The sequence below is a fragment of the Saccostrea echinata genome, unplaced genomic scaffold, assembly GCF_033153115.1.
Source record: "Saccostrea echinata isolate AGI-Se365-2 ecotype Australia unplaced genomic scaffold, CSIRO_AGI_Sech_v1 ptg000045l, whole genome shotgun sequence".
Taxonomy (NCBI): Eukaryota; Metazoa; Mollusca; class Bivalvia; order Ostreida; family Ostreidae; genus Saccostrea; species Saccostrea echinata.
The window spans coordinates 4,654,585-4,715,532 of record NW_026889794.1 but is presented as its reverse complement, the minus strand read 5'-3'; the positions used below and the strand labels follow the sequence as shown (position 1 = coordinate 4,715,532).

At 32.0% G+C, this 60,948-nt stretch overlaps 1 protein-coding gene and 3 long non-coding RNA genes across 6 annotated transcripts in view; 2 read left to right on the top strand and 2 right to left on the bottom strand.

Moving 5' to 3' along the window:
* Nucleotides 1-20,462: 20,462 nt before the first annotated feature.
* On the bottom strand, nt 20,463-27,051 carry LOC133201704 (uncharacterized). Its single transcript, XM_061337493.1, has 5 exons — nt 26,963-27,051; nt 23,831-24,027; nt 21,634-21,794; nt 21,049-21,224; nt 20,463-20,610 (listed from the first exon to the last, which is right to left on the bottom strand). The coding sequence occupies exons 1-5, from the start codon at nt 27,021-27,023 to the stop codon at nt 20,564-20,566; spliced, it is 642 nt and encodes a 213-aa protein (XP_061193477.1). The 5' UTR covers nt 27,024-27,051; the 3' UTR covers nt 20,463-20,563.
* A 10,901-nt stretch (nt 27,052-37,952) lies between these two features.
* Nucleotides 37,953-39,036, top strand: LOC133201555 (uncharacterized). Its single transcript, XR_009723115.1, has 4 exons — nt 37,953-38,029; nt 38,345-38,423; nt 38,560-38,667; nt 38,925-39,036. It is a non-coding gene; the product is annotated as an uncharacterized LOC133201555 (long non-coding RNA).
* An 8,184-nt stretch (nt 39,037-47,220) lies between these two features.
* The window catches only part of LOC133201828 (uncharacterized), an 18,695-nt gene continuing 4,967 nt past the window's right edge, over nt 47,221-60,948 (bottom strand). For both annotated transcript variants that reach the window (XR_009723151.1, XR_009723149.1), the window contains exon 6: nt 47,221-47,566. This is a non-coding gene — a long non-coding RNA (uncharacterized LOC133201828). The remainder of the gene's footprint in view (nt 47,567-60,948) is intronic.
* On the top strand, nt 52,051-55,749 carry LOC133201844 (uncharacterized). Of its 2 annotated transcripts, none has more exons than XR_009723157.1 (5): nt 52,051-52,183; nt 52,472-52,550; nt 52,687-52,794; nt 53,050-53,169; nt 55,016-55,749. It is a non-coding gene; the product is annotated as an uncharacterized LOC133201844 (long non-coding RNA). The 2 variants fall into 2 exon arrangements; XR_009723158.1 differs by having other exon boundaries at nt 52,464-52,550.

The window sequence follows — 60,948 nt, the reverse complement described above, 5'->3', positions numbered from 1 at the left end:
CTGATTGTAACCTCTAACGTGTGAAATGCTTTATTTTTTCAAATTCAACGGCACAAGTTTGATCTATTGATTGCGCGTCGACCCTTTATGACGTCACTGAGAAATTACGTCGAACGTTTATAACGCGAGGAACCCGTGTTTATACAGATATAGATACGCGTTGCTTTTAAAAGTGTTATATAAAAGAAAACCTTTGCATATATATATATATATATATATATATATATATATATATATATATATATATATATATATATATATATATATATATATATATATATATATATATATATATATATATATATATATATATATATATATATATATATATATATATATATATATATATATATATAAAAGAGTTATATAAAAGAAAACCTTTGCATATATATATATATATATATATATATATATATATATATATATATATATATATATATATATATATATATATATATATATATATATATATATATATATATATATATATATATATATATATATATATATAATATATAGTATAATGAAATGCATGTCGAAAGTGTCATCTAAATTATTTTTTTTTTCATTTCCTCTTACATGTTTTTTTTTTTTTTTAATAATTACTGACGTCTTTATATGAGTGAAAAATTCTCGAATGGGACGTTAAACAACATGCAATCAATCAATCAATCAATCTTCTTACCTAGAGCAATCTTTAAAACTTCTTGTTGTTGTTATTATGGCTATTGTTTTAGTTTAAGTTTAAAAAAATAAAATGTTTTAAAAAGTTAACATAGGTATGTTATATCAGCTTATCATTGAAATTTAGCTTGTAAGAAGAGAATCTTCTCAGAAAACATTCTTTTAATCAGCATCGAAAACTTCTCTCGCTCTCGATTGATTATTTGTATGTTAAATGCGTTTGATACATTGATATTGTTTAAATCCAACAAAATTCTCAGCGCTTGTTGGAGTAAACATCAAGAATTGAGAAAAAGGAATAAAACGTGAATTTATTTGGATAATCAGAGGTACTTCTAAAAACCCGTAAGATATTATCGGTTTATTAATAGCCGATGAAAAGAAATTGGTTTTAACCTGATCATTTGGGGAAAAAAATTAGACCTACGTTTTCTATATCAAACACATTCTCGTGATAGGGCAGGAATGACCTAATTCAGTTAAAAAAAAAAGGGTAGCAACTATTCTTACGTCAAGCGCTCGGCACTTTTAAGTGTCAGTTTCGGGTCTTTCGGATGAGACCTTAAAAACAGGTGTCCTGTTCCAGTAAGCGTTGGCACGATAAAGATCCCTTCCTGCTCAAAAGCCCTATGTGTTGAGTAAAGGGCTAAGTTTGAAGCCCTTCACCGGTGTATGGTGACGTCTCTTTATTAGTGAAAAAATCTCGAACGGAACGTAAACAACATAAATCAATCAATACATTGTTGCATCGGTACATTGATTAGTTGATGACATCATTGATTTAGAATTTGACCCAATTGAGAAATATTTCATTTTGAATAGCTTCAGAAAATGACAAAAAGACAATTTATTTTTATTACGGTTAACATGTTTCCATTCATTCAAATCTTATCATAGATCATAGATCTTCAAATAATTCTATTGAGAAATCTGTTGAACAAATATGCGAGTTAAGCATCTTTACGTGACCTCATGTTATATTGCAAAAAACTGGGTACGTTAAGACCGATTATCAGCCCTGTAAAATCGGCAAAAATTAAAAGCACGATTACATTTTATTAACTGTATCTATTAATTGTTAAGGTTTCTCTGTGTGTGAAATAGGTATCAATTTTTCTCAACTCATGTGCCCTTTTGTTTATATAACGTTCAAAACCTGTCTAATATTCCGGATTTCCCCTATTTTGGAGGTTTTTCTCCCTTTTCAATTCTATATTTCGATATGGCCGCATTTATACATGTATATCAAATTATTGTTCCTTTAAAAAAACATCTAATTTTTTTTTACACCGAGACGCAAGTTACGATAATCAATCAGGACTCTGCAATTTGTACTAAAAATTACATCTTATATCAGGTCTACCCTTGTGGGTTTTTTTTAACATAGAAAGACGTGTGGTTGTGTATAAGTATATTGGGGGATTGCTCCTGGTTAGAGCATCTGACATGAAAATAGAAATTACGAAAATAATTGTGTCGCAATTTATTGGAATTAAAAAGGGAGAGTGATGAAGATGGCTTTTCATTGCTAAAAATTCAATTTTGACAACTTTATATGGGCCTGACGTTCCAATTTTTTTTTTTTTTGAAAGTTGGGACTTCTTTTTTAAATTGATCCATGTATCTTAAAAACTTTAATGTAACTTCATAGACAATGCGAATAATGGTTGATATATGGTTGAAAAATATTAGGAAATACTTGCATAAAATTATTCATATTTTGGCAAAATTTTAAAAGAAATACGTACCCTGTGTCGTCTGTAAGGACGAATCAAGTTTCATCACTTGCGTGATGAAATTGATTCGTAAGAAAATAATATTCCTACAAATTATTACACTCGTTCCAGCTATCGAAGATACGATGAATTGGAATAAAAGTTTTAAAAAAAAATTTCTGGAACATAAGGCAGGTTAAAGTAAATAGTTTTCGGTTAAGAGAATTTAGAGATTTTAATTTTACGTAACGTTAAAATCAGTAACGCCGTGAAGCTGTTATCACGTCAAAAGTTGTAATTTTTTTTAAAAAAAATCCATATTTCGAGACCTCTGACGGAAAAACGGTTAACGGTAATTTCAAAAAAATAAAATGATTTTTAAAGGACATGTCGACATATGCATGTTTGAAAAAAAAACTTCAAAAATTTAGAGAAAGGGATGCTGAGCGGGCTTAACGTACCCAGTCCTTTATCCAATTCAAATTATCTTATAATATCAAATATAAAATAACAATAATAATAAAATATGAAATAACAAAACAAAGTGTGGGGCACTGTTATTTATTACATTTTCAACAGTGAAATACTGTGATTTATTTATTGAATAAAAGTGATATTCTCTCACAGTGTGAAAGGATATCAAAATGGTATTCTCTCACAGTGTGAAAGGATATCAAAGTAAGTAAAAAATAATTTTTGGGCTGTCATAAGATAGAGATAGTAATTAACGATCTTGATAGAGCTAAAACTGCAAATTTCTTCCCAAATATGTTGCTAAAAGCCATGCTATGTAATGTTTTCGATCTCAGAACTGCTAAGCTGTGACGTCTCAACCGCTCAACTACGATGTCAAGCCTATGACACTGTGTTAAGAAAAGACATTGGCAAAGGGAAAATCAAAGAAAATGTAATAAACAGAAAATTCAATGTTTTGTAGATGAATATGGAATTTATTTCACTCGTGAGACAGGATTTTTTCATATTTTCACTCTTGCTTCGCACTCGTGAAAATATCAAAAAATCCTGTCCCACTTGTGAAATAAATTCCATATTCATCTACAAAACATTGAATATCTTCTATATATATCTAACCATTGAATAACCGAGGAAATAGTGAATCAATGAGACATTATGTATTTTTCGTATATTTTAAAACAAATCTCCATGACTTTGCTTGTGTTTAAAACATTATTAAAAAGTGTCATGACATTGCTACATTGAAGACTCAAAATAAAAAAAAATATGTCCATAACTATTGCAGCTATATGAAAATTGGGGTCTAAATTAAGTATTCTTCTCATTGTGAACAGGAAAATGCATTTGACTTTGGGCTGGCTATGAATATGATGGTAATTTATTTCAATCGAATATGGAGAAAAGGAATAGTAATCTAGCTCAAATGTCTTCTGAAACAATATGAATCGGGAGCAGAGCAAACACAGACCTCTAAAACATCAGAGGTAGGATCAGGTGCCATGAAGGAGTAAACATCCCCTGCCGACCTTGACATGATCGGGGAAAAGGAAAAATCTGTAAGAAATCCAGTGTGTAAATCATGGCCTAACAATCAGTATGAAGAACGTCAGGCAGTATTTCTAACTAATGGACCAAGTGTAGATTGTATTTGCTGATAAGGTCATTGTGTCGACAATAGAACTTGTGAAATGATGAGTTTGAACGAAATTTTTGTTTCATAAACTTGTTTGTCAATAGCTTGCCTCGTTTTACAAATTTCTCGAACGTAGAGCATACTCTTGTGTATCTAATCAACTGGGAGACATTAAATCTATGTAATAATAATAATCACTACTACAATGATTCTGAAAAATTTCCCTGACGTTCTCCTGTCAATGCCTGATATTTTCCAGTCTCTCCCTGACATTCTCTCATGAATCCCCGTCGTTGTCCCTGACTACCTTGTCTACTCTCTGACGTCCCCTGACTTTGCCCCTGTTACCACTTCTAACCTCTGATGTCCCCTAACATTATCTGACGTCCCTGTCAACTCCCTGATGTCCCCTTACTAAGTCCGTGACGACCCTGTCTGCCACTGACATTTCTCTTGGCCCAGGAAAGGGTGTTAAAATATGTTCTTGATGCTAATTAAGGATTAGAAATAGTTCTAGTCTTGAAATTTTTAAAGTTTACTTTAAATATAGATTTAGTCAATAATAAACAAAATGTTTTTATTTGAAATGCCTTACATAAATTATGTGTACTTACAATGATTTGTGATGATTGTTTCAGTTTGGTAGCATTTCCGGATAAATCTAACGGCAAAGAAATACAAGTGAATCTGAAGAAAAAATAAATTACCAATTTATTTAATCTTGTGAAGCATGAAAGCATATAAATGTATTTTTTCATAAATTTATTTATTCATTTTGTTTTTTTTTTTTATTTATTTACAAACTTATTTATCTATATCATTATTTCAGTTTATTCGTTGAATGATTTTTTTTTTACATAATGAATGAATAAATAAATTTATTTATTTATTAACTTATTTTAAAAGAAACCAAATATTCAATGCATAGATTTTATAATTATATCCAATTTATTTGACTTATTTGTATTTTTCTATATGAAAATTTTTTAAAGCAATATGAGCTGCATTTTTGAGAATTTTATTTTGCTGTTAAAATATGCTAATATGATAAATTTGTATGTAACTTAAACCTTTATGATAAATTAGACTGAATTAAAGTATCAAATTGCTTCAAAAGAAAGATTTCTGTACAATGGAATTTATAGTTTTATATAAGAAATCGATATTGTACAGGACGACAATAATGTAATTTTGCTTCAATCAAAGCTTAAATTTAGTTTTTCCATCGAAAATATAAACAAGAAAAGTTTATAAACGTTCTTCTTTCTGCCATTAAAATAGTTATTTAGAATATTGCAACAAAAATTTCCGACATCAAAGTTGCAGCTCATATTGCTTTAAATTGAAATATGCTCCACAGTATTTTTTAAACATATTAACACTACTTTTAATTCTTTTACTTCCATGATGGGTATCAAACTAATCGTCTTACACACACAGTCTAAATCCGTCAATCGCTTTATTGATTCTTTTACTTTGTTACAATTAAAAAACAATCGTTCCTCGAAAATCAAACACTGTTTTGAATGAACTTCCTAGCTGTTGATAATTAATAATTACCAGTTACTTGGGGTACACAGACATGACACATATTCCCTTTTCCACTGATCACTATTTATTGTTTATTTTGTGGTAGAGCGATTGTATCCACTCTGCAGCTGTGCCTTCATGTTTAAAATAACATTGCTCTCTTTATATGAAAGTTACCGACTTTATTTAGACCTTAAAAGAATGCGTTGTAAAACAATGAACAAAAACTACCATTAGTTTTTTTTTTCCCAGAAAAGGAACAAAGTTACTAAAAGTATTTTATGGATGAAACAGGTGTTCACAAAATAGATAAATAAATAAAAAAAATAAATAAATAAATAAATAAATAAATAAATAAATTAATTAATTAATTAATAAACTTTGACTATAGTGATTGATCTGCTTTGATCTTTTTTTTTTTTAATGAATCATGATATAAAATATTTTAATCCGGATATACATATCTTCAAAAGAAAACAAATATTCAATGCATAGATTTTTATAATTGATTCCAGAATTCAATGTATTTAATTTTTTTGTATTGTTCTATATGAACAATTTTTACGTTAAAATAATGTTTCAAAGTATTTTTTAAGCCTATTACCACTATTTTTAATTTTTTTACTTCCATGGTGGGTATCAAAATAATCGTCTTATAACACACACAATCTTAATCCGTCAATTGCTTTATTGATTTTTTTTACTTTGTTACAATTAAAAAAACAATCGTTCCTCGAAAACCAAACACTGTTATGAATGAACTTCCTAGCTGTTGATAGTTAATAATTACCAGTTACTTAGGGTTCACAGTCATGACACATATTCCCTTTTCCACTGACCACTATACATTGTTTATTTTGTGGCAGAGCGACCGTATCCACCCTGCAGCTGTGCCTTCATGTTTATAATAATTTTAAAATAACATTGCTCTCTTTGTATGAAAGTTACCGACTTTATTTAGACCTTAGAAGAATGCTTCTCTTTCATGGTGGAAAATGAATTAAAGATATATAAGAATAAATATTGTGATGTTGAAAATTATATTAAAGATCAGGAGTATACAGTGAAATCCATTTAAACGCTTTGGTAACAACTAGTACTTTAATGCCCTGTTCAGTATAATGCGATTTAAAGTTACTGCGAAATAAATTTGATCCGCGTTCTCACGGAGAAATTAATGCGAATTAGTTTAATCCAAATTAGTTCACTGCGCATTAAATTACTTCGCATTAGCTCCGTGTGAACGCTAAGCGAAGCTAATTCGAATTAAATTTTGACGCATACGTAAGGGCAGAATTAAGTCACATGCCACATGTCGGTGGTCAAATATAGGTATTTGTGCTATTTTTGAGTGGAAAACAAAGGGAAACTATGTTAATCACTAAAAACTGTACAGACACTATGAAATATTATGTCATATGTATATCTGCTCTGCACAGTGTGACGTGATTTGCAAATGACGTCGTAATAGCCTTACTGAATAGCCTTATACATGTTGTAGAAATAAAATTTTAATTCGCATCAGTTTACTTCGCATTAGCTGTCGTGTGAACACAATTTAATTCGCGTTAGTTTAATTCGCATCATTTTACTTCGCATTAATTTACTGCGAATTAAACTCTCCGTGTGAACAGGGCATTACTGTTAGTTCACTAACTGTTAAAATTAATATTATAAATCAATCATTGAGTTAAATAAAAACTAAAACTGTCCTATGGACAAATGCCCCGCTAAGATTTTCAGAAAAGGTACAAAGCCACTAAAAGTATTTTATGGATCAAACAGGAGTTCGCAAAATAAAAAAAAAATGAAATATAAATAAATAAATAAACAAATAAATAAATAAATAAATAAAGCAATTAAAATTAGGAAATAAGTAATTATTCAAATTAATAAATAATTATATACATGCACTCTTCATTCTGTTATTAAACCACTTACTATGTTATACAACAGATCCCTATCAGAAAGAATATTTCCATCTTTCTGGAAAATAGCTCTTGTTATTCCTCTTTCTTAAAAGGATGATCCCTCTTTGGTTTCTAATTATAGACCTGTGTCGCTGTTATCCTGTGTTAGTAAAATTATGGACAGAACTATATTTAAACACGTGTACAATTATTTTCATAGTAGTAACCTGTTTTAAAGATATCAAGCCGAATTTTTACCCGGCCATTCTACTTTATATCAATTACTAGAAACGTATCATAGTATTGTACAAAACATTGATGAAGGTAAATCATGTTGTATGGATTTTTGTGATTTGTCAAAGGCATTTTACAGAGTCTGGTACAAAGGTCTCATTTTTTGAATTACAAACTAATTGTTTATCTGGAGATTATTCCAGTGGTTTTCTATTATCTAAATCATAGGTGACAAAAAGTAATGTGCAAGGATTTGTTGTCATCAAAATTTGATTTATTTGCAGGTGTACCACAGGCTCTGTTTTGGGGCCACTTTTATTTCTGATATATGTAAATGATGCTGCTGAAAATGTGATGTCCATGTGTAGATTGTTTGCTGATGATCATTTGCTTCAACAAAGTACATACAATATTTTAGATATGGAATACAAGCTAAACCACATTTTACATATCTTAGAATTATGGTCAGATAAATGGTTCGTAAAATTTAACCCATCTAAAGGAGAGGCTGTTTTCTTTAACACGAAGTATATTTCTGTCATGCCTAAATTATCCTTTAAAAGAAAAAGGCTGGAGTGCGTTCCAGTCCATAGACACTTCTGGCTTATTATTGTCACAGAATCTTAGCTGGTTGCATATATTGACGGTATTGTAAACAATGCTTATAAAAAACTTGGGCTTTTGAAAAAACTAAAGTTTAAATTGAGTAGAAATAACCTTTCAATATTGTACACTGAATTTATTAGACCAATGCTTGAATACGCTTCTGTTGTTTGCAATGGTTGCTCTGAACATGATTCTGAAAAGCTTGAAAAAGTACAACTAGCTGTAGCTAGAATTGTCACAAGACTTCCTATTTTTGCATCTACAAAAACACTTTATTTAGAAACTGGTTGGGAAACTTTAAAATTTAGGCGCTAGAGAAGCCATTTCAATTAATTCTTTCCCTAAAAACTTAAGAGCTTGTACAAAAATCATCAATCCGCCAACTTTTTTTTTCTTTTGACAAACGCTACACAAACATAATTCATACTAAATTAAGATACAACTGTTTACTTAAGGTATGTCACTCGTCAGCCTTTTAGAAAAGTTCAGTCAGAACCTCTTATTTAAAAACTATTTATTACAATTCAACCTTTATAACATATTTAAGTTAAACAATGTAAAATGTTCAACATTCAACTATAAAACTGCTCAAAAATTGATAAAGAAGCAAGATTTATAAGGGACTATTTCTTGTGGTGGAAGGATATTAAGCAGAAAATTCTGCAAATCTAGTTATTAAATTTAATATCTTGGAACTTTAGCCTCACATACTTTTACTCAGAGAATATTTTCCATTATGATATGCCTGGAATATTAAATATAGGTCTCAATTTATATTTTTATAACAACATTTACACCTTCGCTCAACAAACTTTGCCAAGAAATGAAGATATATTAAAGAAGTCAAGATAAAATTTTCACATTTTTTTGCCAGAAAATCGCATATTTTGACCAATATTTCAAAATTTACATCACTGACCCCAACTTTTTCTTTCATTATTTTAAACTACTCGATACTTTTGACCGATCAGCACTTAAGTTGTAAAAAGTTTGATACAAGAAAATATACTATTGCCTATTTAGATTTTTAATACCCCAAATATGAGACTTTTTAAGTGCAAAAAGGTCATTCAAAAATTTACGCGCATTAATTTGCATGATTTGTTCAATGATAAATATTATTCAAACTATTTTACATAAAAAAAAAGATTATGTTCATTGCCATGGTTACATCTGATAAAATATGATAACGGTTAAAGTGATTAACCAAAGAGTTACAATTTAAGTGCAAAAAGGTCAACTTAATTGTACCGTAGCTCAGTTAGATGCACACTGAACCCCCCCCCCCCCATTTTCGCTGCGATTTTGAATCATACTATATGAGTACTTATCCAAAATATACTTCTAAAAAAATCCTTGATATAGCAAATTTCACGAGTGACATACCTTAATTTTGATTTATATAAACGCAATATAATCAACAGTCCCCTTTGTTCGTGTGGAAAGTATGAAGATGTTTGTCATTATTTTTTGCTTGTAGAAATTCGCGGCTATGTTAAGGTTGTCCGAAGGCTAAATATGCATTAGAAATACGCTATTATGTTTTGAGCTAGATTTTGATTTCAATTTGTAATCTATGTATACATGTGCAGTAAATTTGTGAAGAGAGTTTAATAAGGTATTGTGAAAAAGGAAATTTGTGATGCTACATGGCCGTGTTGATCACGGGACGGACACTTATAATTTTTCCTAAATTGTTGCACAAAAACCCCATCGGCACAAGTGAAAAACAAAATTATTGAAAACAATTTGTTACATAAGTCAATTAAACGTATTCTTGGGTATATATAAAGTTCTGGGGGCAAGTCTGAGTTTAACCTTTTAGGAAAATATTTCACGAGATATTCAACTTACCCATATACAAGGGAGACTTTTCACTCTTCATCGCAATTTATACAAAATAGGATAAATTACATACGATCCCCCAGCAAAATTCAGTTAGAACACATACTTCTCTAGTAGATTCTCATGGAACATCTTCAGTTTATCTTTATTAATCACTTGTGCCAATCTAATATATGCATGATTTATAAATTCTAACTCTGTCTACGGATGTCTAGGGGGAAGCTTTTCATATTCGTTTTTTTGTTATTGTTTGAATACGTACATTATCAGAAAGAGAAAGGCATAACGATATTGTATTGCAATGATCACCATTATAACAGCACATAGAAACTTTAACCAACAATTCAGACACCTGATGTAAACATCAAAGTCGAAATAAAATCTACATGCCATGAAAAGGAATATAAAAGTTATGACACTTTCCCCGTCATGACTGCTCAATTTTGCAGTGACTTGACGTCATATTCTATTATGACGTCATATCTTGGTAGTTCAGAGAAGTAACAACGGCTGGTACATTGTGATATTTATCGGACAGCCTTATCCTTGCCGCGTTATGCAAATGCTAGGAACAATCTTTTCAACCAACTGTTTTTGCTTGAAGAATTGGTTACAATTGACACAAACCTGTTATTATGGGGTGATAAAGATTTGCCTGTACTAATTAATAACAATATTTTTGCTGCTGTCCATAAATTTATTGATGAAACATGTAGATTTTAAATTGTTAAATGTTATTCACGTATATCACTAGAAAATGTTATATTTTAATGTATTATTTGCATGACATATTGTTATTTATAAGGAGAGGAACAAGTAAGTTGTGAAAACTTGTTTCCAACCCTTCTGATGAAATATATGAAGATAACGAACAGTATTCAGGCTCAAAAGTCCATCAAACAATGCAAAATAGGAGCAGAGCAAACACGGACCTCCAAACATAAAAGGTGGGATCAGGTGCCATGGAGGAGTGAGCATCCCCTGCCGACCGGTCACACCCGTCGTGTGCTCCTTGTCATGATCGGAAAATAACGGAAAAATCTGTCGACAATTCAGTGTGTAAATAATGGCCTAACAATTGAAAAACGTCAGTCAGCATTTGACTCAATGATAAATTGTATTTGCTGACAAGGTCATTGTATCGACCATAGAACTTACGAAATGATGACTTTAAAAGAGACAGCTGATATTCTTGTTTCATCAACTTGTTTGTCAATAATTTACCTCGTTTTAGAAATTGTACATACGTAGAGCATGCTCTTGCGTATCGAAACAACTGAGAGACATATACCCCGTATGCAGGTGATGAAGGTATATTGCTGCATAAGTAAGGGAAGTTGACGATTGAAAACTTAAAGTCATCACGTTTATCATAAAGCTTGGTTGCTAGATTACCATTAACGTCTTTTTCAAGTGAAATCTCCAAATATGAAACAGATTTGTCAGACTCTGTGGTATCTTTTATCTCAAGCTCACCAGGATATATCGTATCGACATAAGAATGGAAATAGCCATTGTTAATTGACAATACGTCGTCGATATATCTAACTGTCGAGTTGAAGGCCACAGCAAGTGTTTTCTTCATTTACTTACAAGATTTTGGACAAATTCTGCTTCATATAAATACAAAAAAGATTAATTCAATAAAATATGTTCAATACAAAGCACGGACAATAAATGAATGAATCAATTTATGCATACATAAATAAAAATTAAACTTCTAAATAAAAAGATTAACAAATAAAATATATATGTAATTTAAAAAAATAATTAAAATAAGTAAATATGAAATAAATATATTAATTTTTTTTTGAAGTATAAGTAAACAAGTAAAGATTTAAAAAGGAATATTTATTAATTTATTAGCCATTCCTGCTTATCACAGGGGGTAATATTTTTTATTTCAAAGTTAAATTAATTGGCATTTATTTACCATTGAATTTATCTGAGATGCTACCAAACTTAAACAACCAATGCAACACAAATTATTGTAACTGCACAGATTTTACTTATGGCATTTCCAACAAAAATGTTTTTGTTAACTAATGACTAAATCTATATTGAAACAAAACTTTAGAATTTTCAAGACTAGGAATATTTCTAACCCTTAAATATCAACAAGAACATATTTTAACACCCCTCTCTAGGCAGAGAGAAATGTCAGGGGGGAAGACAGGGTCGTCAGGGACCATGTTAGAGAGATTGCTCCTTAACTGTTTTATCGCTAATTACATGTAAAGATTGTCAATGCGTTAAAACAAAATCAATAAATGGCAACGTCATTTAACATCTTGGGGAACCGAGCTATTAAAAATAATGTCTACAGACAGGAAAAATGTCCAAACGATACAAAAATGATTTTAGATGCTGCTGGGGATCTAGGACCAAAGTGTTCGAATGGTAGTGGCTTTGTATGAATGAAAGAATTGACATTTGTTTTGATGATCCTCAAATACCCCAACACCAGCCTAGCGCATGGACGTTGCACCAATGGATTTTGCATTCTTTCTGTAACAGAAGACTCAACTGCGTAGACATGGATTTTAAGATCTCACTAATATCTGATACGCCACAAAAGACAAAAAAGAAGAAGAAAATATGCAAAAAAGACAAAAGAGAAAAAGCAACTATAGTTAATATCAAATTTTCAAGTAGGAAAAAGACATGGAAAAGCTATAGAACTGAAAGAAATTTAGAACTGTGAAAAAGCTTGGCAGGTTTGGAAACAGGTTGTCACGTCAAATGATTGCTTTGTAAAAGATATTTTCGCACAGTAAAAATCGTTGTATATTTTCAAAATTTTGAAAAACAGACCTGTAATTTTTTTTTAAATCAGTATGTCAGCGAACTTTTCTATCAACCCTCGTATTTTTGCCAATTTTTCCCCCTTAGCTTATACATAATATATTATTAAGCAAATCATCTAAAATTGATTTGTTCATTTTCAGGCCTAAATTGTGGTCTTTTTTCTTCTTCTTTCAAGGTTTGATTGTTACTTTCATTGTTAAATGTAAACTGGTCTTTAATAATCGGCGGAATACCCTTTGTCATTTTAGTTTCATTTTCTCAATGATAAGTTTTTTCCCAAGTTTGTTTTTCTATGAAAATATAAATTGATATTGGTAAGAAAAGTTTGATAGTATGCACGGCAACAAAGTTTAAAATTTTTTTAAGCACTTTCAATTGATAACTTCACTTAATTTAATAACAATGATATTAATTCTGTCTTTTTTTTAAAAAGAGAATTATTTTTGTATGTTTGTCCGGAAAACGCCGTAAAGAGTTATATTATTGTGAATTCTTTAGGAATGACAATCCTTCATCATGCAAATTGATGTTATTTAAAAAGTTTAAACACATTCAAAAATTTTCAAAACTGAATTTTTCATAATATCAACGTTTTGAAATTTCGTTTTTTTGTAAATATTAAGGATCTCAAATATCAAACCTGACCCCGGGGTCATGAAACAAACTTAGACTTAAAGAGACAGTCCGGCTGCAAATCTTGGATGATCACATTTTCTCACAAAAAGTGCTTCTTGTGCATTGTTAAATTTTACTCGTGTTAAAATTTTCTTTTAGACTGTCGTTTACTTTTGATTAATTGATATTCACTCAATACTTCTTTCATTCTTGGATCATTTTCTAAAATTTGCATGTTGGTTTTGATGACTTGAAAGAATTCTTGATTTTTTGGAGTTGTATGTTGATATGTATGGAATAAGATTTTTTTCTTGGTTTTCTTTTATCTGAAGTAGGCTGATTTTAACACAAGCAAAATCTAACAATACATAAGAAACACCCGTTGCTAGAAAATGTGATCACTCAAGATCTGGAATCTGTCCCTTTTTATAAGAAACCCAACAGTTTATTTTCAAAAACGGATTTCATTATTCATTTATCTTTTGCCTGCGAGAGTTCTAATTTGATAAATGAAATATATGAAGATAACGAACAGTATTCAAGCTCAAAAGTCCATTAATCAATACAAAACAGGAGCAGAGAAAATACGGACCTCCAAACATCAGAGGTGGGATCAGGTGCCATGGAGGAGTGAGCATCCCTTGCCGACCGGTCACACCCGTCGTGTGCTCCTTGTCATGATCGGGAAATAACGGAAAAATCTGTCGACAATTCAGTGTGTAAATAATGGCCTAACAATTAGTGTGAAAAACGTCAGTCAGCATTTGACTCAATGATAAATTGTATTTGCTGACAAGGTCATTGTATCGACCATAGAACTTACGAAATGATGACTTTAAACGAGACAGCTGATATTCTTGTTTCATCAACTTATTTGTCAATAATTTACCTCGTTTTAGAAATTGTACATACGTAGAGCATGCTCTTGCTCATTACATGTTCAGGATGTGGTGAGCATTATATTGGCCAATCCAGGGATACCCTTAGACACCGAATGACCGTCCATCGTCAAAGATGCATCAAACCGAGTACCAGTGCACTGCCATAAACGGACATATTAGAACATGAAACAAAAAACAATATTTCAATACATCACAGAGTTTCCAATATACGTACAAGTTCTTCAAGACTTCAGAAAAACAACGTAAAACCAAGAAAAAAACCCATTTTATTTCATTGTTTCAACCAATGCTAAATGCCCTATCATGATAGACTATTTACACTTTTCAAGCAATATTTGTATAATTAATAACGTGATAACGTAACATAATGACAACGTGCAACACTCATTTGACGTTACACGACGTCACAATACTTTTAGGATTAATAAAAGTATTAATTAAAGGATTAATACAATTGGGATAAATAAGGTCCCTTAATGTTTCTGATTGTTGAAGAATAGGGAAATATTGCTTGGTGATTTTGAATATGTTATGATTTCTTGGGTTGTGAGTAAGAACAAAAGGGATCTTTTCGTTGCGTACCGTGTTATGACGTCATAATGTAACTTGTTTACAATTTCAAATCTACTGATGAGCCCGCATGGGGGCGAAAGCGCTATAGATTAAAGTTTTGAGTTTTTCAGTGAAATTTGGATTTTACTTTATTCCTATACCAAGGAAATATATATATATATATATATATATATATATATATATATATATATATATATATATATATATATATATATATATATATATATATATATATATATATATATATATATATATATATATATATATATATATATGGTAAAATTCTGTGTTTTTAAATCTTCTAAAAGTTCTAAGGAGTTCTTAAGTATTAACATCTGATTGATAGCACTTCTGAAATATTCTATTGTACAGTACTTCTTAAGTTTCTCTTTCACTGCTTTAATATTTTTAATATTTTAGTAAGGAGTAAAAAAAAAGAGGCTTGGTAGTACATTAACTGGAACAAGCTTTGTGTCTTTGTAAGGATTTTTTGGACGTTTAGTAATCCATTATAGGTGTTGTATTATCTATCGGCATTTTAAACCACAACTGTTACATTTGATTAAACGAATTTAATTCGTTATAACAAATTTTACAATTTTACAATTTTAATCTGTTACAAATATATATATATATATATAATTGGTTTCAACGAATTATCCGATCATCAGACAGTAAGGATAACTGAATAAAAAATCTTAACATGATGTTTGAAATTGAAAAAGAAATCATGCAACAATTTTCATTTCATGCATTTTAATATGATTCAAGGTTCTTTGAAGTCTTAGCTAAAGAAAGGGTCTTGGAAAAAAGTTGACATTTGTACCCAAAAAAAGTCAAAAGTAGATACAGTTATATATATATATATAATTATATATATATATATATATATATATATATATATATATATATATATATATATATATATATATATATATATATATATATATATATATATATATATATGTTCCATATCTAGGCATTGTAGAGTTTTTGTAATTAAAAAGATTGAAAGCAATAGTCGATGTGTATTTATAAGAAATACAAGGTGTGGGCTTCAACTTGAAATATGGTGGAATACAAGACTGGACCCTTTTGTGATTAAGAATATTACTAATATTAACTGCTTCAATTCCATTGTTCGCAAATTGAAGTTTATGCTTCAAGTATATGCTGACAAGCTCATTGTATCGACCATAAAACTTGCAAAATGAAGACTTCAAACGAGACTGTTGATATTCTTGTTTCATCCACTTGTTCATCAAATGCTTGCCACGTTTTAGAAATTCTTCGTACGTAGAGCATGCTCTTGCGTATCGAATCAACTGAGAGACATGGACCCCATAAGCAGGCGATAAGGGTATATTGCTGCTTAAGTAAGGGCAGTTGACGATTGAAAAGTTGACGTCATCACGTTTATCATAAAGCTTGGTTGTTAGGTTTCCATTAACATTTATTTTCCAATCAAATATTTAAATATTAAAGAGATGTGTTAGACTCTGTGGTATCTTTTATTTCAGGCTCACTGGGATGAATCTTGGTTGTCAATCTATGAATACGAAACAGAATAATCGGCAAAAATTATGTATCAATAAAGTGTTTATTTAAAAACAAAATATGAAAAGATTTATAGAGGTTAAAAAATTACAGTATTTATAAGATAAAGCTTGTTTGTTAAAAGATCGCCGGCCGTAAGACAAAATTAGGAAGACCACTTTTCAATTTGCATATAAAAACATTTCCAACTGGTTTCTCTCTGACAACTCTTTGCAAGTTCCTTTTAAAGCTGAAAGATGTTATGAAAGTATGACAAAATTTTAGATTTTTATTCATGTCTGACGGTTCTTAGAATTGTTCATATCTAATGCAAAAAATTTAATAGTGAAAAACCCCGCGTCTTCCTTTTACACTGTCTGGAAGAACAGTTCTTGACTCTTCTATTGGAACATCTTTCCGATGATCTGCACAAAACTCTTACCCTCTACTAATGAACCTCCTAGGTGGAACAATTTTCAAAAGGAATATAACATGAGCGTAGCATGATGCATGTTTACACACGTAATTAATTTACCTGATTCATACCTCTATCAATTGCAAGAAAATCAATTAGAGCTAAAAGCTATGCGATATTTACTTGTCCTCATACAGACAATGCCCCACCCCATCCAAAATGATATGGCAACACTAATTATTTTTCACATTCTGTAGTTCGTTCAATATCTCTTAATTTACTTTAACTATTTAAATGTTAATTCGCACTGAACAAAGATAAGTATTGAGGTAGATATAGAGGTATTCGCAAGGGAAAAAATCTTGTTTTTATTCATAAGGTCAACATACAAGAATACGAAGTAATTTCGTATGGCGAAGATGATTGTACTTCTAACCTGTTTCTTATCTGGAAAATCTTGCGACAATGTAATATGCTGTATGATAGAAAACAATGAAGAAATAGTTATCAATCCTATGGTTGTATAAATACGATCGATTTGGAAGAAAAAATGATGATTATACCATCTATTTTCTTCGTTATTATTGCAAAAACTGTTGACTTTGGAAAACTCAAAAAAGGTTTGGTTTTCTTCTCCCAAGGCCTTGTCGTGCCAAATGTTATCATCTTTGCTTAGTCTTCACATTCTTAACAGATTCTTTTATGGACAAACGTAATGCTTTTATTGAAATATTTTTCATAATTTCATGTATGATTGTATGTTGTTTAATGTCTCTCTCGAGAGTTTTTCACTCATATGGAGACGCCACCACTTGCCGATGGAGAGCTGAAAATTTTGTCCTACACTCGGAACCTACGGCCATTGAGCAGTGAGGGGTCTTTTTCGTGCCAACAAAAAAGACCGACACGGGAGCTCGGTTTATACGGTCTCATTTGAAGGACCGGTCTCCACGTCCCACAGTGTGATTCGAACCCGCAACGTAAGGATCAACTCCTTACTTCGCGACTCTAGAGCAGGCGCTCTAACCACTGCGCCACGCGGGCGACTATTCATTTTCATGTAGTTCATTTTTAGATTTGAATAAACAATATTTACTGGAATCTTTTGGTTCTGAAACCAAAATTACATATGCGGTACATTATCTTATATTAATTAAAATTAGAAAAAGTATATTTGCCTGATTGATGATTTGTAACCTGGCATCCATAAATAAAATCACACATGTCCTCAGTGCAATTGCACTCCTGAAGACAATCTTCGCCAAAGTAAGGAAAAAGACATCCATATCTACAGTCTATTCCAATATATCCACTTGGACATTCTATAAAGAATACCAAATATCAAATATTATTGTTAAACTTTTAAGAATTGGCTTATATATATATATATATATATATATATATATATATATATATATATATATATATATATATATATATATATATATATATATATATATATATATATATATATATATATATATATATATATATATATATATATATTTACTGGTGACAAATAGCATTGCTTCTCTTTTATTGGTCGAACTGAGTTACCCGCTGACGCCGTATTCATGCATGGGTACTTCGAAATTAACCAGGTGGTCAAAGGTACACCATCCTAACCTATATGCTGACGTTAAATTCCATTTATATGGAACGATTATGAGATGTGTAATGAAAAAAGTCTTGTATCACTGCATAGTTACACCATTTGATAAAAAATACATCAATCAGTGGACGGGTTTGTAACGTAGACCGTCTGATTTTAAATTCATTCATTTACCTTCGACCAGCCTTTAAATATTGCAGTATTTTTCCTTGCATCATGATAAGAAATTGACAAGTGCAGTCTACCCTTCAAACGAAATCGGGAGACGTTTTCCGGTTTGAATAAATATGAGATAATATTCATAGCCATGGAAATGCAAGGTTTTCAGACTTGATTTTTAAGAAAACCGATACTTGGTCATTAACTAAAATTACTATGTTTAATTGACCATTAATTATAAAACCAAAGTATGGCATTATTAATATTAGTCATGTCATACTTTGAAAATTTTAGGGGGGGGGGCGTGCGCCCCCCACGCCCCCACTTAAATCCGCCAGTGTGAACGGTTGGTACTGAGGCTTTTATACTTCACATGTGTATTCTCTGTGACAAGACCTTTGTTTGAGTACTAACACTTTTGAACTCTTGACCTTGGAGTTTCACCTACATTTGAAAAAAATAACCTTGACCTTTGATTGCTATATGGTGTCATTAGTGTTTCAGAAACATACGTTTTATCATGGATTGAGATGAAACAAATTTTGAATAGCATTTTTATAAACGGCAGATTGCTTATGCAACCCATAAGCCATGCAAACAAAAACTCCTATTAGATCCTTTTCATATTTACATTTACATCATCTATAAGAAATACATTGTCAAAAGCACTATCCAGTGACCTCATATACGTACATGTATATCAGGTTATACACTCTTTAGGAAGAAAATGATCCTAAACCGATGAAAAGGGTGTTTCATTTTTCTTACATCAGTAATTGCAAAACATAATATATTATTATAGTTGTGCTGCCACAAGTAATGAGAGAAAAAATAGTATATTTAATCTTTTATGTCTTACTTGACACATCTGGTAGAATAGACAGATCCAAAAAGAAAAGCACACATGAGATTGCAGACTCTCATGTTCACGATGTGAATAAAATTGGCAAAATTAATAAATCAAAAATATGTCAAAATAAAAATTAAGAGAAAAATCAAGGAAGGATATTTATTGTCGATTGAGGAAGATTATTTCCGGTAATTTATGTCTATAAACTAAAAAAAAAATCTGGAATGTAAACAGCTTTGCGAGGTAAAAAAATTAATTCAAGTAGTCGATGAATCTTCCACCAGGCACGTAAGAACGGGGGGGGGGGGGGGCACTTTTTAGCTCAACTGAACCGAAGGCTCAAGAGAGCTTTTCTGATCGAAAATTGTCCTTTGTTTGTCGTCGTTGTCGTCGTCCTAAACTTTTCACATTTTCATCTTTTCAAAAACCACAGGGCCAATTTCAACCAAACTTGCCACAAAGTATACTTGGGTAAAGGAGATTCAAGTTTGTTCAAATGAAGGGCCACGCCTTCTTCCAAGGAGTGGCAATCATGAATTCGTGAAAAATTGCTGGCATCATATAAAAATCTTCTTCTCAAGAACCACTCTGATAGAAAATATGGAACATGTATGGAAGTATCCTCAGGTAGTGTAGATTCAAATTTGTTCAAATCATGACCCCCGGGAGTAGGATGGGGCCACAATGTGTGATCAAAGTTTTACATAGGAATGCATAGGAAAAATCTTTAAAATTCTTCCATGCTGCGATTCCTCATATGAAAAATGTGATATTCTGTAAATTGCAAACTTTCCCAAATAATATATTTAAAAAATTATTGATGAAAATTGCTTCTGTCGATGCACGCATGTGGAAGATGAAAGCTTCATGAATTTATTGAAAAGGAATATAAATCATAGGTTTAATTTTCTGGAACATTTTGAAATAATGTTCTTTTGTAAATGTTATCAACCTTGAACATCAGATTGTTAGGATGTAGACGTTCATAACATCAGCGGATCCTGTGTCTGGAATGAAAGACATGTTTCTTAGTGCAACCTTTTAATGGAACAATACTATATGAAGGGAAAAAAATATTTGTATCGTTTGGCAATAATCAAATTCAAAACTACTAAAAGTGCTAATTATAAAATCATGAACAGTGTTCTACTTTTTTAAAAAACTTATAATTATATCGTTCTTAAAAAATAGTTTCAGCTTCTCTATTATTTCATTAAGCTTTGAAGTTTACTTACATGTATGATATAAATTTAAATAAAAAAAGACTTAGGGTTTTTTAAAAAAAATACTTTTTTCGAACAATTTCTGATAACTATAATGCGTATTTTTTTTTTCCTATTTTACCTTGATAAATCTTTTCATGGAAGAAGAATTACGCTAAATATTATTTTAAATTTTGCACATAGGCCCGTTAGCAGTAGTGCGTTATCTATTAAGTAAGGTACCATGATTCCAGTTGGAAGCCGTCAAACTCTTGCTGTACAAAAAGAGTGGATAATCTCCTTTGTTCTCCCAGGGACACACAGGGATTCTATCTATCACAACTAACCATCCAATATCGTTAGGACATTCTCCATATTGTTTGTTGATGAAAAAATGTCTTTTAAGATCAGCATTATGTCTGCAGAAGAAGTAATATAAACTATAGTTAACTATTGTAAATACTTTGATACTTTGAATCTTTACTATAGAATTTTTAGATTTGGAATCTTCTTATTTCTGATATTACGTACCAATTATTAAGTTTTGAAATAATATGTAAATATACAAGAAATATCTCTTTTTAATACGCTGACAAAAGAAAAAAATTAAAAATTAAAAAAAATATGTTACGAAAATTATTGTAAAAATACTTGGATTAACTAGTGAAAATGGTGAAAACTTTGATACTATAGTTAACTATAGTAAACTATAGTTTGTTATAGTACTTTTTTGTCAGGGAATGATTGATTTTTTTCATAATTTAATTGTGTTCATCTTTTTCAGATCTCCTTGAAAATAAAATAAAATCATGTAATAAATGTTAATACCCATTCATGGAGAAAAAGTTAGTATGAGAACTACTTTTTAGATCGGACCAACTACTGTGTAATAATCTGGATTTGCTGAACCAGTCTTCTTTGTTGCTTCCACTTCCGTCGAATTCCAAAAATGCCAATGTTTTTCCAAGTCCTCCAAACACTACACGAATCTAATTGCAATAATTTAGTCAGGAGAAATAAAAACCCTTGCAACTGGTTGATTAATTAACTGAAAAAAAATAGGCCATATAACTTACTTGTCAAAAGATACGTGAATTGAAATCTACTTATCATATTATATCAAATCATAGGATAAAATACTTTATAAAATTACGAAATGTTACAAAACTTTATACAATATTATATAATATTATGTTCTTTAACTTTTAACATTATGATCTCTAGAGTGGAGATTTGCTAGAACCAAATGAACCACAGTCTTCTAATCTCTTTTTATTTTTTCTTAGATAAAGGTTCGTTCAAATAAAACAATGAAAATTTTCAATTAAAATAAATACAGGAAGATATATTTAGTTTCAGTCCCATGTAAGTGAAATATATGGAGATAACGATCAGTATTCAAACTCAAAAGTCCATAAAACAATACAAAATAGGAGCAGAGCAAACACGGACCTCCAAACATCAGAGGTGGATCAGGTGCCATGGAGGTGTGAGCATCCCCTGCCGACCGGTCACACCCGCCGTGTGCTCTTTGTCATGATCGGGAAATAACTGAAAAATCCGTCGACAATTCAGTGTGTAAATAATGGCCTAACAATTAATATGAAAAACGTCAGTCAGCATTTTACTCAATGATAAATTGTATTTGTTGACAAGGTCATTGTATCGACCATAGAAAGTGTCTAAAAATGTCAAAGAGCAGAGGAAATATGTATACGTTTTAAAATGTATCCTAAGAAAAGAGTTTTTTTTAAACCTTGCATTATATAAAATTCACCTTTTGATATCAAAAAGCGTAGCAAATAAGTTTCTTTTCACAATAATAATACATTTGCATTTATTTTATCACAATTTTTGTATACTTATTCAAAAGACCATTCATGTCATTAGTCGATGAAAATGAAAAAAAGTGAAGATAACGAAGAGTTATCATTATGAAAGAGTCAATAAACAATTGAAATCTGTAAACGGGGAATAAAACACCAACGCCCGGGAATTCCAGAGCTGGGATTAGGTTCCTAGGAGGTTTAAGCTCCCCCTGTCGACCGGACATAACCACTGTTACATGTAGCCCTATAAATTGATCAGGTGGACAGAATATTCCATAATCATATTAAGTAAGAAAACTATGACTTAACTTCACGTATTGGTATGAAACACACACACAAAAAGAGCAAAAAAAAAAAAAAAAAAAAAAGCAAGACTCATTGATAGGTTATATTTGCTAAGTCATTATAACGACCAAAGAATTAACGAAATGCTGACTTTAAACGAGGTTGTTGAGATCCCTGTGACATCAACTTATCTGCCTCGGTTTAAGAATTGGTCGTACACGGAGCATCCTCTTGAGTATCGAATAAGCTTGCAGACTAAAACACCCTTTGCAGATGAATATTACTACATAAATAAGGAAATTTGACGACGGAAAAGCTGAGATCATTTCGTTTGTCATACAATTTAGTTGTTAGTTTGCCCTCATCGTCTATAATCAGTAATACGTCCGAATATGATACAGATGTGGCAGACTCTGTAGCTATTGTTAATTGAATAAAAATAAATTTGTTGATGACCAATTACAAGATAAACAAATTTTCGAGTTCCATTTTTATTAAAGAGGCAGGTTTTTTCCAAAAGCATATATTTTAATTTTTCGTGAGGAATGGTTATATAAAGTGTAGAACAGTTTTGATGTTACTGAGTTTTGAAAAAAAAAGTTACTGTAAAAGTTCTTAAAGTTCTTTGGAGTTTTCGAGAATCCCCATCTGATGTACACCACTTCACAATGACATAGATTATACCTAATGGAATATCTTTTATAATTAATGGTTAACATTATGATTGATTAATACTTAATTAAAACTTACAAACGTATGAGATAATGAGTGTTCATACCTCAGGTTTTTTTTTTGATATAATATTCCATAAAAAAGGACAGCATTTATATTTTACTGTTAGTACTGATTAATTATGCGTGAGTGATGTAAAAAAAGGCTTCAAAATACAACTTGAGGGATGAAAAAATCACCTTAACAATGTTGAGCGAGTTCCACTGATCAATTAAGGGACTTCGGAGATGCTTCCCGTTGTTCCTCCAGTTTTCTAGCTTAAATCCCCCGGGAATGCAGCCGAGATCTGGTGTGCATCCTGCTATTGACCCATTGTCCCAAGCAACACGGACATTCTGTCCGTTACCCTTTACTGCATGAAAAACCAGGGTCCAGCCTAAATTGGAGCGAAGATTTTTTTTTAACTTGAAACTAATTAGGTCGTTTTATGTAAATAATAAGTTATCTTGTATTAGGGATAAAATTTTTAATTCGACGTAAAATATTTTAAATGGAACTAGATTTATAATGCAAATATGCATGACTATAAAATCAATTCAAACATTTTTTGCAAGATTTAAAAAAATGTTATAAATTGGATGACAATTAAAAAAAACGATGTTGGAAAGAAAATATGTCCAAAAAATTACTCGATTGTACTTACACGACTATATATATATATATATATATATATATATATATATATATATATATATATATATATATATATATATATATATATATATATATATATATATATATATATATATATATATATATATATATATATATATATGATAACCTTACTCTAACCAAGGGGTCCAATAGGTTTTAAGAAACTGTTTGCTTATCAATATAATTTAGTCTGGCCCTGCTGCTATTTAAAAAGACTTTCAAAAAGTGCAATCAATTGTAAGAATTTGATACCATGAACTGGTACCTTACATAACCTATATAGGCAAAAGTGTCAATGTAATAACTATAGTAAATATAATTCTATTTACTATAGTGAAAACTTCTACACTTTGATTTCCTATAGTGGTTACTTAGACACATATTAACTACAATTAAAACTTTTGACACCTTCATTTACCATAGTTATTACTTTGATACATGTTTATTATATCGCTATGTGTAGTTGATAACTCTACGCACATGGTTTGAAAAACCGTGATTACATTGTTACTAATGCCCTATACTAATAAGAAAAAATTGGGTCTTCTTTTTACTATACCAAAATTGATATTATAAAAAAAAACGAATTGAGGAACAAACCTTTTTCTTTTGCATAAAGACTAAATAAATTCACATGCTGTAAATGCAAAACATCAATACGTAATTTTTATAAAATAATAATTAAAAAAAATTTAATACTGGATAATACCTGTTTGAGTAATTGGATGAAACTCAGGGTTCTCCACATCATGGAGGAAGTTGTGCAAAAGCGAAGTATACAGATAAAAAAAAACTCCTGTGTGGAGATATTTACTCATGCGGATCATCAGTATTATAATGATGCTGATCATAAATACTAATTTATTAGGTGAATGCAGCAACAAATATGCCAAAAATAATGAAATCTAAAAGAAAAAAAAAACGAAAGAAAAGTAAAGGCAGATTACACCTCTCTGTTCTGAATGATATGTTCAATGTATATTAATAGCATAATAGGCAAACAAATCTACATGATACAGGAAAAGTGATAAAAAAAAGTTATAAACGCGTAAGAAATAAACATTTTAAACTGATATTTTACAATTTCTTTGAAAACTTTCAATATCGCGTGGATTTTCAAATATTTTTTTTCAAACCCTCCCTAAACATTAATACAGTGTCAAATGTTTTATATACAGTGAAACGTGTCTTATGGGGTAGTTGTGTGTTCCGAAATCTTGCCAATAAATCCCTTTCAGTAAATTCAATTGTTGCAAATTTTGTCTTATCCGGAATGTTGTCTAATCTGCCCGTTTTCCATGTAACCAGTGGTGTCCGCATTAGACAGGTTTTACTGTAGTTTTATGATTTTTTTTTCCTGATGTATTTAACTATTTTGATGATGAACAAATGTATGTTTAAACCACATGATAAATCCATATAAAATATTCAGACCTGCTGTCACAATGGTGGCAGGTTACAGGTTTGCAGCTATACAGCATTGTTTGTTTGTTTATTGTATAACGTCCCTCTCGAGAATTTTTCACCCATATGGAGACGCCACCAGTTGCCGGTGGATGGCTACATATTTTTTTCTTATACTCGGCACTGAGGGCCATTGAGCAGTGAGGGATCTTTTTCGTGCCAGCACCTACTGCGACACGGGACCTCGGTTTATATGGTCTCATCCGAAGGACCGGTCTCCACGTCCCACAGTGGGATTCGAACCCGCGACGTAAGGATCAACTCCTTACTCTGCGACTCTAGAGCGAACGCTCTAACCACTGCGCCACGCAGGTGACTATACAGCATTGTAAAAAAGAAACTGACAAAATAACGAAATAGACAAAACTGAAAAAAGATGCTTATTTATTTATTCTAGTCGCAAAGTTTTCGCATCCTAGAACTTTCTGTAAATGCAGCTTATTAGTTGGACATATTTTGGGGCTGTTGAAAAAGAAAAACAAGGATTTTATATAAAATATCTTAGGACATAATCTGTGTTACAATATTCTGTGAAATTAACATTTTTGCATCATATTGTATAATGTAAATGTATTTAAAATAGCCAAAAATGACAAAGGTAAACAATCTCCGTATATTTTACACTCCCAGGACATGGATCACCAAACAAAATACTCCCAGGTTTAAATTGACAGATTGGTTTATTGTTACACAGCTCTGAAACTGCAGATGTGACGTTCCTTTGACAACCATAAACCCTTTTTCCACCACATTTGTTCCCTTTCGGTTGTCCGAAGATAGCCGAACGTATTACGATTCTTTCACGACAACGTATTGTTGTCGGCCTGTTGTCGCATACCACGACCTTATGTTCAGTCACACCATTTTGTTCTTGGGGAAAGAAATACAGATGAAGCTTAGAATTAGTTTGGTAAATTATTTTTCATAAAAATTTTATATAGTTTTTTAACGCTTCAGTGGTGCAGCATTTCATATGTTAGTTGAGGGCCGCTTTTAGCCTAAGAAGTATGTTAGCTTTTAAAAGTTATCTTATATTGTGATAAATGCATACATGTGCGATATAACATTATCGTGCTAAATAAATAAGAAGGTTAAAGGGTATTTTAAAGATGGAGAATTTTTAACCGATTACAACCAAGTAACATGTCTGATATATTTTGATCATGATTCTTAGAAAGATAGAAAATTTTTACCTATTGAAAGAGAAACCATTGCAGCTACAAGGCAAATATCCAACAACAAAGTAAGTTTCATGCTGCAAGGGCCCTATCACCTTCTGTATCTTTACCAATGATGTAAAATGTTTGTCTCTTCTGGGTTTCATGTTTAACCTTATAAATATTCATTTTTACCTCAGGCTAATGATACATAAACACATCCATTTGATACATATTGTGTGATGCACGGCTTCCATTTTCATACAAACACGTAACATCTGTTATTTATTATAAAAAGTCTTCATTGTGAAAACGTAAAATGAAATTAACTGTCGACAACTATTCCCTATAGAACTAAACAAGAAATAATTTCCCATTAGATTAAGATAACATCTTATCCACTAATATTTTCTGCCATTATAAAAACAAAATTGCTGATAATGATACATTTAACATTCAATTATAGTCTTATCTTCACTGATGTTCAAGATGAATGTAATCAAAACTTCCATTTTCCACTTGATTTAACATTCCATCATTCTTTTAAGTTCTAAATGCTATCATTTTACACCAGCTCAATGTAAGAGATAAAGAATAAAGCGCAGACCGCAGAATTAATTTTATTTGTCAGACCAGCATTTGTATTTGTAGCATTTTTGCCTTTCTTTTCGTAGGTTGTAACACACAAGGATTGTGCAATAACATCTCGTGGAAAAGAATTGAAATAAACTAATGTTTAAAGTCTATTTATTTATTTATTTCTTGGAAAGTATCAAGGAGTTTGTCATCATTTGTAAGGACCATTTCTCTCTAATCATATACATGTATATTAAACGAATGATAAACTACATGACCACACATCCATCGATAGTATTTTCACCTACATGTTGATTTTCACCTACATGTTGATTTTCACCTACATGTTGATACATGTTGACATGTACGATAACATCGTGTCATGACCATAAATCATTTTAGCTAAAATTCTAACATTTGCAAACTACGTCATTATAATGACCATGGACTTGCAAAATTCTGCTATCAAACTCAAAATCAAACAACTCTTGCGACATCAACTTAGTTGTGATCAGCCTGCCTTGGTTTTAATAATTATAAGATTGGTCGTATTCAGAATATAATTCAGTTGGGAGACGTTCACACTATATGCCGGTAATAATGAAATATTGCTATATATAAATACATGTACATGTATCTATACTTATAAATTAATAAATTTTGCAAATAAACTCCGAAACGGGTGTACCAGAGTTCTTTCTTACTCCTCTGAAGGCCGGTTTATACGGTAATACATGTCGTATACAACTTGTCGTATACAACTTTTGTAATATATTTCTCACGTGTCTACATGGTCAAACAGGTTTACATTCCATTCTATTGTTATTTAAACAAACGAAACGCCCCTTTGAGAAGTACGTTTTTTTTCATTTTGTCAACATGGAAGCACAGGAAGAGGAAGACAGTTATTTTAATGTACATTTTTGATAATTTCATTTGCACTGCATTTATTTGTACCAGCAAAGGAAATCTAGAGGACGGGTCAGACAATGGATCGGGAGGAGAGACTACTATGGTGCATATGTGGGAACGCACTGAAAAAATTACGCTCTTTGATAAATTTCTTCAAAGTGCATTAAAATTGGGACAAAATCAATGCACTTTGAAATTTTTTTTTCAAAGTGCGTTAAGAGTGTACATTAACATTTTTTTTTTTTTTTACCATGGAGACACTTAACTTAACGCACTTTGAAAAATATGTATCAAACAAAAATTCTGGACTTAGATTTAAGTAATAGACAGCATTATTTTGTTATATTTCTTTCGAAAAGCTGATGAATTGATCAACTCTCATCGAAAACGAGGAGAAGACAGGTAGAAGGTCCCTCAGCGTTCTTTCTCAGTTTATCTTTCCTACCCATATATATGTATGAACATTACTGGTATGACATTAATATATTTTCTCTCAATAAATTTGAGATAACATAAAATAGATAAAAAAAATTGAGATAAGCTTTCCTAAAAAAAAAAAAAAGGAAAATAAAATAACGCATCCTATTATATTAAAGAAGAGAGGCTCAGGGGCCATATCGCTGACCTAAACAACAATAGCCAACTTACTATACTTTGGCCAAAGTAGCTTTACAAAATCAATTACAATACAAATAAAAAAATGTGTAAAATGCATAAATATTTTTTTCGTTCCTCTTACTGTAGATTCCTTATTTCTCGCGAAATGGATTTTTGACGTCAAATCGCGAGAACAATAGAATGGACGGTTGATCAAGAATTTTCATATGGAAAACAGTATCATACAAATAAAAGCAAGTAAATTTATTTCGCGAGTGGAGCTTCTCGCGAAATTATCCGATAATTAATTCTTTGCTTATATTAAGGAATGTACAGTAATACTAATCAAATAACTATGAAAGACCATCATATTGTGCCGGAAAATTATTTTGGCTGAGGTTTATTTTTCTTACTATCAAATAAATGAGTCACCCATTGTTTCATCTATGTTCACTATATTTAGATGCATATGGTAGATTGAGAGAGAGAGAGTTTTCATGGTATGGAGAAATAATTTCCCTAAGAAAAATACAATGCTTTAAGTCACTTATCGACCCCTACATCTACCGAACGTATTACAGACTGGATAAAAAAAAAAAAAAAAGAACAAACGAAATTGTGCCATTAAACAATCATTCCTCCATTATTTCTTAAAGACTCATTTTCCTTTCATATTATTTACGAGAACCTTCGGGAAAATCTTTAAAACTTCTATATATCAGATCCTAAAGTGACATCATCACCGAAAAGTTATCCAATCAAGTATTTATATATTGGCCAAGCCGTGCACATTATTTTTCAAAGTATGTGAACCTGGTCCCAAATTTAACGCACTTCGAAAAAAAATTTTCAAAGTGCGTTGTTACATGCATATCACGTTCATATTAAAGAACTAAGTACTGTTTTTAATTAAATTTTCTAGAAAGTTTCTGTGAATAGATATGGCAGATTTTGATGATCTTCTGGACGCAGTATCCTCATTTATAGAGAAGAGGGACATATTAATGAGAAATTCAATTTCACCAGCAGAGCGATTTGCTCTTACAGTGCGTTTTTGGCCACCGGTAATATAAAATAAACCGTCTATTTGAAATACATTTAAGGAGGAATGCTAAACCAAAAAATTATTTGATGGATCTTTAAGACATCCATTATAAAGTAGGGTTTCAGCATTAAAAGACTGTTATTTGCTCTTAATTATTTTATATGATTTTGTTTAATTTTTTCAGCGAAAAAGTAAAAATATTGTTCTACATTTTAAATTTGAACAAACCATAACTCATGTAAATGTACACGTATAAAAAGGTTGAGGTATTCTTTTAGAAAAATTGAAGTGGCTAGTGAAGCATAAATATAACACCAAAATCCCAGGCCACTGATTGGCTAGAGAAAGAAAGTCTCATTCGACTTGCTGTACAGAATAGAGACACGCTCTATTCGAACGCGTGAAATATATGACTCCGGGGAGATTTAAATTCCGTGTAATAGCGCCGTACACACGGTAACATTTTGCTTTATAAAACAAGGTTTATACAGCTTGCTTTACCGTGTAAACCGGCCTTAACAATACACTAAATACAAGATGATGTCCGTAAACTATTTTCAGATTTCACTCGCATAGTAAGTATCGTACATTAAATTAAAAGTCTACTTTCATTTTCTATAAACAGCCATGAAATAGCAAAAACGTGAGTACGGTGGCGTTTCCGCTTGGCGGATCTAAGTTACTGGTAATCGTTTATTTATTTCAGAAAACGTCAACACTGAATTATTCAATCAAAACTTCATTCAAATGATATAAGAGAAATAAGTTGTGATAACCAATTAAAAAGGGAAATGTGCAATTATTTTCATCATTCACCGATCTTAATATTGACGGAAGCTTCTAGAACATCATACAGCAGCGAGTCCGATGTTAAAAAAGAAAACGAGGCGATAATAGCTGTATGAACATAAAAAGCCTTTGAGTGAATGGTCATTGAAATAATGGTAAATCATTGATAACACTGTAAGTTGTGAATATATTTATATATCGAAAGACTATTACATACATATGCAGTGGGTTTTCCTAATAAATTTATCGGTAAAATTTGTATATATCCTTTACTGAGAGCATCGTGGCAACGAACCCGAAGTACAATTTGTACTTCGTAATAAACTTGCTTACATGCAAAGAGAAAATTTATGAATAAGGTATTGTTCAAATACAATTAAAGCTGTAAAATTTTGTGCTTTAATCAATACATTTCAGGTTTTTTTTTCTTAATACAGTCCTTTGTATCAAATACTCGGCCTATTCATAGGGCGTTAAAAGTTAATTTTTACAGATGGTACTTGGGTCTTGGTTTATAAATACGCATGTACCTTATTGATATGTAAAAAAAAGTAAAGTACATTTTTTACATATCAATAAGGTACATACATAGTTATAAACCAAGATCCAAGTACCTGTGAATTTTTAACCCCCCCCCCCCAAAAAAAATCAATTTATCAGTAATATTCGCTGCTTATATCCTCGACGGAAATGAAATAAGAGCATGTTATAACATAGTATAATAGTATAATAGGTTTCACAATTAAAAGGTAAATTAATGAAATTATTATTTTTCAAGTTTTTACTAAAAGGGGGGATGGGGTGGAGACGTAAATCTACTTTATGCGGGATTTTGAACAAAGTATTTCTTCCTGCTATAAGCCTGTAGGCTGTCAGTACAAACTACAATATATTTTTTTGTCGGTAGTGATATAAATTCAATTCCCACCGCTAGCGCGGGATTTCATCTAGTAGATAGATAAAATTAGAAAAGCTGGTCGTCCTGTTTGTTGTAAGGTTAATAGCGAGCGCAGCGAGCAGCGCGAAGCGCCGCTCGTCACTGAGAGCTCTTAAAGCAACGCCTGGGCAAAGAGGAAATTTGGACTGTGCACATTCATTTAAATGATTTTTTTTCCCGCAGCAACCACTCAACCCACAATGCAACGCTTTTTGCATCTTCGCAAACTACGTTCTTGCGGTAACAACAAAAATTCAACAAGAAATAAACTCAACTTGATTTAAAGAATATTGCAGATAAATAGCAGATTGAAAGTTTTTGATTTAAGATTAACATTGTTCATGCTTTGGTTTGGTAGTGCAACTTAAAAACGACGTCAAGTGACGTCAGAGTCTAGACGTACCAAATGTCACGTGCGGATAGAAGAGACGGATCTAAATTAAAAATGAATTGGTATCTGCTCTCGCCCAAACGGTCGCACCGTCAGCATATTATTGTTTATGTTCATTAAAACATCCATGTATAAAAAAGGTGCACGGCACACTTTGTTGTGTATTTTTTCTTATTTTGAGTTTACTGAGTTATATTGAGATTGCATTTGAATAAATCAAGAGTCATCAAAATATGTTAATGCCAAGTTAGAGACCATTGCAAGATGTTCTTTTCAAGTAGACGTTCTTGAACAAACTGTGCAAGATAAAAATAGAAAAAAAAACACCTCAACCGAAAAGACCAAATTTTGACAAATTCGGATAGCCATTGAGCAGTAAGGTTTCTTTATCGTGCCTATGCCTACTTTGACAAAGACGTACGTTTTTAAGTCATATGCAAAGACCTGTGACTTTCACTTCTAATGTTGGGCGCTTGGCAAAGAACAATCCCTACCTATGTTATACATCTTAGGTTTGACGCGGCGCCGGGAAACGCGAGTCGAACCCGGACCTCCCGATAATGAATCGAACGCCCTACCAGTAGACTTGCGAGACCGGTCGCATTTTTTTTTATTGAAGAAACAACTTTCAATAACTTCATAAAGCTTGTATTAAGGAATGTAGTTATGATAATTTTACTGATTTATTTTGACCCGAATACTTTTTTTTATCTTTGAAACAAAATTTGCCATATGCCCTTACTTCAAATCCAAGGTGCCAAAGCTTGTGTCGTAATTTTGAGGTTACTAGGTTTATTACAATATTTACAATACGATAACGTTTTTGTATCTTAAATTTTGTGTTTACATCAACCGTTTACAACATAAATATAGAAATAATAAATATATAGACTGATGCAGATTGTTTTTATCGTAAAAATTTGATGAAATGTTGGTCTTATTGTATACCACAATTAAAGACAATTTACAATCTACAATAAAAAAAATCTTAAAGCCTGTCTGAATGTCTAGCACGTTGGAAGGTTATACAGAATAAATATTGTAGTAGGAAGAGAATTATTGCTTAAGGTTTTCAAACCCCTCCAATTTTTTTTTAAATATGTCATACATCAATTTGCTTGCGAAACAAAGCTTCATCAATAAATATGATTTTAAAAGATATCGCCCGTCCCGTTTTTTGAATAAAAAACGTGAAATTTTAGTATTTGACGATTTACCTCGTTTAATCATTTTCAGTGAAAAAAATGATTTATTTTATAAACTATCGTATTATAATAATTAAAATGGCAAGATTTATCATATTCTATGCTTAATTTATCTTCCATTTTTTCCCTGTTATTTAAAATAGAAAAATTTTGGTAAAAAATATTTTTCAATTTTCCTTGATAAAGTGAAACCATTGCCATGGCAACAAACAAGTAAAAATAACAATTCTCCATATCGAAAAATTCAATCAAAATCCAAGAAATTCTTAACTGGATCATTCAAATTACAGTGAACTAATAATATATATATATATGTCCCCAACACTGTTTCCAGAAAACAGAGGTTATATAATGATATTTGTGAAAAAAATCAGGGTCTTTTTTTCTTTATTATAAAAGTAAATATTGATATTATTTTGTGAAAGTGTGCTCGTCAAACTGAATTTTATATGAAATGGTTTTTTGGGAGAAAATTAACCATAAATATTCAAAATAACAGTTTGCTACTATATAATTAGTCAGTTCATGGAAATACTCTTAGTATACATGTCCTACTAATAGCACCTTTACAACTGAAGAAATAGTCAATGGAATATATTTCAACATCTTTTGGAAGTACATAGTACATATATGAACTTTCTTGAGGTGTATACAGGTGCATTTATTTGATCATGATGGTTTCTTGGTATGCTGCTGTTGAAAACAAGTATAAGTAAACCATTAAAAGCATTTTGACCTCATTATTTAATCATTTAAAAAGATTTTAACTACTTGTTAGCTCACTTGAGCCGAAGGCCGAACTCGTAAATTTACGAATTTACGATTTATTGAAAAAGCAGCTGTCAATGAAATCAAAAGGCCTGAACTTTAATTAAAAGCAGTAACCTAAAGTCAAACCTTGATAACCTTGATATTTCGAACTCTATGGGACCAAGAAAAAACTTCGTGATATCCGAGGGTTTAAGATATTGAGGGTGAAATGCTTAAAGAAAAAGGGCTTTGGGCTTTCAAATCGCTTCGACATATCTGTAGTATTTGAGATATCCGTTTTCGGGATATCAAAGTTTAGTATTTCTTCATATCAATCATTTCATCAGTCTGAGAATCTGGTTTGAAATGCAACTGTATATATATATATATATATATATATATATATATATATATATATATATATATATATATATATATATATATATATATATATATATATATATATATATATACTGTATATATATATATATATATATATATATATATATATATATATATATATATAGAAGACAATGTCGATGGATTCCAAGTGAAAAATTCATATTTTAATGAGTTTACAGTGCAAGTACTTCCGATTTCAAAGAAATTGTTAAATTCTGCAAAATTTTTACACTGTCATGAATATTTGACAAGAACAGGATAAAATTACAATGCCGTTATGACACAGATATAATCTCTGTTCATTATCTATGGATAATTTGCTACAACAGTTATGAAATATCACTGTAAGCACATGAAAATAAATTTCCTTCTTTATAAAATCAAAAAAAAAAAAAAAAAAAAAAAAAAAAAAAAAAAAAAAAAAGTGAAATTAAAATGGTTAAAATAAAAAAAAGTGAATATAAAAAGATTATCAATGTGATCAAATGCACAATAATGAAAGGTTTGAATATGAATAGCGTTTTAATTCGCATATACTTGTAACTACGACTCGTATATGCTGTAAGCTAGGTAAAAAATGTACTTACAAAAAAGAAAAAAAAGATACAATATTGATATAGTTACAATTGATAAAAATCATTTGAGGTGTTTTAATGTGTTAAAATCGTGTTATCATTTCTACTTCAAATATGCCATATGTTTTACACTGTAAAGGTATAACTTTATGTAAGACACTTTCATCAGTCTTCAGAAATGCTTATTTGAGAAATGGACCAAGGTGAACATAAAAAATAAAAAAAAAATATTATTGCACTTTTAATCTTAATATTGACTTAAAATTTTACAAACATTTCTAAAATGCTACAGGGAAACTTGTTAATTCCACCTTCAGTTAATACCTCTGATGCATACATATATTTTACTGAATACAAGTTCAAAGATAGAGAAGCAAAGTACTGTAATCATCTCAGACTCATACTTTTTCGGGAAAACAGCTTGTAGATAGAATGTTGATGCAGAATCATTGTTCATTGGATAACCAGTTTCATCCAAATCCTGGGCCACTGATTTTGGCATATCTGGTTCCGTACCTTTGCTTGATCCATCCAACTTTCTTGAACTTTCATGAGCTGGTATATATGGAAAGCCATAGGGGACCCCCATGTCATGTTCTATATATTCCATTGTAAATCAATCCTGGCCAGTCAGGATGGCAATCATGACCATGTCAAGATTTCAAACATGACCAAGCCATGATTTTTATCATCTTGACCAAGACAGGATTGATAACATGACCAATCTATCTTGACCAAGTCAAGATTTATAACATGGCCATGCTATCTTGGCCAAGTCAGGATTGATAACATGGCCATCCTATCTTGGCCGCGGTCATCATATAACTATGGAAAGCCATAGGGGACCCCCATGTCATGTTCTATATATTCCATTGTAAATCAATCCTGGCCGGTCAGGATATTAATCATGACCATGTCAAGATTTCAAACATGACCAAGCCATGATTTTTATCATCTTGACCAAGTCAGGATTGATAACATGACCAACCTATCTTGGCCAAGTCAGGATTGATAACATGGCCATCCTATCTTGGACGGTCATCATATAACATGGCCATCCTATCTTGGCCGGTCATCATATAACATGACCATCCTATCTTGGCCAAGTCAAGATTTATAACATGGCCATGCTATCTTGGCCGGTCATCTTGACCAAGTCAGGATTGATAACATGACCATTCCTATCCTGGGCAAGTCAAGATAACATGACCATCGATCCTATCTTTATGGAAAGCCATAGGGGACCCCCATGTCATGTTCTATATATTTCATTGTAAATCAATCCTGGCCGGTCAGGATGGTAATCATGACCATGTCAAGATTTCAAACATGACCAAGCCATGATTTTCATCATCTTAACCAAGTCAGGATTGATAACATGACCAACCTATCTTGGCCAAGTCAAGATTTATAACATGGCCATGCTATCTTGGCCAAATCAGGATTCATAACATGGCCATCCTATCTTGGCCGCGGTCATCATATAACATGGCCATGCTATCTTGGCCAAGTCAGGATTGATAACATGGCCATCCTATCTTGGCCGCGGTCATCATATAACATGGCCATGCTATCTTGGCCAAATCAGGATTCATAACATGGCCATCCTATCTTGGCCGCGGTCATCATATAACATGGCCATGCTATCTTGGCCAAGTCAGGATTGATAACATGGCCATCCTATCTTGGCCGCGGTCATCATATAACATGGCCATCCTATCTTCGCCAAGTCAAGATTTATAGCATGACCATGCTATCTTGACCAAGTCAGGATTGATAACATGGCCATCCTGTCTTGGCCGGTCATCATATAACATGGCCATCCTATCTTGGCCAAGTCAAGATTTATAACATGGCCATGCTATCTTGACCAAGTCAGGATTGATAACATGACCATCCTATCCTGGCCAAGTCAAGATAACATGACCATCCTATCTTGTCCAGGTCATGATTTAATCTTGACCAAGTCAGGATTGACAACATATGCCCATCCTATCTTGGTCGGCCAGGATTGCATTCCGCCAAGATATATTACTTCCAAACGCAGCCAAGATTTCTTCAAGCGTCAATCCTGGCCAAGTCAGGATGTATTTCTTCAAACGCAGGCAAGATTTCTTCAAGCGTCAATCCTGGCCTAGTCAGGATAACATTGCGCCAGGATGTATGACTTCCAAACACAGTCATGATTTATTCAAGCGTCAATCCTGGCCAAGTCAGGATGTATTTCTTCAAACGCAGTCAAGATTGCATTGCGCCAGGATATGTGACTTCCAAACGCAATCATGATTCGCTTGAGTATGATAATATGTAAGCGCTTCCCTAACACCGAAAAACCGCTAAAATGTGTATTGGGATTCCAGCCTCCCCGTTCGTCCCAGCTGACAAGTAAGGTAAGTTCAGGTGATTTTTCCCTTGTAAATCTTTATGAATAGCTTAGTTTGCTGTTCTAAACATGTATTTTACGTAATGGTTCTTTGGAATATATCATATGAACGGCATTCCAACAATCGAAGACATTCTGCAGTTTTCATCGAGGAAATTCGAATTTGTCTATCGACACATTTGTTATACAATTAAGATAAATGGCTCTTTAATTTTCTATGCAGTTAAGAACATGAAGAAATATTTTATTTCATTTGCATTTAGAATCAAGTTGTTTTACAATACATTCAAAAGAAATTTGCTTACTCTCTCATTCAAATATAGAACTCGGGGGCTAAATTGGAAGGGGGGCTTCATCCTGCTATATACAGATAAATTACAACACCTACTGCATTATATTTTTGCATTTTAAATGTAAACGTATCATCTATATACATTTTTTCTCTTTTTAGTACCAAGTAACAGTAATTTGTGTGTACTGAACCATCAACATATTAAACTGCAGATCCATACCGGCCAAGACTGGTGATAGATATGTATAGGTAGGTTTTCTTTTACTTCTTGTAATTTTGGGCAAATACATTAAACCTGAATTTTAGATAATATTATTAATGATCACATTATTAAATTATGTCTTTTTATGAAAAGATGCTTTTAATACATGGATTCATATTAATTAAAAAAAATAATTAGTAGCAAACAATGTTTGTGCAACTTCTTGTATTGAAAAAAAATATAGTTTCTTGAAAATTTAAATATACATGTACATGTATTCTTTTATATTATTTGTAGATACACATATATATATGATTAATGCATGTATATTAAAAATGTATTAACTATAAATAGTATTTTAGATTGACGCATGCTCAGCTGACTGGGGAATATGAGTATGGAAAACCATTTTGCAGAATTAGGAATGTGCAGCTGAAAGTGGTACACTTCATTTACAAGCATTTCAAATTTATAATTCTCTATATCTACTTTCTGTATGTTTTAACGAAAAGGAAACCAGCAATCATACATAATGGAATTACTTATACAGATATATTTTATGTTGTCCAATGTCAAGGTCAAAGATCAAAGGCCAAGACTGATGTCAGCTTGAAAGAAACCACTCTGTGTATTGGATTTGCAAGATAAAAGATGATGAATTAATGCACCAGTTTCAAGTCCAAAGGTCAGTACAGTAAAACACGGTTAATGTGAACATGCTTACAATGAATTGATGCTTATAGCGAATTGATTTTCATTGCCCTTGGCTTTAAATTACATTGTGAACTTAGCAGATATAACAAATATATGTTTTTAATGAAGTTAACAACTTGCATTGAATTTCATAATTTTTTAATTTACATATATAAAGTAACAAGATGATAATCATACAAGTTTCTATTTGTATTGCTAATCATGTATTGTTTCTTCTTATTCGAGGAGATCGAAAAGCACCATTTAGGTCAAGGTCAACTCCAAATATTGGTTAAAACCTAATTTGTACCAACAACTGAATCAAGAAGAGGGCAGTCTTGATAGGACACCCATAAAATAGCTAAACAGGTATAATTTAACAATTTCAAGTTCAAAGGTTTGTACATTTTGTTCAAATTGGAGTTTAAAATCAAATGGGGACCAAAATATTTTAGAGAAAATGCTTTTTAAATATTTTTAGTCAATTTTTGCACTAAACTTTTTGAAATATGCACTGAAATAGATTAATTTTTTTTCAGAGCTTGGCAATAAATGACACCTCTACCAGTTGCTGAATCGCCGCTCATGTATTGAGAGTATTTTTGGTTTGGCCTAACAGATGATGATGTGTAAAGAAAGAGATCTTCACTGAATTAGTTTTACATAGAAATGATAGAATTTAATCTTCTCAGATTAAGCTGTAAGCTTAAGAGAGCTTTTCTGATCATCCATTGTGCAGCATCTGTTTGTCTATATACTGTAATCATTTCAGACTTCTTCTTGAGAACCACTGGTTCCCCCTTCCAAGAGTAGATTATCAAGAAAGGCAAAAATGGGGTGGGGGAAGGGATTATTTAAAAATTTTCTCAAGAACCTCTCGGCCAAAAAGATGAAAGGTTTATGACAAAGGATAGTGTGAATTCTGAATTTATCAAATTGTGGTGACCATGGGTAGGCTACAATTGATCATTGATTAATGAAGTTAAGAGAGTCTAACACATGTTCATGCTTTCAGTCACATTTCGCTTTTGCACAGCTTCCTCCATGGTTAAATTTTCAAATGTGGAGAACCCTGGGTAGCATAAGTCCAAGATAGGGATCTAACTTTAACATGGAAATATAAAGGAATTTAAAGTTTTTTGATGTAGCATAGATTTTAAATTGATCATTTAATCAAAGGGGGTATGTTGGGGCTAAAATAAGAGGTCAGTTTGACATAAGAATTGATTAGTCGAGCATCCTCAGGGTAGTGCAAAATTAACTTCATTTGAATTGTGGCCCTTAGGGTGGAATCATAATGGGGGATCCAAGTTTTGCTGGGGAGTAAAGAAAAAAATCTTTAACAATCTTTTTTTTTGAAGAACACTAGAGCCAAAACTAATCACAATGCATTTGGCCAAGTGTAAAAACTATACAGTAGGGCTGTGTCAATATATCGATTAATCAATACGTATCAAATATTCAGGAATGTATCGTATCGAAAAATAACTTCCAATACGTATCGGGCAGGCAGTTTTTCTTATAATTCTGTGAAAAAGTTGGGAATTTCAGTCACCAAAGGTTATTTTTAATTGTTTTGAATTAAAAATGATCAATAGTGAAATAAACATTAAGGAGATAGCACATCTTAAATAACTATTACAAAAAACATAAACTATATTTTAACATTTTAGTTTTACAATCATTAGAAGTTTGAATTTGAAGTGTACTTTGTAAAGACAGTGAGATATGGACTTCCAATTTGGTAATAAAACACCCAGTTTTTATCAAATCTATGGATTAAAATGAATGATATACAAGACTTTTTTGATTGACTTGTTAAAGAATCCAATATATCGCATATCGCTTTATAAAATATCGTATCATATCGAAATATTTTGCTCAATACACAGCCCTACTATACAGGGGCAAATTGTTTTCATAAGAATGAAGAAATAAATTTTTTTTTCATTTAAAATATTCTGAAGAAAACAGGACCAAAGTAACTCAGGTGAGCTATGTGGTTCATTTTTCTTTGTTTATTCTGTATGTGTATAGAGTATTTTTTTGTTTCTCAGGCAAATACTATGTAGTATGAAAAAAAACCTTATTCTTGCATTTTAGTATAATTGTTTTTAATATCTTGAAAGGTCCTTGATACAAGAAAGCAGTCTGTGTTATAGATAATGTGCATTTTACATCTTGTACTACAACATTTTACTTTTTTATTGGTGGTGGGGGGGGGGGGGTGCTGTTATTTACCTTTGCATATGTTATTAAAAACTGAAACTGAACTTTTAAAGAAATGCAACAAGAGTTAAAGCATATATATATATATATATATATATATATATATATATATATATATATATATATATATATATATATATATATATATATATATATATATATATATATATATATATATTGTGTTGTATTTTCTGAGAAAAGAGACAAATGTTAACCATGCAGAGTTGTCAAAATAACTACGTGTAACAAGAGCCCCAAGGACCTTGAATGGATCTTCTGATAAATTGTACAACCTATCACTTCTATTTGAAGCCTCTTAGTATCCTATATAATTGATATGAAGCCTTGAAATCCGTAAAGTAGGTCAATTGACCTACATTTTGGTTAGCATACTCTGAGAACCCAAGATTCCTGAACTGACAAAGTTCGATGATTCTAAGCCCTTTATTATCTTCAATATTCAGAAATAAATTTTAAAAGGTAGGTCATGATGATTTACTTTTTTAATTAAAATACTGAAAGGACCCAAAATGCATTAACTGACAAAGGCTGATGATTCTAGGCCAATTAGTGTTTAAATATTTGAATATATCCATAAAATTCTAAAAGTAGGTCACAGAGACCACTTTAAATTTGACACACTTAGTCTGAGGACCAAAGATACATCAACTGGCAAAGTTTGATGATTCTTAGCCAATTAGTACCTGAAATATTTAAATATAGCCATAAAATTTCAGAACTAGGTCACAGTGACCTACTTTTCAGTTGACATTCTCATAGGATGCATGATGCATCAACTGACAAAGCTTGATGATCATAGGCCCTAAAGTATTTAAAATATGCCTCTGAAACTATTTGAAAACAAATGTCTGCAAAATTCAAAAAGTGGATCACTGTGACCTATTTTTTAATGAATGTGTTTTAAGGTGCCAAGATGCATCAACTTACAAGGTTTGACGATTCTAATCCTCACAGTATCTTAAATATTGACCTAAAATGTTTTGGAAAATTCAAAAAAGTAGGTCAAGGTGACCTACTTTTGAGTTGACGTTCTACTAGGACCCAAGATGCATCAACTGACAAAGTTTGATGATCAATTTGAAAACGAATGCATGCAAAATTTAAAAAGTAGGTCACTGACCTACTTTTGATTCAACATGATATGAGGTCTAAAGCATCAATTGACAAAATTTCATTATCCTAGTCCTTACAGTAAGCAAAGTATCAAGGTTTATCAAACAAAACATAATTTTTGGTCAACTTTGAAGTGACCTCAAGACAGCGCCCTTTGGCCCAGGGTGATGCCTTGAACAACTTTTAATCTACAAAATATCCTCATCCTTGTATGTAAATTTGGCGATAATCTGCCCTATGGTTCTTGAGAAAAATTTTTAGGAACCAGTACTTTTGGTTTTATTTTCCTAGTTATCACCCCTTGTTTAAGGGTTACATCCCTTGTTTTAGTGTAAAAGAGAGCCCTTTGACGAAGGATACTCTGTGACAAAGAACTGGGTACGGTAAGCCCAATAATCGGCCCTGTAATATCGGCAAAAATTAAACGCAGGTTTACATTTTATCAAATGTATCAAGTTACTGTTGAGGTTTCCCTGTGTGTGAAATAGTTAACAATTTTTCTCAACTCAAGCGCCCTTTCATTTATATAATGTTTAAAACCGGTCTTATTTTCCGGAATTCCCTTATTTTGGACATTTTCCTCCTCTTCAAGTCTATATTTCGATATGGCCGCATCAGATTATGTATGCGAAACTTCACAGAAAGAATAAATATAACCCGATTTCTAATATTAAAAAGAAAAAAATGACCTCACAGAAGTGCGGCCACACCCGTTTTTACAAAAAATTGAAGTTGAAAATGCATTTTTGGATAGACGTCACTTTTCTCCACAATAAATCTATACTTTTAAAGAAATAAATTGTTTAATTCTGTATCTGAAGGTTTCATTATTCTTTTTATTGTCTTTTAAATTCAATTTTGCATTTGAAAAATAATTTAATACTATTTATGCAAATGAAAACCATATAAACCTTCCTCAGTGAAATTTATAATGGGACATAATATGTAATTAATGACGCCATGCATTGAAAAAATGGCGTCACAAAGAGCAATCATGTTGAAAATATGTACTTGAAACAAATTCTTCCGTCTTTGCAACTGTGATAAATATTCAATCAATATTTACAGCGTAAAAAAGTAATAACGACATAAGTTGGGCTGGTTCAGACGATTAAGTTACATTTAATTACATGTATAGATGTACCTCCAATTAAACGCGCGTCTCCTTCAGAGTAGACATTGACTTTATTTGACTGTTCAAGAAAAGGTGTTTTTTTTTAAACATTTTTATTGAAAATCATCAGCTTTCTTAAGTATATTTTATTCGTTTTCAATTTATATATGTGTGGAATTCATAAATATCAAAAGATAATATATGTAAGTAAAGGGGGGAGGGGGGGGGGTAGGAGGGAAGCTTGGCGTATACTAGTAGAAGTCACCATTTGAACATTTTTTCAAAGTCATTATCCTTGTCACTGTATTGTTGCAGATTTTTATCTGACAAAAGTAATTATGTCAGAAAGGATTCTAGTGTTTTATCGCATAATCAGGAAGTGCTTCATATATGACTAAACACTTCTAAATCTTCCACTGCCGACCTACATTTACTTATTGGAGGTCTGCAGCTGGGAATGGAAAAGTTCTTATTTACACTTATTAATTATATATATACATTAATCTTATACATACATTTATCATGCTGATCGGAATATTGACATCAGTGTTTTTAAGTAAAATCGAGTTTAATTTATAATTTACAAGGAATAACAGATAAGGAAAAATTAATTATGTTGACAAACTAAGTTTATAAGGCTTATAAATCTAGACCGTGTGTACGTTTTCGGCATTTTCTACGAAAATTTAAGTGGCATGATACAATCAACCTTGTTTATTGTCTATAGATAAAGATTATCTGTTCCAAGTTCTGGAAGAAATACAAACACGATCATTTACTACTTGTGAACAAGACACCCCCCCCCCTTTCCGCTCCATAATCGATGATTTAACTCGATTTTTTTTTCAGAAATTATTTTTCTAATGCATTTTTTAAGGCATTTCAAGTCTTGAAATGAAAAATGAAAAAAAAAAAAAGATTATTCTATAGATATGTACATGTACCTGTATAAAAAACGAATGTACATATTAACTACACTACTAGTATATGTTGATAATCTTGAAGTAAGCGAGAATTTTTAAAAGGATTTTATCCAGATTATCCATGAAATAATACATTAAGTATGTCATAGGAAATATGTTCAGTATTCCAATGGAACGTTCATCGGGGCTGGAGAATTAAGGGCGGGGGGGGGGGGGTTGTCCTGCCCAGTATCACCTTTGTGAAAATGGTGCACATTATCTCTGAATTTTAAAGATTTCTATGATGATAATCCGTTCCGGAAAAAAATATTTAAAGTAATTTATCGTTACTACAACGAAGGACAAATGTAAAGATTTGTGGAGGAAATGCCCCAGAGAGTTAATGTATCCGAAGGAAGTGATAACATTATCATTGTCACTGAAATATATCAAATATCCTACCTATGGTTGTGTAACATGTAAACATCAGGAGGAGTTCTAAAGCAAAATCATTATCTATTTTAAAGCAGTTTTTGTCTTAGTTGATGTGTAGTCATATAATACATGTCAGCAGTTTGTTAGATATATTTTTAAAGATTTTTTTTTTATCAGACACTAACATGAAAAAGAAACATAATCAGGCGATACAATCCAGGAATGACAAGGATAACTCTTTATAAACACTGTGACGTGTTTTACTTATTGTTCCCACAACTGACAAGTAACAAAATAACATCAGACTTCGTATAATTTGATACATGTAACTGAACTAGAAATAAAATCTCTATGTAGCATATCAAAAGGAACGTGAAAGAGAATTTTGATTCTTTTATGTGTGTTCTGTTATTCAGCATTTCGATTATTTGTATTTTGTCTCCATTTAAATAGAAATGTGTGTGTGTGTATGGGGGGGGGGGAGGGGGGTACTGATAATCAAGTTATACATGTACTTTAATGAGGACCAATAAAAAAATTTCCATTCGACTGTGACCGTTGATCGATCTTTTACTGATCGATATCAATGCAAGTGTCTGCCGCTTCATGCTACATTGCTTTGCATGGTCGTAGGAACCGGGGGGGGGGGGCACGGAGGGCCGTGCCCCCCCCCCCAATAATTTTGCCGATATATAGATTACTATAGAAAACATTGATACTTTATGCTTTTGTCCCCTTAATAAAAACGTCTGATGACCTTTTTTTTTTTTTTTGCTTGTCAGGACATTTTTGGTAGTGCCCACTGTCAACTGAAAAATGTATGGCTGTGCCCCCCAAACTTAAATTGCTTCCTAAGGGCCTGCTTTGAAGACGACACGCGGAGATTTTCATAGCCGACGTGGATAAACTCTATATGTAAATCATACACACATACTATATCCTTACTTTTATAAATTTTAGTTTTAGGGAATTATGCCCGTTAGAGTGTACTAGAGCATTCTGAATCCCTCCTGAATTTAAATCCCCTCCCGAGAATTCATGTGCATTTCCTGTCGAATTCACTACGCAGATTTAAACATGTAATTTTCGAGTTTGTTAATAAAATAATGAGTATGTACATGCAAAAAGCGTGTTTGTCTCTAAAAAAAAAATAAATTATTAGCATTGGCCAAGAAAATATTTTGTTCGTCGACAAATGGATCTAAACAAATCGCATACCCCTTTTTTAAAAGGCTTCGGAGATTCACGGTTTTAATTTGAAGCAAAAATTTTCAAAGTCTGTAACGCGCGTTATGATAGGCCGTTTCAAGATTTTTTTTGTCTATGTTCAGCGTATATGCGGTCGGATTGGTTTCTGAGATTATGAAATTAAAAACAAACGCAAATTAAAACTGACAAATACAAAGCTTTGAAACGCAAACACAAGTTAACTCAAATTAAAATCAACAAATACGAATCTCTGAGATGCATTTTACTCTTTTTGGATTGACAACTCTCTTTTTTAAGTGGTATATTATAATTAATTTTTTATTTCAATAAACTAGAAGTTTAAAACTTAGTTTTATTGCGAGGAGAGGTCCCAAATGATAATAAGAAATTCTAGAACTGTTCTCAAAATGTTTTTCCCCTTTTGGTTTGTGTCTTTTCTCGGATAGGAACAGTGACGTAGCATCGTTTTTGAAAGTGGGGGGGGGGGGGGCAGCCCAGATAAAAAAAATCAACTTTCCTGGTAAGCAAAAAAAAAAAGGAAATTGTCCAAACTCGAAAATCCGGTTTGGGTTTGAAGGGGGTCGGGGTGGGGGTGGGGGTGTTAGGTTTCAAACTTCTTTCAGTACCAAATCTTATTCTTAAACTACTATGTTACCCTTTTTTGACTTTACTCTAATAAAAAGGGGGGGGGGCAACCAGCCTTTCAATGAACATTTTCAATAGTATTCAAAAATCTATGGTTGGAAAAAAGTAGTGGGGGAATAGCATTAGCTCTTTGAGCCTTTGTGCTCAACACTAAGAAGCAGAGGGGACTATTTAATATAATTAATGCATTTTCACTATATTATAGAACCCCACCCTTACATCAGAACATCTAACCCAGGAAGCATGAAACTCACAAATGTGATCAAAAATGTTTATGCTCATTCATTCCCCCAATAAATTTTCAAACACTGACCAGATATGAATCACATATATTAGATGGCCTTAAACATGTGTAATTAAAAAAAATGGACAGACATACAAGGCCCCACATTATTTTCATTTTTATAATCTAAACCTTTTGAGTTTGAGCAACTGACATTCATAGATATATACCACAAACAAATTTTCTTATCTTCCACACAGAAAAGTAACACTGGTATTGTTTCAATATTTCTTTTAATGGAAATGTAATTAATAAATTTTAACTTAGTAGAATGTAAAAATAGACTCTTAAAAATTTCCCCAGAAACTTTGAATATATGTACATGTACCTTGGCCAAACATGAAGTTGTTTAACTATACAAATATTAATTCCAAAGTGAGAAAGGCACCTAATTTAGCAAAGATATCTGAATTTTGGAAAAGAAGTTTGTGTTATTTATCCTTAATAATCTATAATTGTTTCTTTGAGTGTGTCTTCAGAATAAAGTCTTCATATTTAAATAAATTTTTTGTCCAAAACAAAAGAGTTTATTGTTTGGATGTAAAACATAAAGATCAATCTTGACTGAGAATGAAATCTACAATTGTCAACTTATTATACAAAGTGAAAATATTCCAATTAACTTAACAATACCAAAGTAAGTGTGCTTCATTAAAACCCATATCAAGTGTCTTGATCCTTTGACCATTTAAGTAAATACATGTAACAAGATTTTATGCATAAAAATATGTTATTGCATCAGAATGCCATCCGAACAAACTTGATCTTTGACAAAGTTATTCTAAAATATATAAAATGAGTTTTGCCAAAGCAATCTCTTTTCATATTATTCATGTGAATTCTATGATTTATATGTCCTTATTGCATTGCACCAAGCACACAATATCCACAGGAAATGAAATCAGTGGCACAGCTAAGCATCCGGGCTTCCACATCAATCCTAAAAAAAAAAACAATCATCTATCATCTTTAGTCTAACTAGCATTTTGATTTCAAATGAAGGATTTATATATTTGTATCAGCTTGTATGTCACCTTCCTATATATTAACTATTGATACCCTTTCATACAATATGTACAAGTAATTAATGAAAAATACAAGTCATAAATCATGCATTGATCCAGGGGGAGTTTAGAACACCCCCTCCTCCCCTGGAGTGTTCAAAATTATCAACTTTGTATAGTTAGACAGTCAATTTGTTTGAGAGGCTTTTTTATTAGGTGTGCCTCCCCTGGAAAAAATTTCTGGGTCTGTGCATAATGCATGTAAAAGGAGCAAAAAATTTATTCATAGAATAAATGCCGTTGTTATCTCCAGTTTGCTCATTCTGCATTGTCACAATACTTAAAATTAAGTAAGTGATCTATCGCGTAATTTACGATCATCATGTTTTTTAATAATATAATTAGATAGGTAACTTCACAGGAAAGAAGGGGTAAAAACCCATTATAATCAGTTCACGATACTCAATGATCATTTAATTAAAATCATTAAAGAAACACAGGACAGACTGGGTAACGACGGGGTCTTTAAACAACAATTAACATCTCGAAAACTGACCAGTTATCCCCGCGATGTCAATCCGGAGAGGATTAATTATCTTCAAATCAGCTTAAATAGATAGGTGAAAATACTAAAAATTTTCATATATATTTTTGTGGGTTTTTTTAAATTGAATTTTTAGGAAATTGTGTTCAAATTGACACAAATTTTATTTCTTTCCGACTAACCTATTACAGATTTTCTAACCGATTACCATCGTTCCGACCGAGTAACCGGTTAACCGATTAGAAATTGCCATCCCTAATATATATATATATAGAGAGAGAGTTGTGAATCCCTGTGTTTTGCTTGTATGTCTTCTTAGTCTTTAGTTATTTTGTAAAACAGGCCCTTTATACCTAAATCGAAACAAGAGATGTTTGTGAAACACTTATGCCCCCCCCCCCCCCTCCCGACATACATTATACTACAGGGTGCACAAGCCTTTATTATGGGCAGTATACATTATGGGCAGTGTACATTGAAATGAAATTGATCTTTTGAACTTAAAATCAATAGGGGTCATCTACTGGTACTATCTGAGATGCATCAAAGAGAAATAGTCTTCTACATCACATCTTTGGCAAAAACGTGTTTCTCATGATATATCAGTAATTTATTTGTTCAACCTTTGCAGAGATAATGAACAGAAAGCTAAGTCCAAGGGGCATAACTCTGTCAACAATTGCTCGATCTTACCCAAAACAGAACCTGACCTAGATATTCATATGATAAATCTGTATACCAAATTTCATTTCAGTATGTGCAACCTCTGCGAAGAAAATGAATGGAAACTGTTGGTGGACCGACAGACAGACAGATTGACCGACCGACCGACAGACAGCAGCAAAGCAATATACTCCCCCTTCTTCAAAGGGGGGCATAATAAATGTACAAACCTTTGAACTTGAAATTGTTAAATTATACCTGTTTAGCTATTTTATGGGTGTCCTATCCAGACTGCCCTCTTCTTGATTCAGTTGTTGGTACAAATAAGGTTTTAACCAATATTTGGAGTTGACCTTGACCTAAATGGTGCTTTTCGATCTCTTCGAATAATAAGAAACAATACATGATTAGCAATACAAATAGAAACTTGTATGATTATCATCTTGTTACTTTATATATGTAAATTAAAAAATTATGAAATTCAATGCAAGTTGTTAACTTCATTAAAAACATATATTTGTTATATCTGCTAAGTTCACAATGTAATTTAAAGCCAAGGGCAATGAAAATCAATTCGCTATAAGCATCAAAAAGCATCATGATTCAATGTTGACCAAGTCATGATTGACAACATATGCCCATTCTATCTTGGTCGACCAGGATTGCATTGCGCCAGGATATATTACTTCCAAACGCAGCCAAGATTTCTTCAAGCGTCAATCCTGGCCAAGTCAGGATGTATTTCTTCAAACGCAGTCAAGATTTCTTCAAGCGTCAATCCTGGCCTAGTCAGGATAACATTGCGCCAGGATGTATGACTTCCAAACGCAGTCATGATTTATTCAAGCGTCAATCCTGGCCAAGTCAGGATGTATTTCTTCAAACACAGTCAAGATTGCATTGCGCCAGGATATGTGACTTCCAAACGCAGTCATGATTCGCTTTAGTATGGTAATATGTAAGCGCTTCCCTAACACCGAAAAACCGCTGAAATGTGTATTGGGTTTCCAACCTCCCCGTTCGTCTCAGCTGACAAGTAAGGTAAGTTCAGGTGATTTTTCCCTTATAAATCTTTATGAATAGCTTAGTTTGCTGTTCTAAACATGTAGTTTACGTAATGGTTCTTTGGAGTAAATCATATGAACAGCATTCCAACAATCGAAGACATTCTGCAGTTTTCATCGAGGAAATTCGAATTTGTCTATCGACACATTTGTTATACAATTAAGACAAGTTTGGCTTTCCAGAAAGCCTGAAATGTCATCTCTTTGGCTTCATGAATGTCACAGAATAAACAGTGGAATGTTATATCATTTTCTCAGCAGTAGTATCGCTTTTGAAAAAAAAGAAGGGGGGGACAAAAGAAAAAATCAACGAATTATCTGAACAATCTTTGACAAGGGGAAAAAGGGGCTGTCCAAACTCAACATTTTCATTTCTTGGAAGGGGGGGGGGTTACAAATTTTCCAACAAACATATTTTATAATACATTTCCATGGGATGATTTGACGTACGATACTGTAACAAAAGATGGAATATGGGGCAAGGGCGCGCCTTTCAATGAATGTTTTCAATGTTTAATTGGGGAAAAAGTGGAAGGGGCCTGTATTATTTTACCTGTTGTAAATATGCTTTATTCATTTTAAATATTGTTTGTACAATGTCTGTAAAAATCTAACCACTGAGAAATATTCTTAAAAATGAGATAAGAATTTTTCCATATGAAGATGGATATAAAACCTTAGCCTTCCCTTTGACTTTAATTCTTAGTCGCCTTGTACGGCAGCAAAGAAATTTTAAAGCGCTAACTTAATGTAATCCGAACCTCAATTAATTTCCAAAGATTTTCCTTATTTTCCTTAATCGTATCCTCTGAAGTGACTTGGCCATCGAGCCACTGGGAATATCAAGGGAAAAATTGAGACTCTCCTGCCTCATACCCTTCCATGCCGATTGATGTTTTGACGCTATATTAATTCAATTTCAATTTCAATATTATGTATAAGTACATGTACATGTATACGCTCCTGGAAAAATAGCATGAATAGAAAAGTTATAAAATTGAAAAGTTACCATTTAAAATTAAGCATTTGCACAATCAAAAGAACCCCAATATACCAACATCGATTTTATAGGCTGTTCCATGAGACACACATTTTGTAATTTTGGCTTTATTTCAAGAATACGAGGAGTGATTTTTTTTTACTCTTTCCTTTTAGCAAAAAACGCAATTAGAATTGCATAAAGATAGTGGTAAGTTGCTTTACTTATTAATCCTTAAAAAATCTTAGCCAAGTAAAGAAAATTGTGTTTTTCCTAAAACTTTTCTGCAGGGGTAAATTTAAATAATAATAAAAAAGAATAGTGCAGACATTCGAGAAAATACTCGTAATGATTCTTTATGATCTTTATTCCAATGCCTGCAGCACTGAGTTACTTAAATCAGAGACATTTATGTTTCTGCTTAAATTGTGCTTTTAGGTAAAACTTCTTTTCTTCGATTTTTTTTTCTTTTGAATAAGTTCTGTTTTATTTTACATACAACGTATATACGGCAGTAATTATCGATTGACTAGTACGTACACATAAGAATTAAGTTTTTGCCATTGTATATATGTATGCATTTAACGTGAATGTTTTCACTGTTTTCTTTCGTCAGTAAATCTTGGATCCACGCCTTGGCTGATACGTTTTGTGTATTTTGATTCCCGCGCGCTGACCATCGTTTAACGCAATAGCCTAGATACAATGTTTATGTGTATTTTGAAGACCACCACGCAAGTGATTCTACCTCTATTATCCATAATGAACCCTGTGTAGATTTACTTTAAGATGTGCCATTTACAGAACGCTCAATTTTGTTTACATCTCTATATTTAGAAATCGTGTCATCTTCAGGACATTTGCCAGAGCACCAGCTTATCGATGGCAGCTTACACAAGGACTTCACTTCCGGATAACGAACTTAATGTGTCATCTCCCGAGGGAGATGACAATAAATGGCTCTTTAATTTTCTATGCAGTTAAGAACATGAAGAAATATGTTATTTCATTAGCATATAGAATCAAGTTGTTTTTATACAATACATTCAAGAGAAATTTGCTTAATACTTTCATTCAATTATACAACTCTGGGGCTAAATTGGAAGGGGGGCTTCATCCTGCTCTATACAGATAAATTACAACACCTACTGCATTATATTTTTGCAATTTAAAGTAAACGTATCATTTATGTACTTTTTTTTTTTCTTTTTAGTACCACGTAACAGTAATTTGTGTGTACTGAACCATCAACATATTAAACTGCAGATCCATACCGGCCAAGACTGGTGATAGATATGTATAGGTAGGTTTTCTTTTACTTCTTGTAATTTTGGGCAAATACATTAAACTTGAATTTTAATTTTGTCTTTTTATGAAAAGATGCTTTTAATACATGTATTCATATTAATTTAAAAAAAGGTAATTAGTAGCAAACAATGTTTGTGTAACTTCTTGTATTGAAAAAAAATATAGTTTCTTGAAAATTTAAATATACATGTACATGTATTCTTTTATATTATTTGTAGATACACATATATATATGACTAATGCATGTATATTAAGAATGTATTAAATATTAATAGTATTTTAGATTGACGCATGCTCAGCTGACTGGGGACTATGAGTATGGAAAACCATTTTGCAGAATTAGGAATGTGCAGCTGAAAGTGGTACACTTCATTTACAAGCATTTCAAATTTATAATTGTCTCTATATACTTTCTGTTTGTTTTAACGAAAAGGAAACCAGCAATCATACATAATGGAATTACTTATACAGATATATTTTATGTTTTCCAATGTCAAGGTCAAAGATCAAAGGCCAAGACTGATGTCAGCTTGAAAGAAACCACTCTGTGCATTGGATTTGCTAGATAAAAGATGATGAATTAATGCACCAGATTCAAGTCCAAAGGTCAGTACAGTAAAACACGGTTAATGTGAACATGCTTACAATGAATTGATGCTTATAGTGAATTGATTTTCATTGCCCTTGGCTTTAAATCACATTGTGAACTTAGCAGATATAACAAATAATGTTTGTAATGAAGTTAACAACTTGCATTGAATTTCATAATTTTTTAATTTACATAGATAAAGTAACAAGATGATAATCATACAAGTTTCTATTTGTATTGCTAATCATGTACTGTTTTATTCTTATTCGAAGATCGAAAAGCACCATTTAGGTCAAGGTCAACTCCAAATATTGATTAAAACCTTATTTGTACCAACAACTGATTCCAGATGAGGGCAGTCTTGATAGGACACCCATAAAATAGCTAAACAGGTATAGTTTACCAATTTCAAGTTCAAAGGTTTGTACATTTATTATGCCCCCCTTTGAAGAAGGGGGAGCATATTGCTTTGCTGCTGTCTTTTGGTCGGTCGGTCAATTTGTCTGTCTGTCGGTCCACCAACAGTTTCTGTTCATTTTCTTCGCAGAGGTTGCACATACTGAAATGAAATTTGGTATACAGATTTATCATATGAATATCTAGGTCAGGTTCTGTTTTGGGTACGATCGAACAATTGTTGACAGAGTTATGCCCCTTGGACTTAGCTTTCTGTTCATTATCTCTGCAAAGGTTGAACAAATAAATTACTGATATATCATGAGAAACATGTTTTTGCCAAAGATGTGATGTAGAAGACTATTTCTCTTTGATGCATCTCAGATAGTACTGGTAGATGACCCCTATTGATTTTAAGTTCAAAAGGTCAATTTCATTTCCATGTACACTGCCCATAATGTATACTGCCCATAATAAAGGCTTGTGCACCCTGTAGCATAATGTATGTCCTGGGGGGGGGGGATAAGTGTTTCACAAACATCTCTTGTTTAGATTTAGGTATAAGGGGCCTGTTTTACAAAACAACTAAAGACTAAGACCAGAGACACACATGTACAAGCAAAACACAGCAATTCACAACTCAGCCATTATTAGCTCTGACACCTGAGCCAAAGGCTCAAGTGAACTTTTCTGATCAAAATTTGTCCATGGTCTGTCGTCATCTATAACTTTTTTTTTCCAAATTCCTCCCCTTCCCAACAATCACTGGACCAGTTTAAATTAAATTTGGTACAGAGTGTGACTGGGTGAAGTAAATTAAAGTTTGATCAAATAAAGGGTTACACAAATTCTTCCAAGGGGAGATAATTAAGAAAAAGTAAAAATTGGGTGAGGTCATTTAAAAATCTTTTCAAGAACCACTGGACCAGAAAAAAAATGAAAATTACATGAAAGCTTCCAAAGATAATGTAGATTCAAATCTGTTCAAATCATGACTCCCAGGTTAGGGTGTGACCACTATGGCCAATGAAAGTTATATATGTATATATATATATATATATATATATATATATATAATCTTTATAAATCTTCTTCTCAAGAACTGTAAAGCCATGATCAGACATATTTATTTGGAAGCATCCTCTGATAGTGTAGATTCAAGTTTGTTCAAATCTTAACCTCCAGGAATAGGCTTGTACTGCAGGTAGTGATCAATTTAGATTTTACATGGGATTATATCTTAAAAAGAATCTGCTGATGAACATGAAGGGCCACAAATATGCAGGTGGGCATTGTGACCAATGAATCTTTTTTTTTTACTTTGACCTTTGTTATGTAATAAGTATGTATATTAACTGCAATCAAACTTATACATCTGAAAGCAATATTTTTTGGGATAAAAGACAGGATATTTGCTTAGAGAATGTGAGGGCTTCAAGAGTATAAAATAAAATCAGCTATAAAGTAGCAAGATGGAGATAACAATGGCATTTATTCTATGAATAATTTTTTTGCTTCGTTTACATGCATTATGCATGGACCCAGAAATTTTTTCCAGGGGAGGCACACCTACTTAAAAAGCCTCTCAAAAAAAATTGACTAACTATACAAAGTTGATAAATTTGAACACTCCAGGGGAGGAGGGGGTGTTATAAATTCCCCCTGGATCCATGCATGATTTATGACTTGTATTTTTTCATTAATTACTTGTACATATTGTATGAAAAGTATCAATAGTTACTATATAGGAAGGTGACATACAAGCTGATACAAATATATAAATCCTTCATTTGAATTCAAAATGTTAGTTAGACTAAAGATGATAGATGATTGTTTTTTTAGGATTGATGTGGAAGCCTGGATGCTTAGCTGTGCCACTGATTTCATTTCCTGTGGATGTGTGCTTGGTGCAACGCAATAAGGACATATAACCCATAGAATTCACATGAATAATATGGAAAGAAATTGCTGGAGAGATTGCTTTGGCAAAACTCATTTTCTATATTTTAGAATAACTTTGTCAAAGATCAAGTTTGTTTGGATGACATTTTGATGCAATAACATTTTTTTATGCATAAAATCTTGTTATTTACTTAAATGGTCAAAGGATCAAGACACTTGATGTGGGTTTTAATGAAGCACACTTACTTTGGTATTGTTAAGTTAATTGGAATATTTTCACTTTGTATAATAGGTTGACAATTGTAGATTTCATTCTCAGTCAAGATTGATATTTATGTTTTACATCCAAACAATAAACTCTTTTGTTTTGGACAAAAAATTTATTTAAACATGAAGACTTTATTCTGAAGACACACCCAAAGAAACAATTACAGGTTATTAAGGATAAATAACACAAACAAACTTTTTTTTCCAAAATTCAGATATCTTTGCTAAATTAGGTGCCTTTCTCACTTTGGAATTAATATTTGTATAGTTAAACAACATAATTTTTGGCCAAGGTACATTATTTGGCAAAAAGTGCAAAAATGCAACTTTACAGTTCAATATGTTTTTTGAAAAGTTTATAAAATGTATTCAGTTTTCTTGCTTCAAAGTTTCTGGGGAAATTTTCAAGAGCCTATTTTTACATTCTACTAAATTAAAATTTATTAATTATATTTCCATTAAAAGAAATATTGAAACAATACCAGTGTTATTCTTCTGTGTGGAAGATAAGAAAATTTGTTTGTGGTATATATCTTTATGAATGTCAGTTGCTCAAACTCAAAAGGTCTAGATTATAAAAATGAAAATAATGTGGGACCTTGTATGTCTGTCCATTTTTTTTTTAATTATACAAGTTTAAGGCCATCTAATATATATGATTCATATCTGGCCAGTTTTTGAAAGTTTATTGGGGGAATGAATGAGCATAAACATTTTTGATCACATTTGAGAGTTTCATGCTTCCTGGGTAAGATGTTCTGATGTAAGGGTGGGGTTCTATAATATAGTGAAAATGCATTAATTATATTAAATAATACCCTCTGCTTCTTAGTGTTGAGCACAAAGGCTCAAAGTGCTAATGCTATTGCCATTTGTGCGGTGTGTGTAAACTTTTTAGAATATGGGCTATATCTCGAGAACCCCTTGGCCGATTTTTGTCAAAAAAACTGGGTACGTTACACATAACAAGGCGGCCCTGTCTCCAAATTTGATTCCAGTGGATCCGCTTTACTGCATGATTCATGTCAAATGCACTAACCAAGAATAATCCCCAATATAGTTGCACACATTCACTTTCTATGTAAAACCACAAGGGGAGACCGGTTATAAGATGTTACTTGCGGATTCCTGATTGATGGGGCGATTCCAAGTTTTTCCTTTGTTTAGCGTCCACCCTAAATTCGAAAACCTGTCTTCCTAAGGCACGTAGCAACGGGGGGGGGGGGGTTGATGGCCCCCACTACTTTTTTCCAATCATAAATTTTTACTATTGAAAATGTTCATTGAAAGGGGCCAGCCCCCCCTTTTATTAGAGTAAAGTCAAAAAGGGTAACATAGTAGTGTAAGAATAAGATTTGGTACTGAAAGAAGTTTGAAACCCCCACTCCTCCGGTCCCAAACCCGGAAAACCGGAATTTTTTTTTTTTTTTTTTTTTTGCTTGTCAAGTTTTTTCCAGGAAGTTGAATTTTTTTCTCTGGGCTGCCCCCCCCCCCCTTTCAAAAACGCTGCTACGTCACTCTTCCTATCCGAGAAAACACACAAACCAAAAGGGGAAAAACACAACATTTTGAGAACAATTCTAGAATTTCTTATTATCATTTGGGACCTCTCCTCGCAATAAAACTAAGTTTCAAACTTCTACTTTATTGAAATAAAAAAATTAATATACCACTTAAAACAGAGATGTCAATCCCAAAAGAGTAAAATGCATCTCAGGGATTCGTATTTGTTGATTTTAATTTGAGTTAACTTGTGTTTCCGTTTCAAAGCTTTGTATTATTTGTCAGTTTTAATTTGCGTTTGTTTTTAATTTCATAATCTCAAAAACCAATCCGACCCCATAAACGCTGAACATAGAAAAAAAAAAACTTGAAACGGTCAATCATAACGCGCGTTACAGACTTCGAAAATTTTTCCTTCAAATTAAAACCGTGAATCTCCGAAGCCTTTTAAAAAAGGGGTATGCGATTTGTTTAGATCCATTTCTCGACGAACAAAATATTTTCTTTAGCCAATACTAATAATTTAATATTTTTTAGAGACAAACACGATACTTTGCATGTACATACTTATTATTTTATTAACAAACTCGAAAATTACATGTTTAAATCTGCGTAGTGAATTCGACAGGAAATGCACATGAATTCTCGGGAGGGGATTCAAATTCAGAAGGGATTCAGAATGCTCTAGTACACTCTAACGGGCATAATTCCCTAAAACTAAAATTTAAAAAGGGAGGATATAGTATGTGTGTATGATTTATCCACGTCGGCTATGAAAATCTCCGCGTGTCGTCTTCAAATTTAAAGCAATGCAGCATGAAGCGGCAGACACTTGCATTGATATCGATCAGTAAAAGATCGATCAACGGTCACAGTCGAGTGGAAATTTTTTTTATTGGTCCTCATTAAAGTACATGTATAACTTGATTATCAGTAACCCCCCCCCCCCCACACACACACACACACACTTCTATTTAAATGGAGACAAAATACAAATAATCGAAATGCAGAATAACAGAACACACATAAAAGAATCAAAATTCACTTTCATGTTCCTTTTGCAGACCCGTAGGAAGCAATTTCAGTTTGGGGGCACAGCCATACATTTTCAGTTGAGGGGGCACTATCGACTACCAAAAATTCCTTGACAAGCAAAAAAAAAAAAAAGAAAAAAAAAAGGTCATCAGACGTTTTTATTGAGGAGGCACATGCGTATAGTAACTATGTTTTCTATAGTAATCTATATATCGCCCCCCCCCCGTGCCCCCCCCCCCCGGTTCCTACGGCCATGTTTTTATATGCTACATAGAGATTTTATTGCTAGTTTAGTTATCAAATTTATACGAAATCTGATGTTATTTTGTTACTTGTCAGTTGTGGGAACAATAAGTAAAACACGTCACAGTGTTTCTTATAGAGTTATCCTTGCCATTCCTGGATTGTATCGCCTGATTATGTTTGTTTTTCATGTTAGTGTCTGATAAAAAAAAAAAAAAAAAAAAAAAAAAACCTTTAAAAATATACCTAACAAACTGCTGACATGTATTACATGACTATACATCTACTAAAACAAAAACTGCTTTAAAATAGATACTGGTGTTGCTTTAGAACTCCTCCTGATGTTTACATGTTACACAACCGTAGGTAAGATATTTTATATATATATGTGACAATGATAATGTTCTCACTTCCTTCGGATACATAAACTCGATCTGGGGCATTTCCTCCGCAAATCTTTACATTTGTCCTTGTAGTAACGATAAATTACTTTAAATATTTTTTTTTTTCCGGAACGGATTATCATCACAGAAATCTTTAAAATTCAGAGATAATGTGCACCATTTTTACAAAGGTGATACTGGGCAGGAACCCCCACCCCCACCCACCACCCACCCCCTTCTCCAGCCCCGATGAACATCCATTGGAATACTGATCATATTTCCTATGACATACTTAATGTATTATTTCATGGATAATCTGGATAAAATCCTTTTAAAAATTCTCGCTTACTTCAAGATTATCAATATATACTAGTATAGTGTAGTTAATATGTACATTCGTTTTATACAGGTAAATATCTATAGAAATATCTTTTTTTTTCATTTCAAGACTTGAAATGCCTTAAAAATGTATTAGAAAAATAATTTCTGAAAAAAAAAATCGAGTTAAATCATCGATTATGGAGCGGAAAGAGGGGGTGTCTTGTTCACAAGTAATAAATGATCGTGTTTGTATTTCTTACAGAACTGGGAACAGATAATCTTTATTTATATATAGACAATAAAAAAGGTTGATTCATGTTTCACTTAAATTTTCGTAGTAAATGCCGAAAAAGTACACCACTGTCTAGGTTTATAAACCTTATAAACTTAGTTTGTCAACATAATTAATTTTTCCTTATCTATAATTCCTTGTAAATTATAAAGTAAACCCGATTTTACTTGAAAACACTGATGTCAATATTCCGATCAGCATGATAAATGTATATATAAGATAAATGTATATATATATATATATAATTAATAAGTGTAAATAAGAACTTTTCCATTCCCAGCTGCAGACCTCCAATAAGTAAATGTAGGTCGGCAGTGGAAGATTTAGAAGTTTTTAGTCATATATAAAGCACTTCCTGATTATCCGATAAAACATTAGAATCCTTTCTGACATAATTAATTTTGTCAGATAAAAATCTGCAACAATACAGTGACAAGGATAATAAGTTTAAAAAAAATGTTCAAATGGTGACTTCTACTAGTATACGCCAAGCTTCCCTCCTAGCCCCCCCCCCCCTCCCCCTTTACCTGCCCCAATCACTAGCTACATATTGCATGATATTTATGAATCCCACACATATATAAATTGAAAACAGCTGATGATTTTCAATAAAAAGGTTTTAAAAAAACCCTTTCTTGAACAGTCAAATAAAGTCAATGTCCACTATGAAGGAGATGCGCGTTTTAATTGGAGGTACTTGTATGTAATTAAATGTAAACTAATCATCTGAACCAGCCCAACTTATGTCGTTTTTTATTTTTTACGCTGTAAATATTGATTCAATATTTATCATAGTTGCAAAGACGGAAGAATTTGTTTCAAGTCCATATTTTCAACATGATTGCTCTTTGTGACGTCATTTTTTCCAATGCATGGCGTCATTAATTACATGTTATGTCCCATAATAAATTTCACTGAGAAAGGTTTATATATGGTTTTCATTTGCATAAATAGTATTAAATTATTTTTCAAAAGCAGAATTGAATTTAAAAGACAATAAAAAGAATAATAAAACCTTCAGATACAGAATTAAACAATTTATTTCTTTAAAAGTATAGATTTATTGTGGAGAAAAGTGACGTCTATCCAAAAATGCAGCATTTTCAACTTCATTTTTTTTTTTTTGTAAAAACGGGTGTGGCCGCACTTTTGTAAAGTCATTTTTTCTTTTTGATATTAGAAATCGGGTTATATTTATTCTTTCTGTGAAATTTCGCATACATACTCGGATGCGGCCATATCGAAATATAGACTTGAAGAGGATGAAAACATCCAAAATAAGGGAATTCCGGAAAATAAGACCGGTTTTAAACATTATATAAATGAAAGGGCGCTTTAGTTGAGAAAAAAATGTTAACCATTTCACACACAGGGAAACCTCAACAGTAACTTGATACATTTGATAAAATGTAAACCTGTGTTTAATTTTTGCCGATTTTACAGGGCCGATTATTGGGCTTACCGTACCCAGTTCTTTGTCACAGAGTATCCTTGGCCAAAGGGCTCTCTTTTATACTAAAACAAGGGATGTGACCCTTAAACAAGGGGTGATAACTAGGAAAATAAAACCACAAGTACTGGTTGCTAAAAAATCTTCTCAAGAACCATTGGGCAGATTATCGCCAAATTTACATACAAGGATGAGGATATGTTGTAGATTGAAAGTTGTTCAAGGCATCACCCTGGGGCAAAGGGCGCAGTCTTGGGGTCACTTCAAAGTTGAAAAATTATGTTTTGTTTGATAAACTTTTATACTTTGCTTACTATAAGGACTAGGATAATGAAATCTTGTCAATTGATGTACCTTAGGACCTCATATCATGTTGACT

Excerpts from the sequence above, each read along its gene's own strand:
- LOC133201704 (XM_061337493.1), bottom strand. The coding sequence starts at position 27,023 with ATGAAACTTACTTTGTTGTTGGATATTTGCCTTGTAGCTGCAATGGTT. Across the intron at positions 21,225-21,633 it reads AACTTTTTCTCCATGAATGG|ACATAATGCTGATCTTAAAA; the intron begins GTATTAACATTT and ends CTTCTTCTGCAG. Across the intron at positions 20,611-21,048 it reads GGCTTCCAACTGGAATCATG|ACACAGGATCCGCTGATGTT; the intron begins GTACCTTACTTA and ends CTTTCATTCCAG.